Raw genomic sequence first — 65,350 nt, forward strand, 5'->3', positions numbered from 1 at the left:
GCGGGGCAGGGACTGTGTCCCACCCGATTTGCTTGTATCCACCCCAGTGCTTAGTACAGTGCCCGGCACATAGTAAGTGCTTAACAAATACGGTAATTATTTTATTTTTACAGTGCTCTGCACATTGTATGCCCTCAATAAATCACATTGATCGATGGAGTGACTGATTCATTCATTCAATTCATTCATTCAATAGTATTTATTGAGCGCTTACTATGTGCAGAGCACTGTACTAAGCGCTTGGGATGAACAAGTCGGCAACAGATAGAGACAGTCCCTGCCGTTTGATGGGCTTACAGTCTAATCGGGGGAGACGGACAGATGAGAACAATGGCAATAAACAGAGTCAAGGGGAAGAACATCTTGTAAAAACCGATGGCAACTAAATAGAATCAAGGCGATGTACAATTCATTAACAAAATAAATAGGGTAACGGAAATATATACAGTTGAGCGGACGAGTACAGTGCTGTGGGGATGGGAAGAGAGAGGTGGAGGAGCAGAGGGAAGAGGGGAAAATGAGGGTTTAGCTGCGGAGAGGTAAAGGGGGGGTGGCAGAGGGAGTAGAGGGAGAAGAGGAGCTCAGTCTGGGAACGCCTCTTGGAGGAGGTGAGTTTTAAGTAGGGTTTTGAAGAGGGAAAGAGAATCAGTTTGGCGGAGGTGAGGAGGGAGGGCGTTCCAGGACCGCGGGAGGACGTGACCGAGGGGTCGACGGCGGGATAGGCGAGACCGAGGGATGGTGAGGAGGTGGGCGGCGGAGGAGCGGAGCGTGCGGGGTGGGCGGTAGAAAGAGAGAAGGGAGGAGAGGTAGGAAGGGGCAAGGTGATGGAGAGCCTTGAAGCCTAGAGTGAGGAGTTTTTGTTTGGAGCGGAGGTCGATAGGCAACCACTGGAGTTGTTTAAGAAGGGGAGTGACATGCCCAGATCGTTTCTGCAGGAAGATGAGCCGGGCAGCGGAGTGAAGAATAGACCGGAGCGGGGTGAGAGAGGAGGAAGGGAGGTCAGAGAGAAGGCTGACACAGTAGTCTAGCCGGGATATAACGAGAGCCCGTAACAGTAAGGTAGCCGTTTGGGTGGAGAGGAAAGCGCGGATCTTGGCGATATTGTAGAGGTGAAACCGGCAGGTCTTGGTAACGGATAGGATGTGTGGGGTGAACGAGAGAGACGAGTCAAGGATGACACCGAGATTGCGGGCCCGAGAGACGGGAAGGATGGTCGTGCCATCGACGGTGATAGAGAAGTCTGGGAGAGGACTGGGTTTGGGAGGGAAGATGAGGAGCTCAGTCTCGCTCATGTTGAGTTTTAGGTGGCGGGCCGACATCCAGGTGGAGACGTCCCGGAGGCAGGAGGAGATGCGAGCCCGAAGGGAGGGGGAGAGGACAGGGGCGGAGATGTAGATCTGCATGTCATCTGCGTAGAGATGGTAGTCAAAGCCGTGAGAGCAGATGAGTTCACCGAGGGAGTGAGTGTAAATGGAGAACAGAAGAGGGCCAAGAACTGACCCTTGAGGAACTCCATCAGTTAAAGGATGGGAGGGGGAGGAGGCTCCAGCGAAGGAGACCGAGAATGACCGGCCAGAGAGGTAAGAGGAGAACCAGGAGAGGACAGAGTCCGTGAAGCCAAGGTGAGATAAGGTATGGAGGAGGAGGGGATGGTCGACAGTGTCAAAGGCAGTAGAGAGGTCAAGGAGGATCAGAATGGAGTAGGAGCCATTGGATTTGGCAAGAAGGAGGTCATGGGTGACCTTAGAGAGAGCCGTCTCGGTAGAGTGGAGGGGACGGAAGCCAGATTGGAGGGGGTCTAGGAGAGAATGGGAGTTAAGGAATTCTAAGCATCTGATCAAAGGGAAGAGTCTTAACCCCAGGAAGAAAAGGTAAAGAGGAACCTGGAGTGGCTCTATGAGACCAGTTCCTGATACCTGTAGGGATCGGCCTCCCCACCCTCCTGTGCTGGTTACAAGCAAAGAATGGCCTTCCTAGCTGTATATCTCGGCTTTCAAGCTTCGCCAGAGCCTCAGAACCTATTATTATTATTATTATTGTATTTGTTAAGCGCTTACTATATGCCAGGCACTATACTAAGCGCTGGGGGTGGGGTGGAGAAGCAGCGTGGCTCAGTGGAAAGAGCCTGGGCTTCGGAGTCAGAGGTCATGAGTTCAACTCCCGGCTCTGCCACTTGTCAGCTGTGTGACTGTGGGCAAGTCACTTCACTTCTCTGTGCCTCAGTTCCCTCATCTGTAAAATAGGGATTAAAAGTGTGTGAGCCCCACGTGGGACAACCTGATTACCCTGTATCTCCCCCAGCGCTTAGAACAGTGCTTGGCACCTAGTAAGCGCTTAACAAATACCAATATTAACATTATTATACAAGCAAATCAGGTTGGACACAGTCCCTGTCCCAGGTTGGGCTCACAGTCTCGATCCCCATTTTACAGATGAGGTACAGAGAAGTTAAGTGACATTGTCCAAGGTCACAAAGCAGGCAAGTGGCAGAGTCGGGATTAGAACCCATGACCTTCTGACTCCCAGGACCGTCTGCTCTAGCCACTACGCCATGCTGCATCCTAGGTGCTTACGTGCCGGAGAGGCACAGGCTTTTCTCGTAGGCCCCCAGGGCTTTAAGGGTTAGGACAACTGCTGTGCTCTGGGTGGATTGGGACTCCACAGGCCTCACCCATCGTTCCTGACTATTGTTCTCCTGTGATAGGCTGCTGGGAAGAAGGGTGAGGCATGAGCTGCTAATCACCCCCTGACCCCCCTTCCTCTCCCCCTCCCCTTCGGTAAGAATTTCTGTTTCAGGCCCATGAGGCTAGCTAGATGAGAAGAAGCGTGGCCTACTGGAAAGAGCACGGGCCTACAAGCCAGGAGATCCGGGTTATTATTCTTATTAATTATTATCATTATGCTACGTGTTAAGCATATGTGCCAGGCACCGTTCGACACCCCGGGGTGGATACAAGCAAATCGGGTTGGACCCAAGCCCTGTCCCCCATGGGGCTGACAGTCTTAATCCCTCTTTTACAGATGAGGAAACCTAGGGATAGAGAAGTGAAGCGACTTGGCCAAGGTCACACAGCAGACAAGTGGCAGGGGGAGGAGGGGATTGGAACCCATGGTCATCTGACTCCCAGGCCCGCAGAAGTCTCGAGTGTCACGAGGCAGACAATTCCCCATCTCCCTCTCCCTCCTCCCTCACCCCGCCCTCCTCCTCCTCCTCCCGAGCGGTTCCACCGTCACATGACCCCCGACCCTCCCGGCTCGTCCCTCGCTTCCTTTTTACGCGGTTCCGGGAAACCGCTCGATTGGTCAGGGAGGGACATTTTGAACGGCGGGGACGGGAGCTGCGGCGGCTCAGGTAAGATTGCGTTTTCTTTAGTCTTTCTCTCCGCCTCCCTACCCTCTGGGTATCTGCGTGTGTGTGTGTAGATATCTGTCTCGGGAGGACTCACTGCGTGAAGAGCCGCCGCCGGGTGAGTGGCCCCGGCCTCTCCTACGCCTTCCCGATCCTTTTCCTCCCCGCATCCATCCATCCTTCCTTCCTTCCTTCCTTCCTTCCTTCCTTCCTTCCTTCCTTCCTTCCTTCCTTCCTTCCTTCCTTCCTTCCTTCCTTCCTTCCTTCCGTCTTCCTACTCAAAGCAGGTTCTCCCGTTTTCTCAGGCCAGCGCGCCCGCCCCGCATCGGGGCTTAGACTGCGGCCTACCGGGAAAGAGAGGCCGACAGCGGTCGGTCTAGCGAAGGAAGCAGGCCCCAACCCGGGGTTACGGGTTTTAGCTGTGAGGAGGACAAATCGGGCCCCGGTCGAGGTGGGGAGCAGGCCGGTGGGCCGAGGGAGGGGGGTAGGAGGGTTTCCGAGGGGGTTCGGGAAGCGGAGGGTGGAACGGAACGGCGGCGAGGAAGGCCTTGGGGAAGGGGTTGTTCGGGATCGGAAGGGGCAGTCAGGGCCGCCAGGAGATCGGGAGAGGTGGCAGGGAAGAGGGAGGCCAAGTCTTGCCCTCCCGGCGGCACAGGCGAGACCATTCCCACCTCCCCGCCAGAAGATGGACTCGGGTCGATCCGACGCCCTCCCCCACCCCCAGCCTGCCCTCCCCCCTTCCTGGCCACCTTCTTCCTTGGGATGCGGCGCAAGGGAAGGGGTCCTTTCCAGCGCCTGCACCCTGGAGAGGCAATCATAATAATGGTGTTTGTTAAGCGCTCACTAGGTGCCAAGCCCTGTTCCAAGCGCTGGGGTAGATAGAAAGTAATCAGGTTGTCCCTCGTGAGGTTCACAGTCTCAGTCCCCCGTTTTGCAGATGAGGTAACTGAGGTCCAGAGAAGCGAAGTGACTTGCTCAAAGTCACACAGCCGACAGGTGGCGGAGCCAGGATTAGAACCCACAACCTCTGCCCTGTCCACCAAGCTACGTTCGAATGTGCCCGGTCCCATTGTTCTTCCCATGGTGCACTTGGGAGTAGGGGTGGGACAGGAATGGGTAATAATAATAATGGTATTTATTAGGTGCTTACTATGTGCTAAGCACCGGAGTAGATACAAGGTAATCAGCTGGACACAGCTCCTGTCCCTTGTGGGGTTCACAATCTTAATCCCCCTTTTACAAATGAGGAAACTGAGGCACGGAAAAGTGAAGCGACTTGCCCAAGGTCACACAGCAGACAAGTGGCCGAGCTGGGATTAGAACCCATGGTGAACTAACTGTTCAGTGATTCTTGCCTGTCCGTCCTGGCTCACCCTGCTTTTTGGGGGACTGGATAGTTCCACCCTATCTGTGGCCCGGTGGTCTTGGCCGGGAGAGAGATGCTCCCAAATATCTGCCGGGGTGTTCAGTATCAGTAGGCCAGTGTGAGTCGGGCCACCCCACCGTTAGAACTGCGGCCGCAGTGCTTGTCGCAGCACTGCCAGTGGTCCATTCAGCCCCACCATTCTGTCTCTGATGGTGGCACTTAAAGAAGCTCTGTGACATTGATTCAAATATTTGTTTTGGGATGGGCCCATCAAAAATCCCCAACTTTCCCACTGATAGTGACTGTGGTGTTTGTTAAGCACTTACTATGTGTCGGGCACTGTACTAAGCGCTGGAGTGGATACAAGCAAATCGGGGCAGACACGGTCCCTGTCCCACGTGGGGCTCCCAGTCTCCATCCCCATTTTACAGATGAGGTAATTGAGGCCTAGAGAAGTAAAATGACCCACCCAAGGTCACAAAACAGACAAGTGGCAGAGCTGGGATTAGAACCCGTGACCTTCTGACTCCCAGGCCTGTGCCGTAGCCATTATGCCAGTAACCCCTTATGGATCTCTTGGCCATGCATTTATCCAATCCCCTTATAAACTGGGTGATATTTTTGAGCTATACCACTTTCTTTGGGAATAATTTCCAATTGCTTCCCACCTGCTTCACTCTGAAAGGCAATTGACATCGTCATTCTTATGAATGCCAAGAATATTAAACGTGCAGGTCGGACACAGTCCTGTCCCACATGAGGTTCACAGTCTAAGTAGGAGGGAGTAGGATTTAATCCCCTTTTTAACCGATGAGGAAACTAAGGTACAGAGAAGTCAAGTGACTTGCCCAGGGTCACACAGTAGGTGGTGGCAGAGCCAAGGTTAGACCCCAGGTCTGGGACTCAGAGGACCTTTTTCTACTAGGCCATGCTGGGTGGGGCCTGGCCCGTTCAACGGCCCAAAATGGGCCTTGTCCACCCAGCCCCGTGAGATTCCCTACCTTGCACTTCCACACGCTCTCCCTTCGGTAACCCACAGCCCCTCTATCTCACAGTCTGAACTCCCCAGAATGGAGTGGCAGCCAGATGAGCAAGGACTTAAACAAGTTCTCCAGCTGCTTAAGGACTCCCAGTCTCCAAACACGGCCACCCAGCGTATTGTCCAGGATGTATCCTTTTGCTGAATTAGCTTCCCCTGTGGTGGGTCCATTTCTTTGGCTCTGACTGCAGGAATTGCCGGGTTTGGGATATGAAGACCGTCTCTACAGCACAGATGCTGTTTTTCACTTATGCATTGGGTCACAGGCTGTTACTGCTGCCGAGTTCCCTCCCATTCTCTGTGAAGTGTTTCTGCTTCTGCATGGGGTGTAATTCTGCTAGAAAAAGGGTTGTACAGAACTCTTGTAATGAGCAGGGAAACCATTCCCAGCTCACAGAATTGTTAGCAGATCTGGTTGGGAATGATCCTGATGCTGTTGCTGGGTGGTGGTAACAAAGTGGGGTATCCCCTACTCTCAGTTTCTCATGCGTGTGGTGGGGGCAGGGTGGGAGTGTGTGTTTGAGTCCAGCCAGAGGGCTTCGATGAGGTGGGGGAAAAGTGCTCCCTGCCTCTGAGAGCTGCAGGGAAGACAGGGACTTCCATGTGTGGGGCTGACCCCCTGGATGATTTCCTTTGACAGCATCTCCCTTTCCACTACACGGTGGGGCATGTGGCTTGTCCTTAACCCCCTTTTTGCAGAAACTGAAGCAACTAAACCAGTTTCCTGATTTCAATAACTACCTGATTTTCGTCCTGACACGGCTGAAAACCGAAGGTCTGTTTTAGCTCCTTGTCTCTTTGACTCCCCCCTCATCCTGGACCCTGAGGGGAAAAGGAGAGGGGATGGATCCCCGCCGGTAGTCAATAGGTATCCAGGTAACCTCCCGGAGGTCTGGCTTCCTGCCCTCCTGAGGGCTCGGTTTATTGCTCGCTGCTTCGGAGGGGTTATTTTAAGGAGACTGCGGCTCCTTCGCAAGTGATCTGGTCTCCCCTGAATTCCTGAGCAGTTGGGAAGTCAGATCACTGATTCTCAGAGTAAGGAACTGGGAGCCCAGGATGCCTCGTTTCTTGGTGTGCCGGTACCTGGTCCCGCGGCCAGTGGCGGAGCAGGACGTTCTGCCCTGCTCTGCTTTGCTTGCCCAACTGGCCCAGGGGAACAATGTTCAGGTGGCTCTAGAGTTTTGTTGTGCTCCTTCTTGTAGAAGAAACCTCAGAAGAAGCGGGTGGGGCCAGCACGCCTGTGGGTAGGGCATGCGGTGGTCTCTATGGCTTGCTTTTAATGGGGGGCGGCGAGGCTGGGTGACCAACTCTACCATTCCTCTGGGCAGGAAGCAAACCGGGGCAGAGGCTGGGGCTCAACTACCGCGGTGGGGGAGAGCCTCTCTTGCTCGTGTGGAGCCGACAGCATCTCGGAGGGGCTGTGAAGCAGTTTAGGCCCCCGTGACAGGCTCGGAGTCTTTGGATGGAGCCTCCGGACTCTTCAACCCATCCCTCCCTCACCTCTCCTCCCCACCTTCTAAGAATATAAAGGGGAGTGACTTCCTTTGCAGTAGATAACTCCGGAAGGGGGCCACTCGGAGGCGAGGAACTTGCCAGCTTGATCTGTCCAGTTCTGAGGAGTAGGTGAGACAGCCTACCCAGGTCACCTCCTAAGTTTAAAAGTCAAGTGCCTGATGAGGGGTTCTGTGTAGCTAGCGTGACGCCTGTTGTGGAGGTCCCCTCCCTCCCTTGCTCTCTAGTGGCCCGTTATCTTTTCCCAGATGAGCCAACCCGATCCCTCAGCGGCCTGATCCTGAAGAACAACGTGAAGGCTCATTACCAGAGCTTCCCTCCGCTCGTGGCTGATTTCATCAAGCAGGAGTGCCTCAACAACATTGGCGACTCCTCCTCTCTTATCCGAGCCACCATTGGTAAGCGGAGGCCAGGGCCGGTAGAGTGGCAAACGGACCTGGGAACAGCCTCGGGCCGGGTGTGGAGCAGTCCTGGACCACTCTGGGGCCCCCAGAACCCACCAATTTTGAGCCGGTTTGCGTGGCGCGGGGCTGTGGTATTGCAGCTGTGGTATATCATCTGTGTCTGGTGGCTTTGCACTGGCACAGTGGTGTCTGGGCTGCTGGGATTTCCTCAGGAATTCAAGCACTCCAAGCACACAGCTGCACTTGGGCTGGTGATAATAATAATAACTATGGTCCTCGTTAAACGCTTACTATGTGCCAGGCACTGTTCCAAGTGCTGGGGTAGTTACAGATTAATCGGGTGGACCCAGTCCTGTCCCACATGGAGCTCACACTCTTAATCCCCATTTTACAGATGAGGGAACTGAGGCACAGAGAAGTTAAGTGACTACCCCATGGTCACACAGCAGACACGTGGCAGAGCCGGGATTAGAACCTAGGCCCATGCTCTATCCACTAAGCCACTCTGGTGCAACAGAACTCCAGGAGTGGAGCCCTTGGGAAAGTCCAGAACTGGTCTAGACAGTGGAAAGGCAAGCTAGACTTGGCTTGGGCTTTGAGGGCACGCACACACATTCACCCTGCCCCCAACCCCCCCAGCAGCTGGGATGTTGCCCAACGCATGCAAAAGCCTCATAGAGCCTGTTGAGACTACAAGTCCCATTAACTCATTGGGCTAGACATTCCCCCTTCGACCTTCTCCACCCTTAAAGCCAAGTCCCAATATGAAGGAAAACAACCATTGAGCTGGGCTCAGGTTTCTCCCTTGTTGGACCGGGGCCGAGTGATTTAGACCCAAGATATCGGCGTGACGGGGCTTTGATGGGCTGGGCCTATGGGGGGACGTGGGGGGGCATCCATGGTTTCCAGGACTGTCGGCGAGCCTGGTCAGAATCAGTGGCTTGGGAAGGTTTGTGACAGCCACTCCTGTTGTCTTTCCCCACTTCCTCAGGTATCCTCATCACTACTATTGCTTCCAAGGGGGAGCTACAGATGTGGCCAGAACTGCTTCCCCAGCTCTGCAACTTACTTAACTCTGAGGACTACAACACCTGTGAGGTGGGTAGGTGGCAGGGGGTGGGTTGGGCTGGAGCCCTAGGGACCTTGGTCTTCCGGGGGCTGGCCTGCCCTCTTTAAGGCTTAGCAAGCTGCCCCAGGCTGCAGATTGCCCTCTTCCCCGGGGCCAGCATGCCCTCTGCGGGCTCCACGTCTCCATCTCCTCTCTGCACAGGGAGCCTTTGGGGCTTTGCAGAAAATCTGTGAGGACTCGTCAGAGCTCCTGGACAGCGACGCGCTCAACAGGCCTCTGAACATCATGATCCCCAAGTTCCTGCAATTCTTCAAGCATTGTAGCCCCAAGATTCGGTGTGTAGAGTGGTCTGTCCCTCCCGCTCCTCCTCCCCGTGCTCCAAGATGGTGGCTTCTTGACCAGAGACTCGCGAGTCCCTGCGCCTTTCGCCAAGCACTAACCAGTCTGGTCTCCTAACACTCTGCTGCCTCCTGGAGATGCAGGGAGGGGAGAGGGGATGATAGGGAGCACGAGCCAGGCTTTTCTGAGGCGGGTGGCAGGGGAGGAGAGGAATGAAGCCGAGGGGGTCTTCGGAAGGCTCCTTGGAAGCCGTGAAGTACAAGAGGGAGATGGAGGGCAGAGGGGCTTCTTGCCATAGAGGCAGTGGATGGAGCCTAAAGGAAGTAACAGCCCCGGGTCCAGGAGGAGATGAGACAAAGGGGCCAGGCTCTCGCCTTCTCTGCCCCTCACACCTTGGTGTCTCCCCCTTATTGCTCTTGGCTGCCCTCCCTTAAGTGGCAGCTCTCGGCAGGTGAGGGGGACAGGGAATGACCCGGGCGGGTCCCTCCGTCCCACCCCTAGGTCCCATGCCATTGCTTGTGTGAACCAGTTCATCATGGACCGGGCTCAGGCTCTAATGGACAACATTGACACCTTCATTGAGGTGGGTAAAGGGGGCCTGGCCCAGCTGCGGGGGTGGGGGAATGGAGGGAAGACCAGGCCACGCCCTGGACTCGGGTCCCTCCTGGGTGGCCTTGGCTTGGGGTCCTCCAGGGCCACTGCTCCTGGAAGCGAGGAAGGATCACCTCCCAGGGGACCTCCCCAGGTGCTACCCCTGGCTAAGTGGCTCTGGGCCCGTCCCTGCTTCACCTTTGTGAGCTCTGGGCCTCACCTTTCTCTTCTCCTCTCCCCCATCGCTCCCCCGCCCCCCGTTCCCAAGTGCAGCATCTTTTTGCCTTGGCGGTGGATGAGGACCCCGAAGTGCGGAAGAATGTGTGCCGGGCACTGGTCATGCTGCTGGAGGTGCGGATTGACCGACTGATTCCACACATGCACAGTATCATCCAGGTGAGCTTGTGTTACACCAAAATCCCCCCTCCCATCCCATCCCCCCAGGTGCCAGTGTGCGTGGGGGGGTGAGGGGCAGCGCTTCGAGCAGTCCAGCAGGGCAACAAGGCTGGATTTTCGTTCCTCCCTGCCGGTCTCTCCACCTCTGAGTGTCTGCTGAACTCCCTGCTCTGTTCCCTTAGTACATGCTGCAGAGAACTCAAGACAATGATGAGAACGTGGCCCTGGAGGCCTGTGAGTTTTGGTTAACACTGGCAGAGCAACCCATATGCAAGGAGGTCCTGTCGTCACACCTGGTGCAGTGAGTCCTGGGCTCCCAGGGACCCGGTTCCCCTTCCAAGCTGGAATGGCTTGCGGCGCTTCCCTCTCCTCCCCGGGCACCTCAGATAGCTGCCGCCACCACCTTCTCCTCAGTTGCTCTGGGGTCTGTCACTCTGTCACACACGATTGGCCAGTTAGCAGCGAGACCCAGTCAGCTGCTGCGGCCTCAGTGGGCCCTTTCTTGGGGTCACGGGGTGTGCCCGCAGCCATTCTCCCCTTCCCCGCCCATCCTCCTGACACGAGCCTGACTTGGGGCTCAGGCTCCCTCTCTTTTCCCGCCCCCCTCCTCCCACAGGTTGATTCCCATCTTGGTAAAAAGGATGAAATATTCGGAAGTCGACATCATCTTGCTCAAGGTACAGCTCGACACGGCCGGGGTGGGGGGTGCCGGGTCTCGGGACCCCATCGGTGTCACAGGGCTTTCGGTCTGCCTGCCTGGAGTGAGGGTCCCGAGTTTCCACGCGCAGGGGGACGTGGAGGAGGATGAAGCCGTACCCGACAGCGAGCAGGACATCAAGCCGCGGTTCCACAAGTCCCGCACGGTGACGCTGCAGCACGAGGAGGAACGTCCCGAGGATCCCGAGGATGTCGAGGAAGATGACGACGACGACGACACCCTCTCGGACTGGAACCTGAGTGCGTGGGGGTGGGAGACGCTGCCGGAGAGGGCAAAGGGGAAGGGTCTGTCTCTCTGTCGGGTGACGATTTCTCTCGGCCTTTTGGTTCTTTCTCCCTATGCACAGGAAAGTGCTCAGCTGCCGCACTGGACGTCCTGGCCAATGTGTTTCGGGAAGAGCTGCTGCCCCATCTGCTGCTTTTGCTCAAGAGGTTACTCTTCCATCCCGAATGGGTCATCAAGGAGTCTGGGATTCTAGTGCTCGGGGCAATTGCAGAGGGTGAGTGCTGAAGGGGCTTGGGCAGCCAAGGGAGGTCCCCAGGGCCGCCTCTAGATTAAGCTCCTTGTGGGCAGGGAATGTGTCTGTTTACTGTTGTACTGTACTCTCCCAAACGCTTAGTACAGTGCTCTGAACACAGTAAGTGCTCAATAAATACGATTGAATGAATGAATGTGGCTGGATGTTCTCGATTATTATTACTGTAGTATTTGTTACACGCTTACAATGTGTTGAGCACTGTTCTAAGCACTGGGGTAGATACAGTGTAATCAGGTTGTCCCACGCAGGGATCACAGTCTTAATCCCCATTTTACAGATGAGGGAACTGAGGCAATGAGAAGTGATGTGACTTGCCTAAGGTCACACAGCAGACAAGTGGCGGAGCCAGGATTAGAACCCACGTCCTGTGACTCCCAAGCCTGGGCTTTTGCCACTCGACCATGCTCCCTCTAGAGTATGAGCTCGGGGAATGTGTCTCTTATATTGTTATATTCTTTCCCAAACACTTAGTAGAGTGCTCTGCACACAGAAATTGAATGAATAAATGAATGTGGCTGGATGCTCTAGATGCTCCCTAGACAGTAAGCTCGTTGTGGGCAGGGAATGGGTCTGTTATATTGTTCTCTCCCAAGCGCTTAGTACAATGCTCTGCACACAGTAAACCCTCTGTAAATACGATCGACTGACTGATCCCTTCCTGTCTCTTCCCCAATGTCCTGCCAGGGTGCATGCAGGGCATGGTCCCTTACTTGCCGGAACTCATCCCCCACCTGATCCAGTGCCTGTCAGACAAGAAGGCCTTGGTACGCTCCATCGCCTGCTGGACCCTGAGCCGCTATGCGCACTGGGTGGTGAGTCAGCCTCCCGACATGCACCTCAAACCCTTGATGACAGAACTGCTGAAGCGCATCCTGGATGGCAACAAGCGGGTGCAAGAGGCAGCCTGCAGGTAATGCTCTGGGGGGGGCGGGGAGAGGGCAGGGACTCAGGCGAATGCAGTTAGGTCTTTGTGGAGGGGCCCTGCTTGGTTCCGGCTGTGATGAATAAGTGGAAGCGAGATTTTGGGCCGGTCTCTTCAGGAGTCGTCCGGTTCTGGTCCCGAGCGCGCTCAGTTGACTGGCCCCTAGTAGTCACGGCCGCTGTCTAGCTCAGCTGAAGTGCCATAGGACAGAGGCGTCAGTCTCTCGATCAGTGGTATTTATTGTGCGCAGATTCCCTTACTAAGCACTCTGGAGAGGACGGTAGAGTTAGTAGACCCGATCCCCGCCCTCGAGGAGTGGGGATCGAGTGAATCGTAAGCTCCTCTTCCTTTCCTTGGCTTTCCCCTGCTTCCTTCTGATCTGTGTGGCATTCTGGGCAGGCTTGCGATTTGATCATTCATTCATTCATCCATTCAGTCATATTTATTGAGTGCTTACTGTGTGCAGAGCACTGTACTAAGTGCTTGGAATGTATAATTCACCAACAGATAGAGACAATCCCTGCCCACCAGTGGACTCACAGTCTAAAAGGGGGAGACAGACAGCAAAACAAAACAAGTAAACAGGCATCGATACCTCAAAATAGATAAATGGAATCATAGATGTATACACATCATTAATAAAATAGAGTAATAACTAATACACACAGATATACACAAGTGATCAGTGGTATCGACTGAGCGCTTACTGTGTGCAGAGCGCTGTACTGGGTGCTCAGGAGAGTACAGTACAACAGAGTTGGTAGGCATGTTCCCTGATCTCGAGGAGCTTACGGTCTAGAGGGGGGAGACCGACGGTTAAAAGAAATTACCGGTCTTTACATGAGTGCTGAAGGACCGAGGGTGGGGTGAACATCAGGTGCTGGAAAGGGACAGATCCAAGTGTACGGGTGATGCAGAAGGGAGAGGGAGCAGGGCAGATGAGGGCTTAGTTGGGGAAGGTCTCTTGGAGGAGACTCTGCCTTACCTCTTCCCCTCCTTTTCCACTCCCTCCTGTAGTGCGTTTGCCACGTTGGAGGAGGAGGCCTGCACAGAGCTGGTCCCCTACCTGAGCTTCATCCTGGACACCCTCGTGTTTGCCTTCGGCAAGTACCAGCATAAGAATTTGCTGATCCTGTACGATGCCATCGGCACGCTGGCTGATTCCGTTGGGCACCATCTCAATCAGTTGGTAAGGAGGCTGGCGCCAGCCACCTCATTGGGAATGGGGGGGTGAGCCCTGGGTGGCCAGAACCCACTGCTGACCTGCTCCCCCGTTGTTGCCCCTCCCTGATTATCCTGCCACCCCAGGAATATATCCAGAAGCTGATGCCCCCCCTGATCCAGAAGTGGAATGAGCTCAAGGATGAGGACAAAGATCTCTTTCCGCTGCTGGAGGTCAGTCGGGGAAGGAAGGGGAGGTTCTGTCTTGTCTCCCTTAGGGCTTCTTACCCACTGTCCTCACGGTCCTGGGCTGGCGTCTGTGGGCTCTTTTGGCCAATCCCTCTGCCTTTGGGCACCGTAGGTGGGCGAGTCCTAGGGTCTGGGGAGGGAAATCGGGGGTGAGCCCCCATTCCCTTGGGGGTAGGAACCTCTGGGCTGTGGGCTTCAGCTAGCCGCCTTTACCCTGCCGGCAGGGTATCCCATGGTCCTTTCTCCCTCCCGCCTCTCCAGTGTCTGTCGTCTGTGGCCACGGCCCTCCAGAGTGGCTTCCTACCCTACTGCGAGCCTGTCTATCAGCGCTGCGTCACCCTGGTCCAGAAAACTCTGGCCCAGGCCATGGTAGGTGCCTGAAGAGTCTCTCCGAGGATTGGTGTCCGGGCTGGGTCTCCGGGGCCAGGCCTCCGGAAATCATTCCTGGGTTTTCCCGTCCCAGATGTACAGCCAGCACCCAGACCAGTATGAGGCTCCCGATAAGGACTTCATGATCGTGGCGTTGGATTTGTTGAGTGGGTTGGCCGAGGGGCTGGGCTGTCATGTGGAGCAGCTGGTTGCCCGCAGCAACATCATGACCTTGCTCTTCCAGTGCATGCAGGTTCGTGCAGTCTCTCTCTCTTCCCTCTGCTCAAACCCTCCACCCTCCCCTTTACGGCCTCAGACCTACCATCTCCCATCCTCCACAGGACACCATGCCAGAGGTTCGGCAGAGCTCCTTTGCCCTCCTGGGAGACCTCACCAAAGCCTGCTTTATGCACGTTAAGCCTTGTATCGGTAGGTGCTCGTGACCCATCCCATCCATCCCCTCCCTGCCCCTGGTGGGGGGTATCCTGGGACCTTGACAGTACTTTTACCATGGGCTCCGCAGGCTTGGCAACCGTGGCTTCACAGGTGATTGGCTACACCCTCCTGCTCCCCCTCCTTCAATGACAAACAACGGTCACTTGAAGGCTCTGAGGGTAGAGGGTCAAATGTTTTGCAGGAGGCTTCTTTGGGGAGGACAGTGGCCTCTTAGGGATTTTTCCAAATACCACCTCTTCCACCCCCCGCCTTGTTCTTCTGGGGAGTTGATTGCTAGCAGAGCTGCTTCTCTGGGCCTTTTTGTCCTTTTCCCCCCGTGTTCCTCCTCCCCCCAGGCCCGAACATCTCCTCTTCTCACTCCTCCCTCCCTCTGCTTCCTCAGCTGAATTCATGCCAATTCTGGGCACCAACCTAAACCCAGAATTCATCTCTGTGTGCAACAATGCCACCTGGGCCATTGGGGAGATCTGCATGCAGATGGGTAAGCAAGCGTTTGGGACTTCGGGGTCTCCCGGGCAGCCCAGGGTGGTCTGGCTGAGGCGAGGTGGGGCCGGGCGTGATGCTGTTAACGGGCTTCTCATCCCCTGCAGGAGCAGAGATGCAGCCTTATGTGCAGATGGTTCTCAACAACTTGGTGGAGATCATCAACCGACCCAATACCCCCAAGACACTCCTAGAGAATACAGGTGGGCAGCTCTGGCTGCCCCCTTCCCCCCGCCCCAATCAGGCTGGTAACCCAGGCCTGGTCCCTGGGTAACACGGCCTTAGGGGGCGTGGAGGCTGTTAGTTGCCCGAGGGCCTCTCGGTGAGAACCCACTCCGGCCCAGGCCCTGGGGATGGACGGACCAGCTCCCGAAACAGGTACCGGAGTCTGTGAGCCCCCACTGGGGCCTGGGGCCGTGTGCAGCCCAGCTGGGATCTGCTCCCCTTTGTGAGGACTCTCCTGGAGCTGGGGGGCAAGAGGCTCTGTGCTCCAGTCCGAAGCCCCCTCCCCACCCCCCTCCCCCTCGTCCGGTCCCGGGGGCCGCTCGGGCTTTCGGGTGGCCCGACGGGTCTATCTGCCCTTGCAGCCATCACCATCGGACGCCTGGGCTGCGTGTGCCCGCAGGAAGTCGCCCCCATGCTCCAGCAGTTCATCCGGCCCTGGTGGGTGTGTTTCGGTTCTCGACTTCCCCTCTCTGAGGCCCGGTTCTCTTCAAACGTCCTCCCCCACTACCACCCATTGAGCCGCCAGGTCTCTGTGTTCCCTGCAGGTGTACGTCCCTCAGGAACATCCGGGACAATGAGGAGAAGGATTCTGCCTTCCGGGGCATCTGCATGATGATTGGGGTGAACCCTGGGGGTGTTGTGCAGGTAATGGAAGGAGCAGAAGGGCTGCCTGTCGAGTATTCATTCCCTTTGTCCAATGGGGGGGGTGGGGGGAGCCTCCATTGAGGAAAGTAGTAAGTAATATGGGCGGCCCAATTCTAACTCGAGTGGGTTTGGGCCTGGGGGTTAGGCCCTGTGCCAATTGGACAGCGGCTCACGAGCCCGTTGGGGGCCGTCGGGGGGATTCTGTGTTTCAGGACTTTATTTTCTTCTGTGACGCGGTAGCTTCCTGGGTGAATCCTAAGGATGACCTGCGTGACATGTTTTATAAGGTAATTCCCCGTGGCTTGGAATCGACTGGAAAATTTTCAGGGCGGGGGTGGAGGGGGGGTGGATGTCTTGAGAGGCCAGAGTGTCCTGGGGGTTGCGGGGAGAAAACAGCCACTAATCTTGTTCTGGGAGGGGCTAGTGAAGCACCGGCTCATGGCCGATCACCTCTGAAACCCCGGCTTTCTCGTCTACCCTCTCAGATACTCCATGGCTTCAAAGACCAAGTGGGACAAGAGAACTGGCAGCAGTTCTCGGAGCAGTTCCCACCTCTGCTGAAGGACAGATTAGCTGCATTCTATGGGGTCTAGTTAAAGCGGAGAGACCGTACTAGGTGAGTATGGGGTTAATGTGTCTGCTCTGCCTGCTGGCAGCCGGTTGGCTACACTTAGTGCCCCACCCCTAAAGCCAGACACCGAAAGCTGTGGTTTGGGGAGGCCCTGTTCCACCTGCTGGGTTTGGTGGTTCTCCTTCTGTTCCCAGCCCCTCCCTCCTTACCCAGTACACCTCCTGGGGGAAGGGTGGGGGCGGGGCTTATTGAGACCGTGGGTTAGCTTTGCCCCCTAGTTCTCATCAGTGCCCCTGGGCACTTTCAATTAGATTGGCCTCCATTGTTCTACCTTGGAGATAGGTGAGGAGAGGGTGGAGGATAATCTGAGACCCCAGGGGGCATATAGAGCAGGCCTGATAGTTATCCTCTCTCTTCCTTTCTTCTTGTTCTTTGTTTCTCTCTCTTCCCCTCTCCTCTCCTCTCCCCACTGCTCTCTCCCAGGTTCCTGTCTGCCTTGGGAGGGGAAACTTAGAGCTCATCTGCGTCCAGGTGTTGTAGTGCCCTGTTAATGGGGGGTTAGGGAGGACGAAGTGGGACTCAAAAACAAATGCCTTCCCGGCTTTACTGACATTTCTGTGGACTGGGGGAACCTCCATGATCATTTTCTAAACGGGGAGCTTCTAGGCCCTTCCCCTCCCCCCTCCAAAAAAAGAGGGAAAAAAAACCTAAAAGGGAACTTGGTTTTTGGGTTATCCTGGCAGCCAGAGCGATGCTGGCCACATGGGGGAGGAGGAGGTGCTGCAACCTTATTATTTTGGAGGAGGAAGGGAAGCAATCGGGCAGTGGTAGGCAAGAAGTCTTTCCCTGGGACACCACAAGAGCAAACACTGACATACACACAGGGTAGGTGTAAAGAAAATTATAAACCTAAAAGCATGGGGAAGGGGGGCGGGGGGAGGAATGGGCCAGTGTTCTAAAGCTCCAGCTGGGAAAGCAAGGGAGGGCAACCTCCTCCCCCTGCTTTCTCCCCTCCTCCCCCCCGTCCCCCCCACCTCACCATTTTCTGACTGCATGGTGACAATTAGAGTAGCAAATCCTGTGAGTAGCCCATAATGACTTCGATGTAACGTTTCATCTAGCGTTCAAAAGCTTCTGCAGTAGATACTGTGCATTTGTTGGGAAAATGCAGAGGGGCAGGGCTAGTGGGGTCGCCAACATGGTAGGAGCCCTAGAAAACCTCGAACTTCCTGGATCCACTTCAGGGAGCCAGTCACCAAAGGAGAATCTAATTTCTCGGTCCCGGGTCCTGCCAAGCCTGGCCAGTGCTGTAGAGAACCGTGCTTTGGAGAAGCCGCAGCTCCTGGTGAGATTTCTCTCAGCTGGTTGTACGGCCGTATCTGGCAACGCGGTTACTGCGTTTCCTCAACCGTCTCTTCCTGTCACAACGGGAGGGAAGGGGTGAGCCGAAATAGCTGACCCAAAGGGGTGGGGAGGGCAGCGGTTGATGGGCTCCGAGCAGCGTGCCGTGCCGGCCCTCCATCCAGACCAAGTCCGCCTCAACGCTGAGTCTGTTCTAGCATCTTTACTTAACTGTGAGAGCTAAATGTTTTGCTTCTTAGCTGAGTTGATGCTGTCAGTGGATAAGCAGTAAGATAACTGAGCATAATATGACAAAATTTAGCCTCCCTCCCCAAGCCCTTTTATAGGCAACTATCTAGGGTTTGGGGTTGTTTCTTTTAAGTCTGTCTTCTGTTTCCCCACCCTTGGTGGGTGGGAATCCCCCCCCTTTTTTTTCTCTTTTTGATGTTTGAGTTCTGGTTTAAATGCTGAGGGTCCGAAGTTGCATGTTAACATGAAGACAGAAGGTGGTACAGAGTGGCTGAGTTGATAGAAGCACCCATCTTTTTTTTTTTTTCCCCCCCCTCCATGCCCTGGAATGGAGAGGGCAGCAGGAACCAGATGGTTTTAGATGGGTTTTGTCCTTCCATCAAGCCCATCTCGGGGACATTTGGTTTAGGATTTTCCTCTTCCCATGAACTTCCCATGAGTTCTGAGACCCAGCTGAAAGACTTGCCAGTGACTCCCTGAACTCCCTTCAAAGAGCTGAGGGGAAAATTCCAAGAGAAGTGGGACCAGCATCTCTTTCTAGCCAGGAGGGGAGAGGGCACCCGTTACTTTCTGGTTTGAGAATCAAAGAACGAGGAGCTGGGGCTTGTCCAAGAGTCAAAGGACAAGGAGATGCTTTGGCACCAGCTGCTGCTAGGAGGCCAATTTGGGCAGTGGGGAGCCTTTCCCTGGCCATTGGGAAGTAAATTGGGTTGCCCACGGAGTGGCGGGAGTGTCTCAGAATTTGGGGGACCCAATGGAATTCATTAGCATGGTCATCATCAACTTCAATTTTACTGAACTCCCTTCCCAGCCTCTCATTTGGCTCCTTTCATCCAGCAGCTTCTAGCATCGTCTTTCCTTTGGCTCTCAGAGCTATGCGTCGGGATCCGATAACCTAGGGCTCTGGGATCCAGAGATCTCTCGTCCACCTCGACTCCCTTTAGCATCCCGCGTAACACCCACAACCCAACCATCACGTGCATTCCAAACTCTGCCTTTTTGTTTTATTTTTAATTTTTTTTTACCTGGATAAGAACTTGAGTAGGTCTCTGGAAGCTGTTGAAAATGGCTTTTTTTATTTTTTATTTTTTTATTTTATTTTATTTTAAATTGCAGTTGCTTTGGGGAAATGTTTCCGCTGTTCCAGGCAGAGGGAGGGTGAGAGGTGGTGGCTAAGTCTTCCTCCTCCCTGCCTAAGACCAGGGTTCCAAGTTCAGCTCCACAGCTCCCATGATGGACCTGGGGAGCTGGGCTTGGGATTTTTAAATTGTATTTGACTTTTAAAATTTTTATTTAATTTTGTTCTTGCACAATAAAGTTTCAGCCTCTGCTTGTTTGGGTTGGATTTTCCTTTCCTTGGGTAACAGTGCCGACTGGTTTTTAGCCTTCCTGTCTTTTGAATCCTCGATTTGTACATTTGTAAATGTGCCGTAATGTTTCCTATGGTAAAACTGCCGTGGATTTGTGTTACAGCGGCTGCTTGCACCTTCGCTCCAAATGAGACTGTTCTCATTTTATGTATTTTTTTTTTTAAACTAAAGACCAATTTCTTGTGACACCAGTTTGTATGTGTGTCTGGTTTTGTGGTTTGATTCCTCTCCCTGCCCTCTCCTTCCCAGACTCCAGGTCTGACCTGGAGCATTGTCTCCTTTTGAAAGGCTTCCTTCCATCTGGAAGCGTCCGCTGGGTAAAATGCGGGACTGCGAAATGGGACCCATCCCCTGGGGAGGCTGGTCCGACTCTGGAGGGCTGTCCGTCCCCTCCCCTCCCTTCTCTGGCCTGCAGCCTTTCTTTAGGGGTGGGGTGGATGGAGGGGGTGGGGACAGTTGCAGTCGATGGCTCCACTCTCCTCACCCTTTCTCTGCAGAGAGGGATGGCCGAGTGAGCATTTAGAACCCCAGCCTGGGGGGTGGGGGGATGAGGATGCTTTAGAGAAGCAGCATGGCTCAGTGGAAAGAGCATGGGCTTTGGAGTCAGAGGTCATGAGTTCAAATCCCAGCTCTGCCACTTGTCAGCTGTGTGACTGTGGGCAAGTCACTTAACTTCTCTGTGCCTCAGTTACCTCATCTGTAAAATGGGGATTAAGACTGTGAGCCCCACGTGGGACATCCTGATTCCCCTGTGTCTACCCCAGCGCTTAGAACAGTGCTCGGCACATAGTAAGCGCTTAATAAATACCAACATTATTATTATTATGTTCCCAGGGTTGCCATGTCCAAAAGTTCTGCCTGCGTCCACCCGTCTCTACTTTTAAACCAGTCAGGTGTTTCTCCACAATCTTTCAAATTATGGTTAACAAATACCACCATATTACTATCATTATTACTTCCCGATTTGGCCCTTTCTCGTCCAGCAGCCTGCTCTCTGGGCCAGGTCTTCAACATAGGCTAGGTGACTATCTGCCTTCCGGTTTTTTTGGCCTCCATTTATTCATTCAATTGTATTTGAGGGCTTAACTGTGCAGAGTACTGTACTACGCGCCTGGTAGAGTACAATACAACAATAAACGGACACATTCCCTGCCCACAACGAACTTACGGTCTAGAGGGAAAGGAGAGATTAAAATAAAAAATTACAGACATGTACATAAATGTTGTGGGGCTGGGAGGGGGGGAGAACAGGGTGTAAGGGAGACGAAGGGAGTGGGAGAAGAGGAAAGGAGGGGGGGCTTAGGAGATGTCCAACCAGATCATCTTGCATCTACCCCAGTGCGTAGAACAGGGCCGGGCACATGGTGCTTAAGTTCATTATTAATTAACTCAATAATAATTATTAGATATGCCTTCAATAAGGCTTTGATGAGTGGGAGAGTAACTGTCGGATTTGAGGAGAGGAGGGCGTTCCAGGCCAGAGGCAGGACATGGACGAGGGGGCGGCAGCAAGATAGATGAGATGTAGGCACAGTGAGACAAGTGGTAGCATTAGAGGAACCAAGTGTGCGGGCTGGGTTGCAGGAGAGTAGTGAGGTGAGGTAGGAGGGGGCAAGGTGATTAAGTGCTTTAAAGCCAATGGTGAGGAGTTTTTGTTTGATGCAGAGGTGGATGGACAACCACTGGAGTTTCTTGAGGAGTGGGGAAACATGGTCTGAACGTTTTTGAAGGAAAATGATTCGGGCAGCAGCATGAAGTATGTTCTGAAGTGGGGAGAGGCAGGAGGTTGGAAGGTCAGAAAGGAGGGGTCAGAAAGGAGGCTGATGCAGTGATCTAGGTGGGATAGGATGCGTGATTATATTAACGTGGTAGCGATTTGGATTGAGAGGAAAGGGTGGATTTTAGCAATGTTGTGAAGGTGAACTTACTGTGGGCAGAGCAGTGTACTAGGCATCTGGGAGAAGCAGCATGGTGTAGTGGATAGACCACGGGGCCTGGGAGTCAGGTCATGGGTTCGAATCCTGCCTTCTCCACTTGTCTGCTGTGGGAACTTGGGCAAATCCCTTCACTTCTCTGGGCCTCGGTTCCCTCATCTGTAAATTGGGGATTGAGTCTGTGAGCCCCACGTAGGACAGGGACTGTGTCCAACCCAATTTACTTATATCCACCCCATCGCTCAGTAGAGTGCCTGGCACATAGTAAGCGTTTAACAAGTACCACGATTATCAATCATCATTATTATTACAATGCAAAAGAGTAGGTAGAGATGTGCCCTGGCCACCAGGGCCTTACAGACCGGAGGGGGAGGCCGACATTAAAACAAATTAAAGGCGGATCTGTACGGAAGTGCCGTGGGGCTGGAGGAGGGGTGGGGTGAATAAGGAGAAATAAAAAATAATCAAAAGAATCTGAGTGCCTGTGTGCAAGGCACGACCCTAAAGTGCTCTCCTTCAAAGCCCACCAAAGACATTCCACCTCCAGGAAGCATTCCCTGATTAAGTGCCCGTTTCCAAGGTTGTCACTCCAACAGCTGCCCTTGGCACTCCTCAGTAAGATTATTATGAGCATTTATTATGATTATTATGGGTATTTAAGTGCTCGCTCTGTTTCAAGCAGTGTTGCGAGTGCTGGGGTAGATAGGAGTTAATCAGGTTTGGGCACAGTCCCAGTCCAGGGAGTTGATTCATTCATTCATCCGATCGCATCTATTGAGCGCTTACTGTGTGCACAGCACTGTACTAAGCGCTTGGAAAGTACAACACGACGGGCTTCCAGTCCGTAAGACCGTCCCCCATACGGCTCACGGTCTAATAATAATAATAAAGCCGGTGGTCGTTAAGCGCTTGCTATGAGCCAGGCGCTGCAGTCAGCGCTGGGGAGCCCAGGTATCGAATCCCCAGTCTGCGGAGGCGGGAACTGCGGCCCAGGGAAGTGACTTACCCAAGGTCACACAGCAGGGTCGGGCGGGATCCCAACCAGGGCGGGGGAGGAAGGGGTGGGGCGACCCTCCCTCCTCCGTCACCAGCCGAGCGCCGGAAACCTGCTCGGTTCTCTGCAGTTTGGCCCCGGGATGTGCCGTGGGGGCGGCGGCGGCCCAAGCGGACAGAGCCTGGGGGGCGGGGGGCCCCGGCCTCTGGGCTCCCGCTAGCATGGAGGGGGCCCCGGGCCCGGACCACGACTCGGACCCCGAGAGCCCCCCGGATCCCGACGCCCAGGCCCAGGAGTACATCGCCCGGGTGCTGGGCGGCCCCTCGCCCGGCCCGCGGCCCGCGAAGCCCCGGGACGTCCTCCCCGGCGGGGCCCGGCCCCCGGCCGTCGACCTGCGGCCGGACCTCAAGAAATCCCCGGTGGGCGAGGCCGCCGCGGCCGGCTCGGGCCTCCTGGGCCTCCCCCTGGAGCTGATCCTGGAGATTTTCGCCTACCTGGACGCCCGGCTGGTGCTGGGCGTGCTGGCCCGGGTGTGCCGGACTCTGCGGGACATCGTGCGGGATCAGATCACCTGGCGGATCCGGGTGCAGAAGCGCGTGGGCGGCGCCTACCCCGTGGTGGAAGGTAGGCCGGGGCCGGGGGGGTGGGGGTTGGGGGTTGGGGGGTGCTCCCTTCGTTGGGTCGCTTGGAGAGCACGCTGCGGCAATCGGGCCGGCCGTCGGAATTCTTGCAGAGCCGCAGAGGCGGGAGACGCCTTCCCCGCCTGCAACGGGCCTACGGTCTAGAAGGGGAGACAGACGGTAACAGAAAGAAGTCAATCGCAGATGGTCATTCCTCGGGCGGGATGTGCTCGACACTTAGCGGGGCACCGTACTGATCGCCGGAGGGAAGACACCTACACGGAGTGGGGAGCCGCGTTCCTCCCCGCTCCCAAGAAGCCGAGGGTCCCGACGGAGAGACGGACGTTAATATAGAGCAAGTCCAGATATCCATTCTCTCGATGGTATTTACCGAGTGCTTACTATGTGCAGAGCACTGCACTAAGCAGTCGGGAGAGTACACCGACAACGGAGTTGGGAACCGCGTTTCCCTCCCGCAAGAAGCCGAGCGTCTGGACGGGGAGAGGGACGTTAATATAAAGTACAGATATCCTTTCTTTCGATGGTATTTACCGAGTGCCTACTATGTGCAGAGCACTGCACTAAGCAGTCGGGAGAGTACACCGACAACAGAGTTGGGAGATGCGTTCCCCACCCGCAAGAAGCCGAGGGTCCGGACGGAGAGACGGACGTTAATATAGATCAAGTCCAGATATCCATTCTCTCGATGGTATTTACCGAGTGCTTACTATGTGCAGAGCACTGCACTAAGCAGTCGGGAGAGTACACCGACAACGGAGTTGGGAGCCGTGTTCCTCGCCCGCAAGAAGCCGGGGGTCTGGACAGAGAGACTGACGTTAATATAAATCAAGTACAGATATCCATTCTTTCGATAGTATTTACTGAGTGCTTACTATGTGCGGAGCACTGTACTAAGCAGTCGGGAGAGTACACCGACAACGGAGTTGGGAGACACGGACTCCCATCTACCGAGTTGCCACTCGATGGCTCCCAACCAGCTGTCTCGTCTTGTCTTATGTCGCCAAGTCGTCCCCGACCCACAAGGGACACCACAGACACATCTCTCCCCAGAACACCCCGCTCTCCATCTGCAATCGTCCTGGTAGCGTGTCGGGTATCATTCGGACATTTGCGGGTATCATTCGGACCCAGTAGCGCTTAACTGACCAGATATGAGGGGAACGCAGCCGGCAGGAGGGAGAATGGGTCCCTAAGCACCTACCACCAAGGGTCACTTGTCCTGTGACTTTTAGGTGCATCATAACAATGATGTTGGCATTTATTGCGGGATTTATCGAGTGTGCAGAGCACTGGACTAAGCGATTGGGAGAGTACACTACAACAGGCTTGGAAGACACCTTCCCTGCCCACAAGGAGTTCACCGTCTAGAGGGAGAGATTGACATTTAAATTACGGATCTGGATGTAAGTGCCGTTGGGGGCTGAGGGTTGGGTGGATGGCAGGTGCTTAGAGGGGTCAGATCCAAGCGCAAGCGTGATGCAGAAGGGGGAAGAAGTAGGGGAAATGAGGGCTGAGTCGGGGAAGGCATCTTTGGAGGAGATGTCATTTTAGTGAGACTTCAAAGGTGGGGAGAGTGGTGGTCTGTCAGATTCGAAGGGGGAGGCAGTTCCAGGCCTGAGGGAAGCCGTGAGCAAGGCGGCGGCGGTGACGTTGACCAGTAAAGGCTTATTCTATGCCGATGGCTAAGAGAAGACAATCACCCGCGCCTCCCAGGATTAATATATTTGGTCACCTCTTGCCTAGGTGCTGTTCAAGACCAAGGGAGACCCCGGTCCCTGGCAAGTGGCTGCTTGTGGTCCAGGTGGGATCTAGTCGGCGGGGGGCGGACAGGACGACAGTCAATCAGTGGTATTTATTGAGCCCTTACTGTGTGCAGAGCGCTGCTCTGAGTGCTTGGGAGAGTACATACAACAGAGTGGGTAGACACGTTCCCTGCAGCCAAGGAGTTTTCGGACCAGAGGGGGAGACAGGAAAGAAAAGAGAGCCGGAGTGATTAGGAGGGTTTTTCTGAGGAGCACCCCCTGAGATAGTGAGGTGGGTTCCCCAGGGGAAGTAGGTGTTGCTTTCCCTGAAAGAGGGAGAGAAGGGAGAGGAGTGGCAAAGAAGGAAACGGGAAAGTAGGCCTCAGGGAAGGCATCCGAGAAGGGGTGGAGACGAAACAAATCTGCCCTTCCTGTTTCCCCTTCAGTGCTCTCTGTCCCCACCCCGGCACCTATCTCACACCACCTCTAGAATCCGCCCTTTCCTCTCCATCCAAACTGCTACCACTCTGAGCTAAGCACTCACCCTATCCCACCTCGACTACTGCATCAGCCTCCTCGCTGACTTCCCTGCCTCCCATCTCTCCCCACTCCAGTCCATCTTTCACACTGCCGCCCCGGTCATTTTTCTAAAAACGAGTTCAGTTCATGTTTCCCCACTCCTCGAGTACCTCCAGTGGTTGCCCATCCATCAAGCAGAAGCTCCTTACCGTCAGCTTTAAGGCACTCGACCAGCTCTCTTCCCTCCTTCCTGACCTCGCTGATCTCCTACTACAACCCAGCCTGTTCACTCCACCCCTCTAATGCCAACCCAGTCTCTGTATCTCGATCTTGTCTGTTTCGTCACTGACCCCTTACGCATGTCCTCCCTCTGGCCTGAAACTCCCTCTACCTTCATATCTGACAGACCACCCCTCTCCCCACCTTCGAAGTCTCCAGATCACATCTTCTTGCAGAGACTTTCCCTGACTAAGCCCTCCTTTCCCCTACCCACCATCCCCCCTGCGTTGCTTAGGAACTTGGCCGCCAACCCTGTAAACGCTTGATTTTCGCCCCACCCTCAGCCCCGCAGCATTTAAATACGTATCCATACGCTCTGCCATTTTCCTCATCTGCAATTTACCTTAGTTTCCCTCTCCCCTCGTAGACTGGAAAGCTCCCTGAAGGCATCGATCTTGTCTATCAGCTCTGTTGTTCTCTGCCAGGAGCTTAGGATGGTGCCCTGCACGCAGTAAGCGCTCACTGAATACCACTGATCGATCGATCATCTGAAGGGGAGGCTGGGGCTCCGGGTCTCACCCCCCATCCCCCTTACTCCTTGGCAGAGGAGGACTTTGCCTGGCCCACCGCGTGCATCCAACTGGAGGAGCACTTGGCCCACTGGGCAGATGACGGGCAGCGTGCTGAACACTTCTGCCTGGCTGAGGGGCACTTCGCGTCCGTTGACTCCATCCTCCTCTTGCAGGTGAGAAGAAGGCCCTTATCTCTCAGTACAAAGACCAAGTGGGGTGGAGAATGGGGGTTCCCACTGCTGGAATGAATCAACTCTCCACCCCCATCTTCCTGCCCCCAGGGTGGGGCCTGAATAATAATAATAATTATTATGATATTTGTTAAGCGCTTACCATGTGCCAGGCTGGGGTGGTTACAAGCAAATCCGATTAGACACAGTCCCCATCCCACGTGGGGGCTCACATTCTCAATCCCCGTTTTACAGGTGAGGGAACTGAGGCCCAGAGAAGTGAAGTGATCAGCCCAGAGTCCCACAGCAGATAAGTGGCAGAGCGGGGATTAGAACCCATGACTCGCTGACCCCCAGGCCCGTGCTCTAGCCTCTACGCCATGCTGCCTCTCGTGAAACTGAAACATTTTCTGCTTCCGTCCAGGGTGGGGAGCTCTGCCTGTCAGGTTCCCGCGACCGCAATGTCAACCTGTGGGACCTGAGGCAGCTGGGCGGGGAGCCAGACCAGGTGTTGGTCAAAGCCTTGGGCACCCAGCGCAATGGGACGCACAAGGTCAGTTGGTTGGGGAGGGGGCGGGGTGGGAGCGGGGGTTGAGGGCAGAGAAGGGTGGGGGCTTGACCCAGGAGAACGGGGTTGAGACTTACTGTCCTTCTCCCTGGGCCCGCTGAGGATGATTCCCCCCCCTGGGGTTTGATCCTGTTCACCCCCGTCCCCCTAACCCATCCTCTTGACTTGTCTGGCTGTAGGCCATCCCCAGCCCCTTCCTGTTCCCCTCCTGTCCCATAGGGCTGGGTCTGGTCACTCGACTCCCAAGATAACCGGGTGTGTTCTGGCTCCTGGGACAGCACAGTGAAGTTGTGGGACATGGAGGCCGATGGGCAGCAGTTTGGGGAGATCAGGTACCGGCCGCTTGTGGGGACGGTGGCGGGTCTGGGGCAGTGAGGTTCGCGGCGGGGCGCATTGGGGGGCGGGTGGTGTCTGGTCACTTTCCCGGCTTGGCTTTCTGCCCCTCCCACCTCAGCCACGTTCCTCTTTTCCCAGGGGAAAGGCCGCAGTGCTCTGTGTCTCCTACCGGCCCGACGTTCTGGTCACCGGCACCTATGACAAGAAAGTGACCATGTATGACCCCCGAGGTGTGTCTTCTGCTGCTGGGGAGTGGGACCAATGCGGCCGGGCTCATCGATCGATCTGTGGTGCTTACTGTGGGTAGAGCACTGGACTAAGCGTTTGGCGGGGAAGGAGGATAGTCCGACAGAGTTGGTAGACGCTCTTGGTGGGGCAGAAGCAAAATAATGATCCATAGCGCCAACGGTCTATGGTGGGGAGACAGCATTAAAATAAATTACCAGTCGGGGAAATGGTAGCTTGTAAAGAGATGTACACAAGAGCTTGGACTGAGTGGGAAAGAGCTGGGGGCTCGCTCCAAGCATGTGATGGCATTCCTGTCCCTTGACGTATGAGCCTTGGTCTAGCAACAGTTGATCAGAGGGTTCTGAGAAGTGTCAAGTGCCCTCTCTCTCTCTCTCTTCTGCCCACCAGTCAGGTTTCCACTGAGGCAGTGAGTGCAACAAGCGTGTAGGTGGGCAGGGGTTAGGACACAGAAGAATCTTTTGCAGGAAAGCGACCGCAGCATCGTGCCAATGCTGTGCCAAATCGTGGTTAATAGGTAATAGTGGTATGGAATTTGTTTAGCACTGACTACGTGCCAACCACTCTACTAAGCTTTGGGATAGATGCATGGGATTCACGGTCTAAGGGGGGAGAGAGAACAGGTATTTTCATCCCCATTTTGCAGATGAGGAAACTGAAGCAAGAGAAGTGACTTGTCCAAGGTCACACGGACAGTGAGTGGCAAAGCTGGGATTGGCACCCAGGTCTTCTTACTCCCGGGACTCCCAGACCCGTGCTCTTTCCACTAGGCGATGCTGCTTCTCCACTTGATGCTCTAGAGAGGGCATGAAACCGTGGCTGTAACTGGGTAGCAGGAATTGAGGGCAGGAGGAAAGGAGAGGGTCAAGGAATTAGGAACATAGGGGTGAAGGCTCAGATTGAAGGGGATGGAAATGAGAGTTCAGGGTGTTGGAGAGGCGGGTGCCAGGCTTCAGGTGGGGCGGTAGCCAAGTAAAGATCCTAGAGCATCTCCATGTCAACCTCCTCGTAGTCTCACAGCAGGAATCATGCCCCCCGCAAACCCAGAAGCCCCCTGCACTTTACTTCTGGCTGTCCCTCCCAACTTCCCAACTGGGAGGTGTGGGTGGGATTTTAGGGGTGGGGGTTACAGGAGTCTCCCCCACTAGGGGAGCTGGACACTGCCCAGTGGATTGCTGCTGCGGCGTTCTCTGGAGCTTGGGAAAATGTAGAACCCAGCCGAGCTTTGCTCCGCCTCGGCCGACGAGCCGCCCCTCTTGCCTCCCCGTCTAGAGAGGTGGTGGAGGGGAACAGGGCCTGGACTGACCATTTGGGTTAGTGCCAAAGTCCGGGGTGGGTCGTGCCTTGCCCCGATCACCTCGTGGGACCTCCTTCCACATGCCACTTCTGCTCCTCAAACTCGTCCCCCGCTGCCTCAGCTTAAACCAGCCTGACCCACCCAAGGGTCTCCATTCCCCATCGGAGATGGCCTTGATGAAGCTGCAGGGTCTACAAGGCTGATGGTCTGGTGCCTCTCCCCTCTCCTCCCTTCCGCCTCCCCCGGCAGCCGGCCAAGCCCTGGTGAAGAGCCGAAAGCTCCACTCGAGTGCAGTGCTGGCCTTGCTGGCCGACGACCGGCACATCATCTCGGGAAGCGAGGACCGAACCTTGGTGGTGTTTGACCGCCGTACCAACAGCGTCTTGCAGCGGCTGCAGGTGGGCAGGACTAGGCCCTGCGACTCGCCCCCAGGGGACAAAGAAGGTCCGGGCCAGGGTGGATCCCCCCACCTTCCCCCGCTGGCTGACCGGCCAGCCGGCTGGGTTACGAGCATGGCAGCTGGACCACGAGGTCCCCTACGTGGGCCCCCACGTGGGCCAGGGTGTGTAGAAGCAGGAAGATGGGCTCCGGCCGAAGGAGACGGATCCACGACTCACCAACTTGCTCCCTGCCTCGTCTCCCTCTCCTCCTGTAGCTAGAGTCCTACCTACTGTGTATGTCCTACCAAGGACCACAGCTGTGGGCTGGAGACAACCAGGGACTGCTCTATGTGTTTGAGAACTGCGCCGGCCACTTCCAGCACATCAGGGTGAGTTGGCCGCGACCCCACCTCCCGCCCCCCGCCGTCCCCCTGTAGAGGGCAAGGCCAGAGCCGGGGCCCTCGTGCTCAGACCAGGAGTTGGGGCCGAAGGACACAACTCCCACCGCTAGCCCCTCCCTGTTCCTTGCAGCCTCGGGGAGGGCAGTGATGTGGAGCCGCTGCCGGGGGAGGGAAGAATGAGGGCAAACACCGACCGTGGCAAGCGGGGGCCGGAGGGAGAGTCTGAGGCCCCCTTCTCCTTGTCACCTCCCCCCTTTTTCTCCTTCCCCAGTCCTTTGATGTGGGCCACAGGTCGCAGATCACCGGGATCCAGCACACTCTCGGGGCCCTGTACACCACATCCACCGACAAGACGATCCGGGTAAGAAGGGCGGTCGCCTCGAGGAGGGGTTTGAGGACAGCCCAGGCCCTTGGTTCCACATCCCGGCTGCTTTCCGTCCTCTCCGCCCTGGGTCCCTTAGGGCTCGAGCTCTGGAATTTTCCTTTGCAGATCCAGGTCCCCACCGACCCTCCACGGACCATCTGTACCCGAACTCACCACAATGTGCTGAACGGGGTAAGGCCTTGACCTCTCCTGCCCCCCTCTAGGCCACGGCTCTGCCGTGGCTCTGAGCTGAGGGCCTCGCCTCTGCTTCTCCCTGCAGATCTGTGCCGAAGGAAATATGGTGGTGGCCGCTTCGGGGGGTCTGTCCCTGGAGGTCTGGAGGCTGAAGCCCTGAAGACTTACAGGGCACGCCTTCCCGCCCCCGCTGAGCTGTCCCAGTGGGCAGTAGGAGAGAGAAGAGTCCCCCCCAGGCTCATCTCGGGTGCTCCTGCCCTGTGTCTGGGCCCTGCCTCTCAGTGGTTGTGTTTGGGAGAGGCTCCCCTCTCCCTCTCCTTCTCCCCCTTCTCCCCTCCCCCAGATTTATCCAGCTCCGTGGCACCGCAGAAGGCTCAGGCCTCCCTGTTCCCCTCAGACCCCGGGGAGCTGAGAACGTCTCCCCTGGAGGCCGGGGCCAAATCCCCAGAGATGGTGCCGCGCCCTGGCCACGAAGAGCAGAGACCCCAGGGACCAGCTTCTGGCACACGGTCAGAACGCCAAGTGGCAGGAGAGAGGTGCCGAGAGCAGGGGCAGCGGGACTGGTGCTGAGTGGCAGGGTGAAGGGGCCGGTTGACCACCCTCTCCTGCCTTTCTCCCCATTCTCCCCAACCCGCCTGCCCCCCCCCCCCCCCAACTGTGTTATTTATTTCTTGCCCTTGCTGGGCAGCCACGGGTAAAGCTCTTCAAATAAAGTGGATGGAAGCAGTCATGCCCCTTGGCTGTGGGCATGTGTGTGTAGTGTGGGCATTGGCCAGGAAGGGCAGGGGAAAGGGGAAGGCCCAAAGTGGGAGCCGCCCCAGCCCTGAGGGCTGGCTCTCAGGTGGGTGTCTGGGAGGCTAAACTCTGGGTTTTGCTGTGGCGGGGACAGGGAGAAACAGCATGGCGCAGTGGATAGAGCACAGGCCTGGGAGTTAGAAGGACTTGGGTTCTAATCCTGGCTCTGCCACATCTCTGCTGTGTGACCTTGGGGAAGTCACTTCACTTTTCTGGGCCTCGGTTACCTCGTCTGTAAAATGGGGATTGAGTGTGAGCCCCAAGTGGGGCAGGGACCGTGTCCAACCTGATTAACTTGTATTCCATCCCAGCGCTTAGTACGGCGCTGGGCACATAGTAAGCGCTTAACAAGTACCATAATTATTACAGGGGGAATGGGGTGTTGACGACAAACCTGGGCTTTCAGGCTCCACCACTCTCCACCACTCCTGCCCTTCCCGGCTTGGGCCTCAGCTCCATCCTCCCTTACTTACCTTGCCCCACATGCCTCCCTCCGCTTAGTGGCCCCAGATTTCTTCCAGGCCCGAGGGCAGAAAGAGGCACCACACAGAGGGACCCAGAGGGACCCAGAGGGCTCCCTGAAGCTGACTTTAATGCAGACCTAACAGGTTTTGGGTGGGGGTGGGGAGGAGGGAACTGAGCCCCGATCTATCATACGGTGTTAGCGGGTTGGGGAGAGGCTGCCATGGGCAAGGAGGAAGGGCAAGGAGGTCCTGTCCTTCACAGAATGGTGCAGGGCTTCTTCTCCTTGAAGGGGTTGATGGCTGCAGGGATGCCCATGAGGAAGGGGTCGCTCTTCGCATGCTCCAGGCAGAACTGCAGCAGCTCGCCAGCTGCCTTGGATACCTTGAGTAGAGCAGTGGTCCCAGTTAGTGTGGTGGGGTGGGAGATTGAGGGCAGTTGGAAGCCCAGCCCCTTCTCCCTCCTTCAAGCCAAGAGGCTCCCACTCCATTCCCCCTCCCTGCAACCCCCTCCCTTCTGTCATGTCATGCTAAGAGAGTGGCAGTTGTGGGACCCTAGTCCTGTTACCGCGAGAGGGGGAAGACCATCTCTCCCCCACCCCACCCCTCTGCTTGAAGCTAGGGCCCCCACCTAGGAGAAGGGGGACGGCTCCAGGTAAAAAAATAATAACGATGGCATTTGTTAAGCGCTTACTATGTGCCAAGCACTGTTCTAAGCGCTGGGATAGGTACGAGGCAATCAGGTTGTCCCATGTGGGGCTCACAGTCTTAATCCCCATTTTCTAGATGATGTAACTGAGGCACAGAGAAGTTAAGCGACTTGCCCAAGGTCACACAGCAGACAAGTGGCAGAGGTGGGATTAGAACCCTCGTCCAGGTGCCGCTCCTGACTCCCCTCCCTCCACCGCTTGGGCCAAGTGAGAAATGTCCCCTCACCTTGACCCGGTCTATACCCGCTTCCATCCGCAGCTGCTCCACCGCCCTGCGTGCCTGCCCAATGTCACTGCCGCTTGACATCTTGCTCGACATCTGTGATGTGCAGGAAGGAGGTTGGAAGGCCAGCAAAGGCAAAGTCTCCTTTTCTCCCCCTGGCCCAGGGCTGGGCCAACCCTTCATTCAGTCGTATTTATTAAGCGCTCACCGTGTGCAAAGTATGAAGCGCTTGGGAGAGTATAATATAATAATAAACAGATCCTTCCGAGTTCCCCTTTGATAATGGAAATGATGAGGGCAACTTTCCTTGAGCTGGACACCCTCTCAGGCTGCGTTCAGGTATGTGAAAGGAGAAGTCTTCCTTCTCCCCTCCTCACCCCAGAGAACGGAAGGACCTGCCTCCTACCCCACCTCCTCCCACCAGCTAGGTTTGAGGGTGGCATTCGGTCAAGCAATCAATGGGATTTATGTGCCGAGGCCCATTCTAAGCGCTTGGGAGAGTACAATACAAAAGAAATTAGACCCATTCGGTGACAGGGGAGCTCAGAGAAGATGGCTCCCCTTCCCGTCTCTGCAGTCTGTGGAGGACAGCTCTGGGACGACCCCACCCTACTTCACAAGCTCCCTGGGAGATGGAGGACCAGTTCCCCTCCTTACCTTGGCCATAAAAGTCCCCCGGTCTCACTCTAGCACTCAGGCAGCTCCAGTGCTCTCCTCGTCTCGCCTAGTCCGGCAACCAAGCAGCTCTGGGCCTGCCTGGGCGCTTTCAGTCCCTTCCTTCAGATCTTTTGGCCCCTGGGCAGACGTAAGACCCAATCCTTCTCCTACTCCCTCTACCAGCCCTGTGAAGGCTTTGAAGCCAGACCACCTAGTGAGTCAAATGTCACTGTAGGGAAAGAGCAGCAGCTGCTCACCCCAACATCCCCACCCCCCCCAGGTTTTCCCAACTGCTGAAGACCAAAGAAGGGGGCTAGCTCTTCCTCCAACCTCCTCTGATTAGGGTGGGGGGAGGAGGGAGGAGTATATGCTTCCTCCCCCTCTTGAGTGTGCAGAGTGCCAGGTGGATGAGGGTTGGGGCAGCTCCCCCAAAGAGCTCACTGGAAGATATTAGAAGCACAGAGAGCACAACTCAGTTGGAGGTTGGCATATACGGGGCCTCTTCCTAGGACTGGCAGGGAGAGGATGATTCAGGGCAATTCCTGAAGGCTTGCCACTCTGCTAGCCTGGACCCCGTTCTCCAGTGACTCGATGCCAACGAGCTTAATCCAAGGGACTTTTCACCTCAGTCGTCACGTTTTATAATAATATGATTAATAACAATTGTGGTATTTGTTCAGCACTTATGTGCCAAGCCCTGTGCTAGGTACAGGAAAATCGGGTCAGACCCAGTCCCTGGCTCCCCGCTCTTGCTGCACCCCGCTGGCAGCGACGTCGGCATGCTTAGTACAGTGCTCTGCACACAAGAAGCAGTGTGGCCTAATGGTTAAAGCACGGGCCTGGGAGTTAGAAGGACCTGGGTTCCAAGCCCAACTCTGCCACTTGTCTGCTGTGACCTTGGGCAAGTCACTTCACTTCTCTGGGCCTCAGTTACCTCATCTGTAAAATGGGGAATAAGACTGGGAGCCCTATGTGGGACATGGGCTGTGTCCAACCTGATTACCTTATATCTACCCCAGCGCTTAGAACAGTGCCCGGCAAATAGTAAATGCCTAAAAAATACTATTACGACTACCTGGGGCTCACAGTCTAAGGGAGAGGGAGGATGGGTTTTTTATCAAAACTTTTATAAATGAGGAATAGAAATAATAATAATTGGGGTATTTGTTAAGTGCTTACTTTGTGACAGACGCTCTACTAAGGCTTGAGGTAGGTACAAGGTAATTGGGTTGGACATAGTCCCGGTCCCACACAGGGCTCACAGTCTTAATCCCCATTTTACAGATGAGGTAACTGAGGCCCCAGAGAAGTGAACTGCCTTACCCAAGGTCACATAGCAGACAAGTGGCAGAGCTGGGATGAGAACTCAAGTTCTTCTCACTCCTAGGGCCACACTGCTTCTCACACTGCCAGAGGAAACAGGCTCCGAGAAGTTAAGGGACTTGGTCACACAGTAGGCAAGTGATGGAGCTGGGATTAGAACCCAGGTTCCCTGACACTTAGGGCTATGCTTTTTCTACTAGGCCTCACTGTTTCTATTATAGACTTCTAGTATTACATTATTATGTATCTGTTTTACCCTGATTACATCCTCATCTCTCTGCCACACACTTCCACCAACCGGGTTGCTCTCCTTTGACACCTCCATGGCCCGGTCCTGTTCTCCCTTCCCCGACCTGCATCCCCAGGATGTAGGGCCTTATTTATTATTATTATTAGTTTTCTCCAGTATTTATTAAGTACTTAATATGCATCAAGCATTCATTCATTCAATTGTATCTACTAAGTGCTTCCCGTTCAGTTGTATTTCTCAAGCGCTTACTGTGCGCAGAGCACTGTACTAAGTGCTTGGAATTCATTCAATCGCATTGATCGAGCACTTACTGTGCGCAGAGCGCTGTACTAAGTGCTTGGAATTCATTCAATCGTATTGATCGAGCGCTTACTGTGCGCAGAGCGCTGTACTCAGCGCTTGGAATGTACAATTCGGCAACAGATAGAGACAACCCCTGCCCAACAGCAGGCTCACAGTCTAAAAGGGGAGGCAGCAAAACAAGTAGGCATCGATACCATCAAAATAGATAAATAGAATCACAGATCTAGACACCTCATTCATAAAAGACAGTAATACATAATCTGTACAGATGTACAGCAGTGATGTCGGGTGGGGAGGGTGGGCAGAAGGAGAGGGAGGGCTCAGTCTGGGAAGGCCTCCTGGAGGAGGTGAGAGCAGAGCAGGGGTGGCACCCCCGTCCTCTGACTCCCAGGATGGGGCTCTCGTAATCAGGCCACCTGTGCCCTTCCGGGTTAAGTAAATGCCAAGGATAAAGGCCTGGGGCCGGTCACTCCCTCCCCGCCTCCCGCCCCCGAGCGGGCGTCAAACGATGACGTGTGGTGCGCCTTCCGGCCCGAAGGAGAGTGGGGTGGACTGGGGTGGGGACGGGCCCTCCCTCGTCGCCCCTAGAGATCCTCTAAGCGCCGTGGGGCGGAAAGGAGCTGCGGAGGGAAACAAAGGAGATCGCGACGGAGGACCAACGTGGCCCCAAGTGGCAAGAGCCGGGGAGCCCGGGGCACGGCAGACGTGGCCTCTCTCCCCCCTCGGCTGGGGAACCCCTTGTGGGCCAGGGGACGACCTAATCAGTCTGCCTTTCCCTCAGCGCTTAGCACATAGTGAGCGCTCTCCCCGCCCTGCCCCCCCCCCCCCCAGGGCTATTATTACGACGCTATCGGCAGGACTGCGGGGCCGGGGCCAAGATGGCGGCGGGAGGCCTTGCCAGCCGGCGGCTGACGTCATGGGCGTACTTCCGCCTCCTCCCTCTCCCTCCTCTCCCTCCTCTCCCTCCCCGCTCCTCCCTCCTCCCCCCTCTCCCTCCCTCCCTCCCCCGCCCCCCCGCCGCCGTCCTCCCGTCGGTGGCCGTGGGAGGATGCCGCCGGCGGCGCGGCGGTGAGCGCCCCGACCCCCCGCCGCCGCGCAAGGAGCCGACTCCCGGGCCAGCGACGGTTCCCCATCGGCCGGAGGGCCGGGGCACTCCGGCGGGGAGCGCGCCTCGTCCCGGCCGCCCCGCGCCGGGGCCCCGTCCCGTCGGCTCCCATCCCGGGGCCGTTCGGCCGCGGCGCGGGGGGGGGATGGAGGAGGCCGCGGGCGGCCTGCCCCTGGGGGCCTTGGCGGCCGTCCTGAAGCACAGCTTAGTCGTGCCCGAGGAGAGCGCCCAGGTACGAGGCTACGACTTCAACCACGGGCTGGACTACCGCGCCCTGCTCAAGTCCTACAGCACCACGGGCTTCCAGGCGACCAACTTCGGCCAGGCGGTGCAGCAGGTCAACGCCATGGTAAGCGGAGCCGGGGGCGCGGAAGAAGGGCCGGGGGGAAGGGATCTCCTCGGAGATCCGCAGCCTGGGGCCGGAGCATGTGCTTCGCCCTGGCCCGTCCCACTCGGTCGGTCGCTCGCACGATCGAATCGGCGGCATCTATCGAGAGGCTACCAGGGCGCTTAGGGAGCGTTGGGAGACACGAGCCCTGCCCTCCGGAAAGGTAGATTCCCGATCGGGGGAGCGGCAGGGCCTGCGGGGCCGGGCGAGGGGTGAAGAGTCTAGGGGGACAGAGCCGGGTGCCCCGGCCACCGCAGCAAGGGAGAGCGAACGGGCCGGAGACGTGAGAGGTTGATTCGGGCTCCTCCTGCTTACACTCTCATGAACGTTCGCGGACGGACGTCTACTCTGTTTATTTTGAGCCTGGCAGAAATATTTTTGTTCGAGTGCGAGCCTCACGTGGAGCCGGGAACGTAGTACGGTGCTCAGCGCTTAGAACACTGCTTGGCAGAGAGCAAGCGCTTAACAGATACCATTCATCATCGTGTCACTTTGTGATGCTGGACTTTCCAAGTGTCTACTACAGTGCGTGCTTCTTCTATGGACCCATCCGCTCCGTTTGCCCACTTGGATCTTGGCAGAAATATTTTTGTGTGGTAGAGCGAGAACTCCACGTGGGCCGGGGAGGGGTCACCTTGTGATTCCGTGCTTCCTGAATCCCTAGATTGAGAAGAAACTGGAGCCCATGGAGGAAGGGGAGGAGAACCATGCCGACCTGAACCCCTCCCGGCGTCCTCGCAGCGGTTGCACCATCTTCCTTGGCTATACCTCCAACCTCATTAGTTCCGGCATCCGGGAGACCATCCGCTACCTGGTGCAGCACAATATGGTAGGTGGGCCGGTACGCGGGGGGGGGGGGGAGCATGGACCGTACCGTCGAGAGTGGGGGTCCGGAGCTTGGCGGAAGGGCCCCACTTCCCCCACCCGAGGCGGCAGCCCCCGCCTCCATCAGCGGCTTTGAAACTTGGGCCGGCGGGAGGGCCGGGGGTCGTGACTAGCAGCTTGCCTTGGCCCTGCCAGGTGGATGTCCTGGTCACCACGGCAGGAGGCGTGGAAGAGGATCTGATCAAGTGTCTGGCCCCCACTTACGTTGGAGAATTCAGCATGAAAGGGAAGGAGCTCCGGCAAAATGGCATTAACAGGTTAGAGGGGTTTGGGGACCCCGAGGGCAAAGGGTCTGCGGGGGCGGGGTGTTGGGGTGGGTCGCCGGGAGCCTCAGGGAGGCTGATCCTGTCCTCCTCTGCCTAGGATTGGAAACCTCCTCGTGCCCAATGACAACTACTGTAAATTTGAAGATTGGCTAATGCCCATCCTTGATCAGATGGTTCTGGAGCAGAACACTGAGGTGAGCTTTATCTGGGGGTTTAGTGGTCGAGGAGGAGCGAGAACCTGGGGAGAGAGACTGGGGGGAAGGGGAGATACCCTGGTGCCGCAAACCGAGGAGGGATGGGGACGGAGTGGTGAGGAGCCACATCAGATCGGATTGGTGTGTTTCAGGGTGTGAAGTGGACCCCATCCAAAATGATCGCTCGGCTCGGCAAAGAGATCAACCATCCCGAGTCGGTGTATTACTGGGCGCAGAAGGTTAGAGCTGGACCCCGGCTGCCATGGGGCCCCTTGGGGCTCCCCGGCCCCGACGCTAGAACTGGGTTGGGGGCGGGGGGAGAAGTGCACCTTGTTGACCCTGGCTTCCAAACCCTGGATTGAGGCAGCGGGAGGGGAACCAACACTCTCCTCATCCCTCCCCAATGTCCCCCCAGAACAACATCCCGGTTCTCAGCCCGGCCCTGACCGATGGCTCCCTAGGGGACATGATCTTCTTCCACTCCTACAAGAACCCAGGCCTAGTGCTGGACATCGTGGAGGGTGAGTTGGGGGTCTGGGTTCCTCATGAGACCCTTTGCCTCCCACGGGCTGCACTCAACTGAACTGGCAAGTACTGGGGCCAGAGGGGGGGGGGGCTGTGGCATGGTGGTGAGTCCCAGGCGACCCTGCCCCCAGCCGCCTTTCCCCAGAAGTCGCCACATCTTCCCCTTCCTGTTCCGATGCCAGGTTGCCCGAGGGGCAGGTGAGGAAGGGCGTGGCTGGATGATGCCAAGATGCTTTCCTGTTTCTTGGGAAACGATCAGGAGTCACTTGTACGTAAGGGTTGGAGCATCCTCCCTCCCCTTGACCCCACCTCTCCCTCTCAGATCTGCGGCTCATCAACTCCCAGGCTGTCTTTGCCAAGCGCACGGGCATGATCATCTTGGGTGGGGGCCTGGTGAAACACCACATCGCCAATGCCAACCTCATGGTGAGTGGGATGGGGGGGAGAGGAGTTGGAGGGAGGGTGGGTTCGAGGTCCTCCTGGAACTGCTCACTGCTCAGCGGGCTATCGCACCCTTCCTCCCTGGAAAAGACCGTGAGCAGGAGCAGGCGGGGATCGCGTCTACCGCCTCTGTTGTATTGTGCTCTCCCAAGCACTTAGTACAGCGCTCTGCATGTAGTAAGTACTCAATAAATACTACTGACTGACTGATTGCTGCTCTTCCTCCCCGCCTCGCCCCAACCAGAGAAACGGGGCCGACTACGCCGTCTTCATCAACACGGCCCAGGAGTTCGATGGCTCCGACTCCGGGGCCCGGCCCGACGAAGCCATATCCTGGGGAAAGATCCGTATGGACGCACACCCAGTCAAGGTGGGTTGCGGCCTAGCCCTGCCTGGCTCGGTTGCGGGGCCGGGGCCCCGACCGCCCCCGTGGTGGGTCATGGCCCCATTCCTTTCTCCTGCCTCTCCCAGATCTATGCCGACGCCTCCCTTGTCTTCCCCCTGCTCGTGGCTGAAACCTTCGCCCAGAAGATCAATGTGTTCACCACCGAGAAGAACAACGACTGACTCGACAGGCCTCTCCTCTCCCAGCTTGTCAGTCCCCCCCGGCCCTTGGCCCAAAAGATCAACTAAGTCCACCACTCTTCCCTCGTTCCACGGACTCGGACCTGTCCTATGCCTGCAAACTGCCTCCCTGCTCGCTCCAGCCTCGCCACCCCCACCTCCTCCCGAATCACGGCTTCCGTACCTCCCGTCCCCAGCGCCCGTGCCTCGGAAGTCATCAGTAAAGGACCCAGGCCAGCCCCGGAACGTTCCTTTTAATGAAAGTCAAGCGCATGACGTGACTCCGAGCCCGGTAGGCGCCTCAGCCTGGGATTTCTTCGGCCGTGTACGAATCCGCCCGCCAGCACTGGACGCTGCCCTCGGTGGCAGTGAGCAGACAGGGCTCGGAGGGGTGGAAGGCCAAGGACTGGACCACGCTGCCTCCCACCGGCAGGGTCAAGGCCAAGGAGCCCTAGGAAGAGAAGAAAGGGAATCCAGAGCGAGTGGCAGTGAGATCGACCGGTGGCCGGCCCTTGGGGACGGTCAGCCTCGCCTCCGCGCGCCTCCACCTTTCCGCCGGCTCCCGACCAGAGGGGGAAGGGAGCGGAGGCCTCTCACCTCCACCAGATCCCAGAAGTACACCTTGCCATTCTCGGAGCCGCTGCCCACGTGAGTGTCCCGCTCGCTCAGGCAACAGTCGAGCTTGCAGGCTTGGTTCTTGTGGCCGCTGTACCTGGACAGGGAGGAGGTCTACGGGTTCAGATACCTCGCCTCCCCTCCCGTCGAGCCCCTCCCCCCTCCCCGCCCAGCCCCTCAGAAGCTTCGGCAAGGTGAAAGAAGCATGGACGGTGATGGTCCTTACTCGCCCAGCATCTCGCCGGTGTCTTTGTCCAGGAGGCGCAGGGTCGAGTCCAGACTGGAGGCCAGGATGCACTGGCCATCCTTGCTGAAACACACACTGGTGACGGGGCCTGGAATGAGAAGCCCGAGGTGAGGCCGGATCCGCCCCAGCTCCGGCACCAGAGGCACCAAGGCCGGCAGGTGCTGGGGCTCTGGGGGCCCCGGGCCCCCACCGGACGTTTCTGCCCCCACTTCCCCCCACGGGTGCTTACTTCCCACGTAATCGGCATGCAGTTCACCCATGCGCAGGTCGTAGCGTCTCACGTGGCCATCGACGGAGCTGCAGAGATCAAAGCTGAGGCTGGAGTGCAGGTGGGGCAGTTCCTCACTCTTTCACGCCACCCCATCTCCCTCCCCCCACCCCCCTCGCTCGAGGTCACTGGGAGGATTTCATTCTCTGCCCTGAGGGCCCATCGATCAAGCAGTGGAGTTGACTGAGGATTATGGATGGTTTGCACAGGTAACCGCCACCCTCTGCCCCCACCCAGGATTCTCTTGGCCTCCTCCTCCCTTCAGATTGCTGGAGGGGGGTGGTGGTGGGAGATGAGCGTGAGCCAAGGGGCTGGGTCCCCTGCCGTCTCACCCAGCCAGGATCTCGTGGTCCGACACCTTCACGCTGGACACCCCGTCTTTGGCCTCATCCATGATCTGAACGGGGTCCGGACGGCGGGACCGGCAGTCCCAACACCGGATGCTCGTGTCGATGGAACCTGGAGAGAATCCGGTCCGTCTACCTTAGCAGCACCCGGCCTCCTGCTAGCGAGGAGGGGTCCGCACCCCTGTCCCTGAAGCCATAAACCGGGGCTGTGGTCCCCGGCCCCCCACTCCCCGCCTGCCCTCCTCTCCCGTGGAGCGGGCTTCAGCTGCCTATTTGGAGGAACGAATTCCTCCCGCCTCCCCCCACTCCTTCCCTATCAGGGCTGATACGCCTCTGGCCAGAGGCGGTAGCATAGGAGAGTCCTGAGCCTTACCGGACAAAATGACCGTAGCCTCCTCATTAAACTGCACACAGTTGACCACCTGGGAGCCCAGAGCAAGAGATGAGCGGGTCTTCCTCTTCCTGCTTGCCCCTCTCTCGCACCCGCACCCCCTCCCCAATCTTCAAGGGCCCCCACGCTGCTACTTACTCCTGCGTGGCCTCGGAACTTGCGGACCACTTGGCCCGTGGACACGTCCCACAGCACCACAGTTTTGTCACTGCTGCAGGAACACAGGTGGCTGTTGTCAAAGGATCTGTGAGTGGGAAAGGAGAAGCCCGGATCGGCCTTAGAATGGTTGGGGTGAAAAGCGGGGGGGGGGGAGGTACAGTGCAATGAACTGACTTCCTCCTTACCCGTGTGCATCCAGCACCTCATAGCCATGTCCATTGTATGTTTTGAGAAGCGTCCCCTTCTGCGGGTTCCATAGCTTGAGAGACTTGTCAGTGCCACAGGTCAGACAGTAGTTTCCGTCCGCTGCGGAGAGAGAAGGGTGAGCAAGGAAGGGAAGGCGACGGAAGGTGGCCGCCTCACACAGCGGTTCCCCCCCGCCCTCTCCTGCTCCAGAGTTGGACCTAGCCAAGCTGGTCCCACAAGTGCAGCGGGGCCCCTGGGTTCTAATCCTGCTCGGCCGCACGCTTGCTGTGTCATCTGGGGCAGGTCACTCGACTGCTCTGGACCTGTTTCTTCATCTGTAAAGTGGAGAATTCAATAGCGGTTCTCCCTCCCCCTTAGGTTGTGAGTCCCGTGTGGGCCAGGGACCCCGTGTGACCCGATTCGCCATGTATCCACCCCAGCGTTCAACACAGACCTTAGCGCATAGTACGCATGTAATAAACACCTTATCATCGTCACTACTGGTGTTCTTTCTTTGGCCTCTCAAGTTCAGCGCGGCCTCGGGAAGTTTTTGCCCTCCAGGGGTGGGAGGGAGTGGGGAGCGATCCTGCCACGTGATGGGGGGGAGCCGGGGCGGGTCTCACCATTGAAGCGCACGGCCCGCACGGCGCCTTGCTTGCACTCCAGGGTCCGCAGCAGCTTCCGCGGTAGCTCGGGCTTCTGGGGCTTGGGCTGGGGAAAGGCCATGGCGGGGCCGCCCTCGTTCCTCCGCTTCTGCTCTGTCGGGGTTTCCGGCCCGGGACCCTAACGGGGCCGGTGGGTGGGGATGGGGCAAAGGGCAGGCCCTCGAAGGGCTGCCCCTTCCCCGTGCCACGGCGGGCGGACAACACACGGCCGGCTCCGAGTAGGGATGCCACCCCCCCCCCCCCACCACCACGCCTTTCGCTAGCGGGACCGCCCGATCGGTGCTATGTACTGAGCGCTCAGTGGGTGCGGACACTCATTAGGGCCCCCACCGCCACGCAGACGCTCCGAAGTTCCGGCTAAGCCGAGTCATCGAGGGGAGGGGCGGGGGAAGTCCTCATTCCTGGGAAATCTTTCCCCCTCCCGTCCCCTCCCTGGGGCTTTTCGCCACCGTTTTTCATGAGAAGGAAGCGACAGGCTAAAGAAAAACGGAGGGGCGGGTGACCCTCTCGACCTCCCCCTCCTCTTCCCCATTAGCGGAAGTGGTTGGGCGGAAGGGGAGGCCGGCGAGGCCGGGGCGGGGCGGCGATGGGCGGCCTGTCTCCTCCTCCTCCCCCCCCTCGGCTCCCGACATGTCCGCCAACAGTATGTCCGACCCCCGGCGGCCCAACAAAGTGCTCAGGTGAGGTGTGGGTGCGGGGGGAGATTGCCCCGATCCGACCGATCGTCGCCCCCGGAGGGCTGCTGGGCTCACCCAGCCTGGCCTCTTCTCCCCCTCCCCGTGTCCTGGATCGGGCCCCCGAGGTCTCTCCGGGAAGGGGCGGGAGACGCGATTATCTTCGGCCGCTGTCGGGCAGCCGCCCCGCGGGGGTACCCGTTGACAGAGAAGCAGCGTGGCTCAGTGGCAAGAGCCCGGGCTTGGGAGTCAGAAAGTGGTAGGTCCGAATCTCGGCTCTGCCACTTGGCATCTGGGTGACCGTGGGCAAGTCACTTCACTGGGCGTCGGTGACCTCATCTGGAAAACGGGGATGAAGACTGGGAGCCTCACGTGGGACAACCTCATTACCCGGTACCTACTATCTATCTACTATGTGCTCTGCACATAGTAGGCGCCTAACAAATACCGACATTATTTTTATCTTCCCCTCCTGCAGGTATAAGCCGCCCTCCACCGACAACAACCCCACCCTGGAGGACCCCACCCCTGATTACATGAACCTTCTGGGAATGATCTTCAGCATGTGTGGCCTAATGCTCAAGGTGACGGGCGGGCCGGGCGGGTGGGGGGGGGGGGAGAGCCCAGGGGGGAGAGCCCAGCGCTGCTCGGTATCGGCCATGTCACTTATTAAGCGCTTAGGCGCTGGGGATAATGCAAGATCCAACCCCCGGCTCACAGGGTTCTCACAATCTAAGTGGGAGAAGATAAAATACAAAAGATAAAAAGAGTCTAATCCCGGCCCCGCCACCCTTCTGCCGCTTGACCTTGGGAGAGTCACTCCTCTGTGCCTCAGCTACCTCCTCTGTAAAATGGGGATTGAGCCCTTGAGGCCCACGGGGGACGGGAACTGCGTCCATCCCGGTTGGCTCGTATGGACTCCAGCGCTCCCTGCAGTGCCTGGCACAGAGTAAACGCTTAATAAATATCATTAAAAAAGCGAAGTGGAAAACCCAGAGAAGTTACAGATTAAGCACAGCAAGATAACTCTTTCAGCGGACACGCCCGTCATTGTTTAAAAAAGTAAATAGCTGGCTCTCGGCCAGAGCAGCCAGCTCCTCCCTCCTTACTCCAGATAATAGTTACAGTTGCAAAGGCTTAGTACAGTGCCGGCACATGACAGGCACCTAACAGATGCCGCTATTGTGATTTTCCTTTTTTTACGGTGGTATTAAAGTGCTGGCTTGTGCCCGGCACTATACCCAGCGCTTAGAACAGTGCTTGGCACATAGTAAGCACTTGACGAATGCCATCATTGTTATTACCAAGCACCAGGGCGGATACAAGATCATCAGGTTGGACAAAGTCCCTGTCCCACGTGGGGCTCTCCGTCGAAGGTTTCCTGTTAACCAGTCCCACCATCATCTCATTCAGTCGTATTTACTGAGCGCTTACTATGTGCAAAGCACTGTACTAAGTGCTTAACTCATCTCGAGGGTACTAGGGTTAGCAGCATCCCCACACCGCCCGACCCCGTTTGAAAAAACGAAGAGTCTCTGAGGCTCAGGATGGAGGGGCACATTGTTCTCCCAGCAAATTCATTGGTAGAATTGGGAGTGAAACTCAGTGTTCCTGCTCTCAGTCCCTGAGTCGCGCCGTAGGTATCGTGACGATAGATCGATCGACGGAGGGGGTTTGTGGCAGACTGGTCAGGGGGCTCTTCCAGACAGCCCCGAGATCCAGGATAAAGTGTTTTCCCTCTGGACAGCAGCCCAGGCTTAGGGTCCGTTTGCCTGAGGGTTCTCTGTCTATGTCCCCAGCTGAAATGGTGCGCCTGGATCGCCGTCTACTGCTCTTTCATTAGCTTCGCCAACTCCCGCAGTTCGGAAGACACTAAGCAGATGATGAGCAGTTTTATGTAAGTTTTCTCCTTGCTGCCTCCATCGCTGTGGCTGATGGAGGCGCAGGCTCCCCCCTGTCTGCAGAGTTCCTTGGCTAGATTCTGTGGGACCCTAGAGGGGTGGGGCTCAGAGGTGGATTCGATATGAACCCCGAATGGGGGTACAGGGGGCCCTCGAGAGCCCCAGCTTCTTAACAGAACTTGCTGAGTTGTCCCAGACCCAAGAGTGTTGGGTTGCATAACCCTTTAGATGCTGGCCCAGCCCAGAGAGAAGGAGCAGTTGCTGACCACTTCCCTTTCTCCCATTACCTTCTTCAACCAGGCTGTCCATTTCCGCTGTTGTGATGTCCTACCTCCAGAACCCACAGCCCATGTCACCCCCCTGGTGAAGCTCCACTGTCTTCAGGACACCCTCCTCTGTCACCTCTCCCGGAGAAACTGCCAGGAACATCCCAGCCTAACTGTGGAGGGCTGGCGGTGGGGGCCGAGTTTGTGGTGACAGAATCGGGGGTAGGGGGTGGGCTTGGAGGAGACAGGGGAGGAAAGGGTGGGGAAGAGAAAGAGAAGATCAGGGGGAAGGGGGGGGAGAGGGAGGGGCGGGAAGGGAGAGGAAAAGGTGCAGAGGAACCATGGGTTCACCTGCCTGCCTTGCCCTGGGGTGTGTGTTGGGGGGGGGGGGCGGGGAGGGCAGGGTGAGATTGGCACCCCGGGGGCTGCTGTGGCATTGAATACCACTCTCTTCAAGGCAACCCAGCTCCATGGCCACGGCCCTAGCCTCGGGGGGGGGGGGGGTGGGGAGGGGGGATGGGGGCAGAGACACCCGCATAGCTCCATGAAACGCGCTGGCTGCAATGGCCCCGGAGGGCTGACCCCTGGCTGCCTGGCAGTGGTTGGGGGGAAGCCACCTAGGCCAGGCCAGGCCTTGATGAGGACCTGAGAACTATTGAGGATGTCTTCTTCCTCCTGCTGGCAGAGGACAGAGCGGGACCACCAGCTTGGCCCCACCTCGGGATCTCTTTCTGGCTTGGTGGGGTGGGTTAAGCTAATGGCATCATCCCCTTGGTGCTAACCCCATGGGGCTGATCTCCCCCCTCCCCGCCCCATCACTCCCATGGAGTTGGCCCCTAGGGACCAAAATCAGTCTTCTGAGATCAATCTTCTTTTGGGGTCTAGCTTCCCCCCACCTCCCCACCACACCCATCTTAAACTCCACAAGCCCAGGGGTTCTGTTAGCCCAGAAGCTTCAAGTCAGCTTACTCCTGCAAAATACGGGCTCCTCTCTTTTTTTTCTTCCCCCCGTCAAGTCATGTGAAGATGTGGCTGCTGCTCACTTGGGGCTCCAGTTAATCTAGGTACCCCCAAGGCTGCCCACTCTTCATTTTGAGTTTGGTGACGGGGGTTGAAGGGATGAAGAGAGGGAAAAGTAGAGGGGTGGGGAGGGAAAGGCCCTTCGCCAATGCGTCTCTTCTCGTCCCCTGCCACTTCTGGATCCTTATCGGGCACCTGGGCGCAGGGCAAAGGGGGTGGAGACTGGCGATCCCCCTGTGGAGTCATACGGGGGCAGCCAGCTACCAAGCAACATCTTTGCTGCTGGTAGTGGTGACTGTGGTGGGGTGGGAGTCACATCCTGATGGGAAATAGCGAGGAGTCCAACTGCCATCTTGGCTCTACCTCCATCCCCTCTCTGGCTCCAAGGAACAGGGTGGGCTAGCTGTGGCTACTACCCTTCCTGCCCAAAAAGCTAAATTGTGTCACACACACTCACCCCCCACCCCCGTGCCAAGTCACGATCCCCATGAAGTCGATACCTGTGGATGCATCTGCAAGGCAAGTGGGGTTGGCATTTTTTTTTTACAAGGGTGTGTTGGATGAGGAGAAATTGGTGAGGTCCCGACCAACAACACTAGGAGCTATGCCCAATTCCCTTCTTACCCTGACCTCTCTAGGTCCCTAACTTGGGCCACCTTTTCCTGGACCTCTGTATCCTTCTCTTCTGCATTCTCACTCTTGTCACCATATCCCAGATCTGGGCTTCATCCTCACTGGGCTTGTGTTAGTTCCCCCAAGCTCCTCAGTGGGCTGGACAATGAACGTGGATCTTTTTCTCCTGGGAATCTTCAGATTATTTCCATAAATCAACCCCCCCACCCCGCACGCGTGCACACACACACACACTCTCGTGGATTCTCCTTTTGTTGAAGCAAAAGAACAATAAATTTATTTTTTTTTTGCCCCTGGTTCCTCTTTCTACCGCTCCTTCTTGGAGGTCTCGATCTCTGCAAGCTGGAGATGAGGGAAAAAGCAGCAGGAGCTGCTGGGAAGAGGAGAAGACTGAGGAGGGAGCCTGCATTGTGGAGGGAGACCATTTTGATGAATGTGGGAGGAGTGTTGGGATAATAATAGTGGTATTTTGTGCCAAGCACAGTGCTAAACTCTGGGGTAGATGTAAGACAGGTTGGACTCAGCCTGTCCGCTGTGGAAGACGGTCTGAGGAGGGAGATCATATTTAAAATCCCCATTTGACCCATGACAGGTGTGAAACAACTTGCCCAAGGTAACTGTGATTTTCCCTTTGGGGTAGTAATTCAGAACGTGGCCACCTTCGTACCCTAGGGGACTGGGTGGTTGATGGTTGGAGAGGAAGCCACCCCCCACTGAGGGAACGCATTTATTGAGCAACCATCAGGGGCACCCAGTAACACTGAGTGCTGTGCGCAGGGCACTCCAAAGTGCTTGGGAGAGTAAAAATACAATAACGATGGTATCTGTTACACCCTTACTAGGTGTCAAGCACCGTTCTAAGAGCTGAGGTAGATACGAGTCCAACACGGGTCTCCATAGAAGGAAGAACAGGTATTGCATCCCCCATTAAGAGAAGCAGCGTGGCTCGGTGGAAAGAGCACGGGCTGGGGAGTCAGAGGTCATGGATTCAAATGCCCCTTCAGCCGCTTGCCGGCTGTATGACTTTGGGCAAATCACTTAACTTCTCTGGGCCTCAGTTACCTCATCTGTAAAATGGGGGTGAAGACTGTGAGCCCCACGCGGGACGGCCTGATCCCCTTGTATCCTCCCTAGCGCTTAGAACAGTGCTTGGCACATAGTAAGCGCTTAGCAAATGTCATCGTTGTTATTATTCTACAGTCGATGAGGCCCGGAGAAGCGAATTGACTTGGCCGAGATCTCCCGGCAGGCAAATGGCAGAGCGGGGATTCGAACCCAGGTCGTCTGACTCCCAGTCTCCCGCTCTTGTCACGCTGCTCCGACTAGGAGGGGAGACACACACACACCCCAGGAGTTTAAAAGTCTAGCGCCCTGCCCTGTGCCAAGCGCTCTGACTCTCTCAGCCGACCTCCCCCGGTTACTTGCTCCCGCTTCCTGGAATCGGCCGGGGCTGCTCCGAGAGGTGTCTCCTCATTGGTCCGCAGGGCGCTGAGGCCCTCGCTCGTCCCTGATTGGTCCGTTCGGCACCAAGGGGCGGGGCCTCGGGAGGGTCAGGCGGTAGGTCCTGGAGCGGACGAGTCGGGGCCGTGATGGCTGCTGGCCGGCCGGGCCCGCGGGGGCGAGTGTCGCCGCTGCTGCCGCTGCTGCTGACGCTGCTGACGGCGAGGGACGCTCGCGGGTGCGGCTACGAGGTGAGCGGAGGAAGGGCCCAGTTAGCGCGGGGGTCGGGAAAGGGGAAAGAGTCGCCGGGCAGGCAAGCGATGTACTGAGCGCTCGGGGGAGTCCAGGACAGCGCTGTCGAGAGACGCGTTCCCGACCCCCCCACCAGGTTGAAGAGGGAGCCGGGGGTTGGGGGTGGCGGTCGGGACGGCTGGAGCTTTGGGAGATGGGACCAAAGCGGAGGGGAGAAGGTTTAGACGCCCCAGCCTCCGACGCCCGATGAAGAGCAGTGATTGATTGCTCGCCCCGTGGAGGAAGGCTCCCTCTGCTTTCTGAGGGGATAGTAAAAACAAACCCTGGGCACCCACTCATTTGAGAACCCGGACCCCTTAGTTCTATCCGTGGCTCGGTGGCAAGAGCCCGGGCCTGGGAGTCAGAGGTCGTGGGTTCCGATCCCGGCTGGGTCGCTTGTCAGCTGGGTGACCTTGGGCAAGTCACTTCACTTCTCTGGGCCTCAGCTCCCTCATCTGGAAAATGGGGATGAAGATTGTGAGCCCCACGGGGGACGACCTGATCCCCTTGTATCCCCCCCAGCGCTTAGAATGGTGCTTGGCACATAGTAAGCGCTTAACAGATGCCATTATTTCTTTTATTTTATCTTCACCGGCTTGGCCGGCAGAGGAGTGGGCAGCCCTGGGTATAGTCACTTGTCCTATCCCGACTGGATCACTGCATCAGCCTCCTTTCCCACCTCCCAACCTCCTGTCTCTCCCCACTTCAGCCCGTACTTCACTCCGCTGCCCAAATTATTTTTCTACAGAAACGTTCGGGGCATGTCACCCCCCGCCCCCCTCAGAAATCTCCGGTGGTTGCCTATCAACCTCGGTATCGAAGAAAAACTCCTCACTGTTGGCTTCAAAGCTCGCCCTCACCGTACCCCTTCCTACCTCACCTCCCTTCTCTCCTTCTACATCCCAGCCCGCTCACTCCGCTCCTCTGGTGTCGCTTAACCTTCTCTCTGTGCCTCGTTCTCGCCTGTCCCACCATCCAGCCTGGAACGCCTTCTCTCCTCAAATCCACCAGTCACACTCCCCCCACCCCCACACACACTTCAAAGCCCTACTGAAGGCGCACCTCCTCCAAGAGGCCTTCCCAGACCAAGCCTCCCCTTTCCTCAGCTCTCCCCTCCGCATCGCACGACTCACTCCCTTTGCCCTACCCACTTCTCCCTGCCCCAAAGCACTTGTGAATATGTGTACGCATCCGTAATTCTGCTTATATTGATGCCTGATTACTTGTTTTGATGTGTATATATCTATAATTCTATTTGCTTAGTGCTCAGTAAGTACTTTTGAATGAATGAATGAATAAATGGGTAGGCCCTGGGGCTCAGCAGAGGACAGGATGAGAGCAGGTAGCCCGGGGCATTCAGGAAAACATGGATCAACCCTCCTATTGGGCAGAGATGGGCACAGGCAGGACTCTGGGGACTGGCCTCACCATATAGCGTGGCTCAGTGGAAAGAGCCCGGGCTTGGGAGTCAGAGGTCATGGGTTCGAATCCCAGCTCTGCCACTTGTCAGCTGGGTGACTGTGGGCAAGTCATTTCACTTCTCTGTGCCTCAGTTACCTCATCTGTAAAATGGGGATTAACTGTAAGCCTCACGTAGAACAACCTGATTACCCTCTATCTACCCCAGCGCTTAGAACGGTGCTCTGCACATAGTGAGCGCTTAACAAATACCAACATTATTATTATTATATATCTGGGGGGCCTCAGTTGCCTCTTTCCTTGGGTCTGGCCTCTCCCTCTTGGGGGAAGAAGGCCTGCACGGGCCAGAAGGTCAGGCCAGGTGGAGGTGGTAGAGGGCGGTGAACCTTTCTCTGCCCAGGAGATAAGCTGTAGAGCTAGAAGACAATGAAGAGAGAAAACCCCGAGGTTTTGCTGGGCGGTGGGGTAGGGGGAGGAAGCAGATGGTCTGGGTGATTCCCAACCTCTGTAACTCTCTGAGTGGATTTAGTTGCCATTGTTTTTACGAGATGTTCTTCCCCTTGACTCTATTTATTGCCATTGTTCTTGTCTGTCCGTCTCCCCTGATTAGACTGTAAGCCCGTCAAATGGCAGGGACTGTCTCTATCTGTTGCCGACTTGTTCATTCCAAGCGCTTAGTACAGTGCTCTGCACATAGTAAGCTCTCAATAAATACTATTGATTGAATTCCTTCCTCTTTCCTCCACCCCTGCCCTCCAGGGTTTGGGGCACCAGGGCTGTAAGCTTGTGGGTTTGGCTCTGTCTCTGTGGCACTTTCATTTCGTGCGTGCAACCAGGGACCTCTGCTCTCTCTTCCCAGTCCTGCCCAGCCACTCAGCCCTCCATGCTCAATGTCCACCTCCTCCCTCACACTCACGATGACGTCGGCTGGCTCAAGACTGTGGACCAGTATTTCTATGGAGGTAAGAGGCTGAGCAGTCTCCTTGACCACCCCCCACTCCCCTCCCCACCCCCGTCCCCTCAGGCCCAAAGAGGGAGCCACCCCAGCTTTTAAAGAGGAAACCAGGGACATTGGATCCCTCAGTCTGGCGGTCCTGAGTTCTGTCATTATTGTTCCTTTTGGCTGTGGGGGTCAGAGAGTAGAGGGCGAAATCCACCGCTGGTGAAAACCAGGGCCTCGGGCTGCAGGGAGGCAGGGTTCAAGTCAGGCTTGGGGGAGTGGGGAAAGAGGTGAGGGGCCCGGGAAGGATTCGGGGGAGGGACGGATCAGAGGAACATTTCTGGGAATCAAAAATGGTAACCTTGCACAACACTGCGACCTTACCTGGCATGCTGGAGCTGCTGGGCATTATTGTCTGCGCATCTACCACGAGAAGCAGCCTGGCGTAGTGGATAGAACAAAGGCCTGGGAGTCAGAAGGACCCGGGTTCTAATCCCGGCTCTGCCACATGTCTGCTGTGGAATCTTGGCCAAGACACTTCACTTCTCAGCGCCTCAGTTAACTCATCTGTAAAAAAATGGGGATTACGAGTGTGAGTCCAAGGTGGGACAGGGCCTGTGTCTAACCTGATTAACTGGTATCTACCCCAGCACTTAGAACAGTGCTTGTCACACAGTAAGCCCTTAAGTACCAAATCATTATTATTATTATTTACCAGGCCACCGATACCTGCACATAAGTCCCACCGGCATGTCGGGGGCGCCCAGGTCGGGAAAAATATAACCTTTTAGCCGGAGCCCAAGTCAGTCATCCAATGGCTAGCTCTAGCCTAGCTTAAGGGCCCGTTAGCGTGTAAGCTCCTTGTGGGCAGGGAATGTGTCTCTTGGCTTGCTTTGGACCTCCCAAACACTTAGTACAGGGTGCTCAATAAATCCTATTACTGCTACCTCTGCTATATCGAGCTAAGACTGGCCCACCCAGGAATCAACCAGGGGAGGGGAAGAGTGCTTAGCTGGAGTTTTGTGAAGCTGCGGGAGACTAGGGGGCTGGCTTGTCCCCTCCTCTCCCCTGTTACGGGCCAGGGAATATTTAAGCGGTCCTAAGTGGATGGCCCCTGCTCGGCACTGCCCGGTGGGGAGAGTCTGGGCATGGTCCCGAGCAGCTGGGCTCTTGGTACCTATAGTGCGGAATGACATCCAGCACGCGGGGGTGCAGTACATCTTGGATTCGGTGGTGCCCGCTCTTCTGGCTGATCCCACGCGGCGCTTCGTGTATGTGGAGGTCGCCTTCTTCGCCCAGTGGTGGCACCAGCAGACGCCCCAGATGCAGAAGGCGGTGCGGGAACTAGTCGACCAGGGTGAGTGGCGGGAAGGGCCGGGGGTTAGCGCGGCAGGCCGCCTGGGCATGGACCGGCCACTCTGGAGCCCTGGGCCGTGGTGCTCAATCCCAACGGGGAGGAGGGCGGCGGGGGATGGACATGCTGGCTAGGTGGGAGGGTAGGTGTCCATCTGAATGAAGGTGACTGAGCATCTGGGTTCGTGTTGGCGGGGGGGCTCCCTCCTTCCTTGTCCATTCCCCCCGGGGCTCCCCTGACTGCCTGCAGGGAGGCTAGAGTTTGCCAACGGCGGCTGGTGCATGAACGACGAGGCGGCGAGCCACTACAATGCCATCATCGACCAGCTAAGCCTGGGACTGCGCTTCCTGCAGGGCACGTTTGGGAGTTGCGGCCGGCCTCGGGCTGCCTGGCACATTGACCCCTTCGGCCATTCCCGGGAGCAGGCTTCACTCTTCGCCCAGGTTTGGCCTGCCTGGCCCTCATCAGCCCCCGGCCTCGTTCTCTGCTTTCCATCTCCCTGACCTCTCACACTCACACACCCATGTGGGAGAGAGCTAAACCCAAAGCATACCCCAATCCCGGAAAGGGCAGCTCAGCCCCAGCTCCGTCGTGGGGTCCGACGAGAACAAAACAAAATAGTGGTGGTATTTGTTAAGAAGTGCTTACTATGGGCCGAGCACCGTACTGAGCGCCGGGGTAAATACAAGACTGTCAGGTTGGATACAATCTCTGCCCTAACAAGGGACTCGGTCTAAGCGGGAGGGAGAACAGGTCCTTCATCTCCATTTTACAGATAAGGCAACTGAGGCCCGGAGCAGTTAAGTGAATTGACCCAAGGCCACACAGCAGGGAGGTGGTGGAGCTGGGATTAAAACCCAGGTCCTTCGGACTCCCACGCCTGGGCTCTTAGCATCAAAACTGGAACGGGAAATTGGTTTTATTGGTGCACTGCTCTGGACCATTCTCCCTTCCATATATATATACGTACACACACACGCACACACGCATTCTCTCTCTCCCTCTCTCTCCCTCCCTCTCTCTCTCCCTCTCTCTCCCTCTTCCTCTCCCTCTCTCTCTCTCTCTCTCTCTCTCTCTCGCTCCCCCTCTCTCTCCCCGAGCCCAGTGACCTGGCTCTGAAAGCCCATCCCCTCCCCTTATAGATGGGTTTTGATGGCTACTTCTTCGGTCGCCTGGACTATCAGGACAAGAAGAATCGGGAAAGCAAGCGGGAGATGGAACAGATCTGGAGAGCGAGTACCAGCCTGGAACCTCCCACTGCCGACCTCTTCACCAGTGAGTTACCCAAACAGCGGGTGGAGGTGGGAGCAGAGGTAGAGCCGGGGGGAGGGCCAAGCGAGGCCTAACCAGTTGACACCCCCAGGCATCCTCCCCAATGGTTACAATCCCCCACTGGGCTTGTGCTGGGATGTGCTCTGCTCCGACAACCCCGTGGTGGATGATCCTGGGAGCCCAGAATACAACGCCAAACAGCTGGTCAGCTACTTCCTCGAGACAGCTGCCACCCAGGTCAGAGTGTCGGGGAGCCGTGGGGGCAAGGCTGGACACCTGTAGGGAGTCAAGAGTGGGATGGGCTTCTGGGCTCTCCAGCCATCTAGGAGTTGAACTCTGGGAGTAGGGGCTTTTACAGTAGGGATGCGTGTGTGTGCACGCACGGGCACACGTGGGGTGGGAGGGGGAGGTGGGGATGGGTAGCTCTCTCCTTCTGTCCTTTACCTCCCTCCTCTTCTCACCCTGCCCGCCCCCCCCCAGGCCAAGCACTACCGCACTAACCACATCGTCATGACCATGGGTTCCGATTTCCACTATGAGAATGCCAACCTGTGGTTCAAGAATATGGATAAGCTCATCCGCCTTGTAAATGCCCAGGTCAGAGGGTTAATGGTGATGATGATAATGATGATGGTATTTGTTGAGCGCTTCCTGTGTGCCCAGCACTTACTATGTGCCGAGCACCATTCTAAGCACTGGGGTAGATACAAGGTAATCAGGTTGTCCCACTTGGGGCTCACAGTCTTAATCCCCATTTTACAAATGAGGTAACTGAGGCTCAGAGAAGTTAAGTGACTTGCCCAAAGTCACACAGCTGATATGTGGCAGAGGTGGGATTAGAACCCAAGACCTATGACTCCCAAGCCCGTGCTTTCCACTAAGCCGTGCTGTTCCCAGTATAATAATGTAACATAATAATAATTGTGGTGTTGGTTAAGTGTCTCTTATGTGTCAAGAATCGTACTAAGTGCTGGGGTAGGTACAGGTTTAATCTGGTAGAACACAGACCTTGTCCCACATGGGGCTCACAGTTTAAAGGGGAGGGAGAACAGGTTTTTCATCCCCATTTGACAGAGGAGAAAGCCGAAGCCCAGAGGAGTTGAGTGATTCGCCCAGCGGAGGCCTGAGGGGGTGCCGAGGGTACCTGGGGTGAGGCCCCCTGCCATGGTTTTCAGTTGGGCCCCAGTTCCCTTTTTCTCTTGCCCTCCCCCTCCAGTATCATCCGCCCCAACCCCCTCTCCATACTCCGCTCTCTCCGTCTCCAGCAACAAAATGGTAGCCGGGTACACGTCCTCTACTCCACTCCAAGTTGCTACCTAGGGGCGCTCAACAAAGCCAACTTGACCTGGTAACGAGGGGGGGCGGGAGGGCAGGGGACCCAGGGCCAGGGTGAGCGGGTGGGAGCCGGGCTTGAGGTCCAGAAGGCAAGGGTCGGGGAGGGAGGAGGGTGGTGACTTGGGAGGAAGGACGGGGTGTCTCTGGGTTGGAGTTGGTGGGGAGCAAGTGGTAAGTGAGACGAGCCCTACTACATCCCCCAGGTCCTTGAAGCAGGATGACTTCTTCCCATATGCGGACGGCCCCCACCAGTTCTGGACGGGATACTTCACCAGCCGCCCCGCCCTCAAACGCTACGAGCGGCTCAGCAACAACTTCTTGCAGGTGGGGACAGGGGACGGGGGCGGCGGGGAGGGCCGGGTGATGGTGAGAGTCGAAGCTTCAATCGATGGTATTTACCGAGCGCTTTCTATGTGTAAAGCTCTGTACTGAGCTCCTGGGAGAATACAGTACAACCGAGTCAGTAGACCCGATCCCTGCCCACAAGGAGCCGACAGTCTAGGGGAACCCCCTGCATTCCACACCCTCCCGCCAAATATCTCCTTCCTCCTCTCGGGGCTGCAGTTCAGGCCTCCTGCCTGCTTTGCCTCTCAGTTCCCCCGCCTCCACGTTCCTGAGGCTACAAGACCCCTCCTCGCCCCCAGTTCCCAGCCCTCAATTTTCCTTACCCCACTTCTCTTTCCCACAAACCCCTGTGGACCTCACCTCTCCACCCGCTAAGGGTATTAGGTCCCTCCCACCCCCGCCCCCTACACCCCCTTTGGGGTCAAAAGGGTTAGTGGGCAAGCTCACCGGTCCCGGGGCCCCGCTCGACTATCTCCTCCCTGCCGATTCCGGCCAGGTTCAGCCGGGGATTTGCACTCACCGCCCCCTCCCCCATCTTCCCCAGGTGTGTAACCAGCTGGAGGTGCTGGCAGGGCCAGCGGCCATGGCGGGACCCTATGGGTCGGGAGACAGCAGCCTGCTCAGTGAGTGATATGGTCCTGGGTGTGGGGGGAGGGTAGCTGGGAGGGGAGGGGAAATCCCGTCTCCTCCCGTCCCCCTCTCTGGCCCGCCGCGTTTACCGTCCCCCTTTCCCACCCCTCTCTCTCTGGCCCACCACATTTACCGTCCCCCTTTCCCTCCCCTCTCTCTCTCTCTGCCCTCACCCTCTAGGAGAGGCTATGGCCGTGGCCCAGCACCACGACGCCGTCAGCGGCACCTCCAAGCAGCATGTGGCCGACGACTACGCTTGGCAACTGGCGAGAGGCTGGAAGTCATGCCAGGTGTGCCCACCTCTTCAAGGGGCCGGCGGGAGGCGGGGGAGCGGGAGGGCCCCCCCCAGTGACCGATACGTGTCTCAGGTGGTGGTGAGCAACGCGCTGGCTGGCCTGGGGCGCACCAAGATGGATTTCACCTTCTGCCACGGACTCAACATCAGCGTCTGTCCCCTGAGCGAGGGGGCTGCCAGCGTGAGCCACTGGGCGTGGGGGAACCAGGACTTGGGTGCCGGGGGTCCTGGGAGAGGTCCCGCAAGGGTTTGGCCGGGCAGGTCTGAGTCCCTGCCTCGTCCCGCTGTTCCCACAGTTCCGCACCATCCTCTACAATCCTTTGGGCCGGCGGGTGAGCTGGCCTGTTCGACTGCCCGTGAACGGCACCGCCTACACGGTGCGGGACCCTGGTGGACAGCCCGTCCCCAGCCAGGTGCGTGGAGGCAGGAAGCGGGCCCCTCACCCCCACTTTGCTGGATCCTCTTGGAGTCTGCTCTGCGCTCCTGGGCTCCACCTCAACCCCACCAGGTGGAGGAAGAGGAGGAGGGCTTTCTTCTCTGGGTCTAACGATGACTCCCTTCCTCCCAGCCCCACTGAACCTGCTTCCTTCTCCTTCCCACCAGGTGGTGCCTGTGTCTAATTTTACCCGGGCAGTGAGGGGAGACCAGGGAGCCGCCCCCCGGGAGCTCCTCTTCATGGCCTCTGCTCCTGCCCTTGGCTTCAGCGTTTACACCGTCACCTCTGTCACCAGCCGGGTCCCCTCTTCTCGGGCCTCTGAGCCCCTCCTTGTGAAACAGCCCCAGCAGATTCAGAATGAGGTGAGGAGGGGAAAGGGGAAGGTGGAGGGGAGGGGGACAGAGGAGGAGGAGGAACAGCAGCATCCCATGAAGTAGGCACAGTCGCTCCGGCTTTCAGTCTGTCTGCTCCGAGGCAGCGTGGCCTGGTGGGAAGATCCCGGGCCTGGGAGTCAGAGGGACCTGGGTTCGGTTCCCGCTCCGCCTCTTCCCTGCTGCGTGACCTTGGGCCAGTCCCTTAACTTCTCCGTGCCTCAAACTAGCTCATCACCCCCTCATAAAAAGACTCTGAGCCCCATGGGAGACAGGGACCGTGTCTGTCCCAGTTAACTTGTATCTATCCCAGCGCTTAGGACGGTGCTGGGCACAGGTAAGCGCTTACCGAGTAACACAGTGATGACTGTTATTGCTGTCTGCTCCCACCTCCAGCATCTCCGGGTCCTCTTTGATCCTGCTACTGGGCTGTTGAGTGAGATCCAGAACCTGGACTCGGGCATCTCCCTGCCAGTCAGGCAGGCCTTCTACTGGTGAGCGCAGGGGTGAGGCAAGGGGTGGGATTTGCCCATCTCCTCTCCAGGACCTGGAGTTGCCTGGCCCAGACATGGCTCTGGCTTTGGACTGTGAGGGGACAGGGTGGGGTGGGTGGGGGGCAAGTTGACACTCCTACCTCAGGTACAACGCTAGCGTTGGCAATGACCAGAATGCCCAGGCCTCAGGCGCCTACATCTTCAGACCCAACCGCTCTGAGCCGTTCCCTGTGAGTCCCAGGGGCCGTGTGCAGACCCAGCTCCTGCAGGTATGGGCGGAGGGTAGGAATGGGGAGTGGGTGGGGAGGGTGGCAGGCAGGCTGGCAAGGTGGCTTTGGGCTGCTGTGAAATCTGGGGTGCTGAGTGCCTGACTTCTGGGGTGTGGCCCAGGCTCAGCTCCCCCCCCCCGCCCCCTTCCTCCTCCCAGACACCGCTGGTTCAGGAAGTTTATCAGAACTTCTCAGCCTGGTGCTCCCAGGTGGTCCGGCTGCGACCTGGGCAGCGGCACGTGGAGCTGGAGTGGACACTAGGACCCCTGCCCATCGAGTGAGTAGCGGGCTTAGGGGAGAGGGTGGGGGGCTGGATCGGGGCTGGTCTGGGGCAGGGTCTCACCTGATCTCCCCACAGGGATGGCTGGGGTAAGGAGGTCATCAGCCGCTTCGACACACTCCTGGAGAGCAATTTGCTCTTCTATACGGACAGCAATGGCCGGGAGATCCTGGAGCGGAGGTGTGTGTTTGGGGGTGGGGAGGTGCCTGGGGGGGTGGTCCTGTGGGGGTCATAGGTGCTGCCCAGCAGCCACCCCCACGTTTCTGTCCCTCTCCTTTTGCTGACCTCCACCACCTGGACTCCTGCCTCAGATGCCCCCCCGGGGGTCCCTAAAGGGCAAGGCTGGGCCCCAGCCCAAGGGCTCCTCTGATACCTATGACTTCCTCCCACCCCAGGTATGACCACCGGTCCAGCTGGAACCTAAACCAGACGGAGCCCGTGGCCGGAAACTATTATCCCGTCAACAGTCGTATCTATATCAAGGTACCGGCCCCGGGCCTCCTTCCTCTTCATCTCCCACTCTCCCCCCACCAAGCTCACCACCACCTTTCCCCCCATCCCGAGCACCAGGATGTCCATTCCCCTCTCCTTCCCAGTCCTGCCTTTTCTCTCAGTTATTGGTGAGGTTAAAGAGGGTGGGAAAGGGAAGAGAGATGACCCGACCCTTTGAGCTCTCCCCAGGTTCTGACCCAATCGCTACCCTCCATTTCCCTGACCCGCAGGACAAGCAAGCGCAGCTGACCGTGCTGACCGATCGCTCCCAAGGGGGCAGCAGTCTCCGGGAGGGATCTCTGGAGCTCATGGTGAACACCTCTGGGCTGAGGGTTGTGGGGAGGGGCCGTGCTCCCCCCCTCCACCAGCTGCTGGCCATCCTCTAGTGCCGGGCCTGGGGAGAAGGAAGAAGAGTCCAAGAGGGGCCGGGATTCCAGAGAGGGCAAGAGGGGAGGGAGGGAGCAAGCGAGGCAAGCATGTGACCTGACCTTCCAGGATGGGTCCCAAGGTGCCTGTCCTCCCCTCCCCCGATCCGGCCCTGAGCCCTCTGACCTCCCTCTCTGCTCGCAGGTGCATCGGCGGCTGCTGTATGATGATGGCAGAGGGGTCGGGGAGCCACTCCTGGAACCCGGCACAAACAAGGAGGGGTTGGTGGTGCGGGGGAGGCACCTGGTGCTTGTGACCCCCCCACAGTCCGCTGCCTCGGCCCACCGGCTCCTGGCCCAGCAGGAATTCATGGCACCCCAGCTCCTCCTGGCCCTCCGTGGGGGCACCCCCTACCATCCAGCCACACTTGGCTTGACACAGGTGAGGGAGTTGTGGTGGGGCCAGGTACAGACGGGAGAGAGAGCCGAGCCCCCCACCCCTCCTTGCTGAGCCTCCTCGATTCTTCCCTAGTTCTCGGCCCTGAAGCGAGAGTTACCACCCCAGATTCACCTGTTGACCTTGGCCCAGTGGGGCCCAGACACCGTTCTGCTGCGCCTGGAGCACCAGTTTGAAGCGGGGGAGTGTGCCAACATGTCCTTGCCCATCACCCTTAACCTACAGGTACTATCCTGAGTCGGGGTGGGGCCGGGGGACAGGGAGCCAGGGGGAGGGTGCAACTCCCTAAAGCCCCACATCACATTGCCGGCCTGGACACGCTGGCAGAGTCGATCACTCTGTCCTCTCCCTCCTTTCCCCCAGGACCTGTTCACCTTCAACATCACCGCCCTCAAGGAGACCACCCTGGGGGCCGATCAGGCCAAAGCCAAGATGAGCCGCCTGCAGTGGAGAGAGCGTGCGAGTGAGGCTTGGGGAGCTGTGGGGGGTGGATCTGGGGGATACCTGAGAGGAGGGCTCCCTTGAGTCAGCTGGGCATGGACCCTGTGCAGGAACGTGCAGAGTTTAGTGGTGGGGCATGCACAGCAGATTGGGAGTCGGGGGGAGCGGGGTCGGGGGAGAGTTGCGGGGGTGGGGTAGGTCCCTCGGGAGTGAGAGTGTGCTATATTTTGTTGAGTGCCACATCCTGAGAGAGAATACTCCCTGTTTCTTCCTTCTCCTTACGTCAGGCTCCTCTGCCCGTGGCCCCCTGTCCGGGCCGCCTCCACTGGACCCCTTGACCGTCACCCTGCAGCCCATGGAGATCCGGACTTTCTTGGCCACCGTCCAGCAGCTGCCGTCCCGACCGGGCAGGCCAGGGTAGCGTAGCCTTGGGCCACCTCCTGCTGAGCCCTGTGTTGAGCACTACAGACCAACGCTACCACTAAGATGATCTGAGCCCTGCCCTGACCCCATCCCTCTCTCAGACTCTCATTGCCACCTTCTCCTCACCCCTTGGTAACTGGGCTGAGAGCGGGAAATATGACACCCTAAGAGGGCAGACCGGGCAATGTGGGCACTGAGCAGGGCCAGGGAGAAGACCCCCTCAGACAGCGCCCTACCCTCTGTTATCCCATCTGTAGCTGCTCACCTTCACACCACCACTCATACTGTCCCTGGAAGAACATTCCTCTCCACTCCTCCCCCGCCACCGCTACTAATGAGCCAATAAAGTATTTCCATTCTGAGGCTGGCTGCTGGGCTTGATCTCCCTGGGGGAAGCAGAGGCCCAGTAAAGCAGAGGAGGGGAGAAGACCAGGAACCTTAATCCAGGGCAAATCTGTATCGCTTCACTCCTTCTACAGCCCAGCCAGCACACTTCGCTCCTCTAGTGCTAACCTTCTCACTGTGCCTCGATCTCACCTGTCTCAACGCCGCCCCCAACCCATGCTCTGCCTCTGGCCTGGCATTCTCTCCTTCCTCAGATCTGACAGACAATTACCCGTTCCCCCTTCAAAGCCTTATTGAAGGCACATCTCCTCCAAGAGGCCTTCCCAGGTTAAGCCCCACCTTTCCTCATCTCCCACTCCCTTCTGTATCGCCCTGACTTGCTCCCTTTGCTCTTCCCCCAACTCCCAGCCCCACAGCACTTATGTACATATCTTTAATTGTATTGATTTATATTGATGTCCATCTCCCCCCCTCTAGACTTTAAGCTCGTTGTGGATGGGAAATGTGTCTGTTTATTGTTGTATTGTACTCTCCCAAGCGCTTAGTACAATGCTCTGGACACAGTAAATGCTCAATAAATATGATCAAATGAATGAATCCCATTCTCCCCTCCCAACACCCCCTCTTTCTCTCCCTCTGTTTCTCTCTCTCTCTGTTTCTCTCTCTCTCTCTCTCTCTCACTCACACACACACACTCTGTTTCTCTCTCTCCACCACCAGCTGTATCTACAGGGAAGCCGCTGTTTTCACAGATTCACAGATTCAAAACCAACCATGAATTGGGTTAGGCACCACCTTCTCATCCCTTCCCAGCCCCAGACACTCACTGTTCCCCTGGAGCTAAGGCCTGGTCGGCAGCTTTTTTTTGTTACACGCTATGTATCAAGCACTGTATTAAGCATTGGGGTAGATACAGGATAATCAGGTTGGACATAAGGGACTCATCACAATCTATGTAGGAGGGAGAACAGATATTAAATCCCCATTTTATAGATGAGGAAACTGAGGTGGCAACAAGTGTCACCCAGCAGGCAGGTGGTGGAGCTGGGATTAGAACTCAGGTCCTCCAGCTCCCAGGCCCAGGCTTTTTCCACAAAGCCAGAGTGCTTCCCTGACTATGAGCCTGCAAGGAAGGCAGATATAAGGAGGCCCTGGGTGGGCTGGACAAGCTTGTGTGTTTGTCCTTTCAATTGTATTGATGGAGCATCTTCTGGGGAGAGTATGATAAAATACACATCCCTGCTCTGGGGGAATCTAATGCAGGAGTAAGGGGGCCAGTTGCAGCACAACAAAAATCGGACCCTGAGAATGACCATTTCCCGATGTGTGATATCTCAACTGCTGCCTTCGTGTGCATATTGGCTCAGTTCAGCCCACACCTACAACATTTCTCTTGTGGGTGGATGGGGCTCTGAACCCCTCCACTACCTCCAGAGCCTTTGCATTCCCCTCCTGGGTTTGTGGGAAGTCCAGCACACCATCCGAGTTATAGCCCAGGAAGACCCGGTGCCCAAAACAAAATTCCCCCAAAAGGGGCATAAAGGCCCCTGGTACTGTTTTGGAACTGGACTGGGGTCCTAGGGCCAGGTTAGCTGAAAACAGGGTGGTCTGGTTTAATACCAGACCTTGAGCTGCCCTTTGGTGGTATACATAAATTGTATATGTATAGCAGGAGTAGGAGGGAAAATCTAGATAGACTTGACAATAGTGAAAGAATGGAAAAATCAAATGAATAAACAAGTGGAGTATGTAAATCTACAGAAACTCAATTCTCCTATAATTTAGTAATTACATTCTTGACGAGCCCTCATTAAGGAAAACTCAGTGTGCATATGGCCACTGATGGCACTCAAAGGATACAGACAGTCCTATGCCATCACTCCCCATGCACATTTTTCTTCAATTGGTTTTTCCTTGTAAATAATCTCTATTATGTGCTATTACCTCACAAAATGTCCCTCAAAAAGAGTAACAACAGCAGTGCAAAAACCAAAATCAATCAATGGGATTTATGGAGCACTTACTGTGTGCAGAGCACTGTACTAAGTGCTTGGGAGAACACAATATAGCAATGATGATCATTCAAATATCAAAAATAAAAACTGGTGTGTATTCACCTTGTGGTAATTACTTTGTTTTGTATTATCTGATGAACCCAGATATTCCATTCCTCTGGGTTGGTGCTGATATTGGGGGGATGGCAGGGAAGAGATAAGGTCATATAGTGTTACAGCTAGATGGGGAACCCAGGTGTTCAGGCTGCTAACCTCATCAATCAGTTGCATTTATTGAACACCTACTATGTGCAGAGCGCCATACTAAGCACTTGGGATAATACAATAGAATTAGTAGACATGGGGAAGGAGCATGGCCTAGTGCCAAGAGCAGGGGCTTGGGATTCAGAGGATGTGGGTTCTAATCCTGGCTCCACCACTTGTCTGCTGTGTGACCTTGGGCAAGTCACTTCACTTCTCTGTGCCTCAGTTCTCTCATCTGTAAAATGGGGATTAAGACTGTGAGCCCTATGTGAGACAGGGACCGTGTCCAACCTGACTACCTTGTATCTACCTCAGTGCTTGAAAGAGCGCTTGGTACATAATAAATGTTTAGTAAATACCATAATAATAATAATTATTAGACATGATCCCTGCCTTTCAGGAGCTTGCAACCAAGCCAGAGAGAGCTACTTAATTTATAGATAAGAGGAAGTAATGGAGTATACAAATAATGTGCACAAGTCTAAGGGAGTGGTGAGTACTTAAGTGCTTTAAAAGCTCAAGTGGTGAGGAAGGGCTGAAGTGGCAATTTGGGGATAGGAAGTGGGGAGATGAGAGATTGATTGGAGATGGCCTCCTGGAGGAGATGGGATTTCAGAAGGGATTTGAAGAGAGTGAGAGCAGTGACCTGTCAAATATGAAAGGGGAGGGAGTTCCAGGCAGGTGGAAGGGTGCGAGCAAGAAGTCCAAGTTACTAGGGGGGAGAGAGGTGAGAATGAGGCTCAATGAATAGGTGAGCTTAAGAGGAATGAAGGGTGAGCTGGGCTGTATTGGGAGAAAAGAGTGGATAAGCTTAACAAATAAATACCATTAAAAAAAACAAAACAGAAAAATGATCGGGGCAGCAGAGTGAAGTATGGACTGACAAGGGGAGAGATTGGAGGCAGGGAAATCAGCTAGGAGGCTGAGTTGATATTACAGATGCCTAGACCAGAGTGGTGGCCATTTGGATGCAGAGGAAGGGGTGGATCCTGGAAATCTTGTGGTGGAACAACCAGGAGGATTTGGTGACAGGCTGATGGTAGAAAATTGACAGAGAAGGAGGAGTCGAGGCAATGCCAAGGTTGAGGGCTTCTGAGACAGGGAGGATGGTGGTGGTGTCGACTAGGATGGGAAAGCTAAGTAGAGGAGAGAGGATCTGGGCGGAAAGATGAGTTCAGTTGGGGACATTTTGAGTTTGAAGTGCTGGTGGGATATTCATGTAGAGAGACAATCCCTGCCCTCATCGAGTTTACAATGTAGGCAGGGGAGACAGACATCAATACAAGTAAACAGGCATCATAGCAGACAGACAACTGCTCTCCGCCACTTCACAGCATTATTGAAGGTCCATCTCCTCCAAGAAGCCTTCCCTGACTAAACCCTACTCTTCTCTCACTCCCTTCTGTGTCACCCTGACGGGCTCCCTTCATTCATCCTCCCTCCCAACCCCAAGGCATATATGTATATATCTGTAATTTATTTATTTATGTTAATGTCTGTCTCCCCCTCTAGACTGTGAGCTTGTTGTGAGCAGCAAATGTGTCTGTTGTTACATTGTAATAATAATAATAATTAATAATTATGGTGTTTGTTAAGCACTTACTATGTACCAAACACTGTTCTAAGCGCTAGGGTAAATACAAAGTAATCAGGTTGTCCCAAATGGGGCTCACAGTCTTGATCCCCATTTTACAGATGAGGTAATTGAGGCACAGAGAAGTTCAGAGACTTGCCCAAAGTCACCCAGCTGACAAGTGGCAGAGCCAGGATGAGAACCCACGACCTCTGACTCCCAAGCCCGTGCTCTTTCCACTAAGCCACGCTGCTTCTCTACTCCCCCGAGCAATTACTACAGCACTTTGCACAAAGTAAGTGCTCAATAAATAAGATTGAATAAATGAATAAATACATTGAGACGGGACAGGGATCCAGAACAGAGCCTCCAGGGACACGCACAGTTAGAGAGGGGGACACAGAGGAGGAGTCTGCAAAAGAGATGGAGAAGGTTCAGCCAGAGAGGTCAGAAAAGAACCAGGGAAGAACTCGATCAGAAAAACCAAGATTAGATAGTGTTTCCAGGAGGAGGGAGTGGTTACAGAGTGGGAAAGCAACTAAGAGGCCTAGGAGGATTAGGACAGAGTAGAGAGTCTGTTTGATTTGGCAAGGAGGAGGTCATTGTGACCTTGGAAAGAGCAGTCAGTGGAATGAAGAGGATGGAAACCGGATTTGAGAGGGTCAAGAAGGGAGCTGGAGGAGAAGTGGAGACATTCAACCCATTTGAGGAGTTTGGGTAGGAATAGTAGGAGGAAGATGGAGCAGTAACTGAATGGTGCTGAGCTATCCGGGGAAGTTTTTTTTGAGGAAAGGAGAGATGTGGGTGTGTTTGAGGATGGAGGGGAAGGAGCTGTCAGAGAGTGAGCAGTTGAAGATAGAGGTCATGGAGGGAAGAAGAGTGGACACAAGGGTTTTTAGAAGGTGAGAATGGATGGGGATGGATGGATGAGGGTGGAAGTGGTGGATTTTGAAAGCAGCCAAGAGATCTCCCCCTTGCAAAAAGGGAGTGTTCTGCAGATGCTATTGGAGGTGACCAGGGGAAAGGGCTATTTAAATCATTCATTCATTCAGTTGTATTTATTGAGCACTTACTGTGTGCAAAGCACTGTACTAAGCGCTTGGGAGAGTGCAATACAACAACAGACACATTACCTGTCCATAATGAGCTCACCGTCTAGAGGAAGAGACAGACATCAATCTACATATATAAATAAATAAATTATAGATACATACATATGTGCTATGGGGATGGGATGAATGAAGGGAGCAAGTCAGGGTGATGAAGAAGGGAGTGGGAGAAGAGGAGAAGATGGCTTAATCAGGGAAGGCTTCTTGGAGGAGATGTGCCTTCAATAAGGCTTTGACGTTGGGGAGAGAAATTATCTGTCTCACATGAGGAGGAAGGGCATTCTAGGCCAGAGGTAGGTTGTGGGTGAGAGGTC

The 65,350-nt window shown here is 56.3% G+C and overlaps 7 protein-coding genes across 12 annotated transcripts; 5 read left to right on the top strand and 2 right to left on the bottom strand.

The window, feature by feature from the left end:
* The first annotated feature begins 3,229 nt into the window (after positions 1 to 3,229).
* Positions 3,230 to 19,553, top strand: TNPO2 (transportin 2). 2 transcript variants are annotated; one of them, XM_029052665.2, is made up of 25 exons: positions 3,230 to 3,352; positions 5,771 to 5,884; positions 6,454 to 6,529; positions 7,515 to 7,664; positions 8,662 to 8,768; positions 8,941 to 9,074; positions 9,580 to 9,661; positions 9,943 to 10,065; positions 10,248 to 10,366; positions 10,682 to 10,742; positions 10,854 to 11,022; positions 11,130 to 11,282; positions 12,006 to 12,231; positions 13,261 to 13,432; positions 13,552 to 13,638; positions 13,915 to 14,022; positions 14,117 to 14,275; positions 14,364 to 14,451; positions 14,861 to 14,959; positions 15,069 to 15,164; positions 15,549 to 15,624; positions 15,732 to 15,831; positions 16,044 to 16,118; positions 16,317 to 16,447; positions 16,886 to 19,553. In XM_029052665.2, the coding sequence occupies exons 2-24, from the start codon at positions 5,786 to 5,788 to the stop codon at positions 16,422 to 16,424; spliced, it is 2,667 nt and encodes an 888-aa protein (XP_028908498.1). In that variant the 5' UTR covers positions 3,230 to 3,352; positions 5,771 to 5,785; the 3' UTR covers positions 16,425 to 16,447; positions 16,886 to 19,553. The 2 variants fall into 2 exon arrangements, with proteins under 2 accessions (XP_028908498.1, XP_028908499.1); XM_029052666.1 differs by lacking the exon at positions 3,230 to 3,352 and adding an exon at positions 3,389 to 3,467.
* A 2,840-nt stretch (positions 19,554 to 22,393) lies between these two features.
* FBXW9 (F-box and WD repeat domain containing 9) lies at positions 22,394 to 32,322 on the top strand. 4 transcript variants are annotated; one of them, XM_029053390.2, is made up of 10 exons: positions 22,394 to 22,914; positions 26,017 to 26,156; positions 26,578 to 26,706; positions 26,941 to 27,053; positions 27,196 to 27,287; positions 28,850 to 28,998; positions 29,260 to 29,369; positions 29,653 to 29,742; positions 29,872 to 29,937; positions 32,166 to 32,254. In XM_029053390.2, exons 1-9 carry the CDS (start codon positions 22,512 to 22,514, stop codon positions 29,930 to 29,932), a joined length of 1,287 nt encoding a protein of 428 aa, XP_028909223.1. In that variant the 5' UTR covers positions 22,394 to 22,511; the 3' UTR covers positions 29,933 to 29,937; positions 32,166 to 32,254. The 4 variants fall into 4 exon arrangements, with proteins under 4 accessions (XP_028909223.1, XP_028909222.1, XP_028909221.1 ...); XM_029053389.2 differs by lacking the exon at positions 32,166 to 32,254 and adding an exon at positions 30,026 to 30,116 and having other exon boundaries at positions 22,395 to 22,914; XM_029053388.2 differs by having other exon boundaries at positions 22,396 to 22,914; positions 29,256 to 29,369; positions 32,166 to 32,322.
* GNG14 (G protein subunit gamma 14) lies at positions 31,289 to 34,514 on the bottom strand. The gene is made up of 4 exons (XM_001509103.4): positions 34,366 to 34,514; positions 32,787 to 32,980; positions 32,133 to 32,225; positions 31,289 to 31,581 (listed from the first exon to the last, which is right to left on the bottom strand). Exons 2-4 carry the CDS (start codon positions 32,793 to 32,795, stop codon positions 31,456 to 31,458), a joined length of 228 nt encoding a protein of 75 aa, XP_001509153.2. The 5' UTR covers positions 32,796 to 32,980; positions 34,366 to 34,514; the 3' UTR covers positions 31,289 to 31,455.
* A 1,159-nt stretch (positions 34,515 to 35,673) lies between these two features.
* Positions 35,674 to 39,270, top strand: DHPS (deoxyhypusine synthase). Its single transcript, XM_007669335.3, has 9 exons — positions 35,674 to 36,116; positions 36,820 to 36,984; positions 37,176 to 37,297; positions 37,404 to 37,500; positions 37,653 to 37,739; positions 37,916 to 38,021; positions 38,348 to 38,451; positions 38,711 to 38,836; positions 38,938 to 39,270. The coding sequence occupies exons 1-9, from the start codon at positions 35,913 to 35,915 to the stop codon at positions 39,031 to 39,033; spliced, it is 1,107 nt and encodes a 368-aa protein (XP_007667525.1). The 5' UTR covers positions 35,674 to 35,912; the 3' UTR covers positions 39,034 to 39,270.
* WDR83 (WD repeat domain 83) lies at positions 39,269 to 42,419 on the bottom strand. Of its 2 annotated transcripts, XM_007669337.3 has the most exons (9): positions 41,867 to 42,419; positions 41,243 to 41,363; positions 41,037 to 41,142; positions 40,881 to 40,929; positions 40,493 to 40,619; positions 40,122 to 40,189; positions 39,872 to 39,980; positions 39,628 to 39,742; positions 39,269 to 39,481 (listed from the first exon to the last, which is right to left on the bottom strand). In XM_007669337.3, exons 1-9 carry the CDS (start codon positions 41,967 to 41,969, stop codon positions 39,332 to 39,334), a joined length of 948 nt encoding a protein of 315 aa, XP_007667527.1. In that variant the 5' UTR covers positions 41,970 to 42,419; the 3' UTR covers positions 39,269 to 39,331. The 2 variants fall into 2 exon arrangements, with proteins under 2 accessions (XP_007667527.1, XP_028908338.1); XM_029052505.2 differs by having other exon boundaries at positions 39,872 to 40,189.
* A 57-nt stretch (positions 42,420 to 42,476) lies between these two features.
* Positions 42,477 to 44,856, top strand: WDR83OS (WD repeat domain 83 opposite strand). Its single transcript, XM_001509257.5, has 4 exons — positions 42,477 to 42,588; positions 43,061 to 43,166; positions 44,382 to 44,479; positions 44,784 to 44,856. The coding sequence occupies exons 1-4, from the start codon at positions 42,539 to 42,541 to the stop codon at positions 44,848 to 44,850; spliced, it is 321 nt and encodes a 106-aa protein (XP_001509307.1). The 5' UTR covers positions 42,477 to 42,538; the 3' UTR covers positions 44,851 to 44,856.
* A 3,120-nt stretch (positions 44,857 to 47,976) lies between these two features.
* On the top strand, positions 47,977 to 60,113 carry MAN2B1 (mannosidase alpha class 2B member 1). The gene is made up of 24 exons (XM_029053048.1): positions 47,977 to 48,093; positions 50,412 to 50,514; positions 51,676 to 51,849; positions 52,096 to 52,289; positions 52,989 to 53,121; positions 53,210 to 53,355; positions 53,599 to 53,715; positions 54,384 to 54,466; positions 54,657 to 54,777; positions 55,343 to 55,421; positions 55,609 to 55,718; positions 55,797 to 55,904; positions 56,020 to 56,136; positions 56,327 to 56,521; positions 56,927 to 57,024; positions 57,170 to 57,293; positions 57,452 to 57,570; positions 57,652 to 57,753; positions 57,969 to 58,056; positions 58,296 to 58,376; positions 58,636 to 58,872; positions 58,963 to 59,112; positions 59,251 to 59,350; positions 59,616 to 60,113. The coding sequence occupies exons 1-24, from the start codon at positions 47,992 to 47,994 to the stop codon at positions 59,747 to 59,749; spliced, it is 3,015 nt and encodes a 1,004-aa protein (XP_028908881.1). The 5' UTR covers positions 47,977 to 47,991; the 3' UTR covers positions 59,750 to 60,113.
* Positions 60,114 to 65,350: the final 5,237 nt, after the last annotated feature.

The sequence above is a fragment of the Ornithorhynchus anatinus genome, chromosome X2, assembly GCF_004115215.2.
Source record: "Ornithorhynchus anatinus isolate Pmale09 chromosome X2, mOrnAna1.pri.v4, whole genome shotgun sequence".
Taxonomy (NCBI): Eukaryota; Metazoa; Chordata; class Mammalia; order Monotremata; family Ornithorhynchidae; genus Ornithorhynchus; species Ornithorhynchus anatinus.

Coding starts and splice junctions, on each gene's coding strand:
- TNPO2 (XM_029052665.2), top strand. CDS start 5,786: ATGGAGTGGCAGCCAGATGAGCAAGGACTTAAACAAGTTCTCCAGCTG. Junction 10,066..10,247: donor ACATGCACAGTATCATCCAG/GTGAGCTTGTGT, acceptor CTGTTCCCTTAG/TACATGCTGCAGAGAACTCA. Junction 15,165..15,548: donor GACACTCCTAGAGAATACAG/GTGGGCAGCTCT, acceptor CTGCCCTTGCAG/CCATCACCATCGGACGCCTG.
- FBXW9 (XM_029053387.2), top strand. CDS start 22,512: ATGGAGGGGGCCCCGGGCCCGGACCACGACTCGGACCCCGAGAGCCCC. Junction 26,157..26,577: donor ACTCCATCCTCCTCTTGCAG/GTGAGAAGAAGG, acceptor GCTTCCGTCCAG/GGTGGGGAGCTCTGCCTGTC. Junction 26,707..26,940: donor AGCGCAATGGGACGCACAAG/GTCAGTTGGTTG, acceptor CCTGTCCCATAG/GGCTGGGTCTGGTCACTCGA.
- GNG14 (XM_001509103.4), bottom strand. Junction 31,582..32,132: donor CGGGTATAGACCGGGTCAAG/GTGAGGGGACAT, acceptor GCTCTACTCAAG/GTATCCAAGGCAGCTGGCGA.
- DHPS (XM_007669335.3), top strand. CDS start 35,913: ATGGAGGAGGCCGCGGGCGGCCTGCCCCTGGGGGCCTTGGCGGCCGTC. Junction 36,117..36,819: donor TGCAGCAGGTCAACGCCATG/GTAAGCGGAGCC, acceptor CTGAATCCCTAG/ATTGAGAAGAAACTGGAGCC. Junction 37,298..37,403: donor CGGCAAAATGGCATTAACAG/GTTAGAGGGGTT, acceptor TCCTCTGCCTAG/GATTGGAAACCTCCTCGTGC.
- WDR83 (XM_029052505.2), bottom strand. CDS start 41,969: ATGGCCTTTCCCCAGCCCAAGCCCCAGAAGCCCGAGCTACCGCGGAAG. Junction 40,930..41,036: donor AGTTCCGAGGCCACGCAGGA/GTAAGTAGCAGC, acceptor CTGGGCTCCCAG/GTGGTCAACTGTGTGCAGTT. Junction 40,620..40,880: donor GGCTACGGTCATTTTGTCCG/GTAAGGCTCAGG, acceptor GATTCTCTCCAG/GTTCCATCGACACGAGCATC.
- WDR83OS (XM_001509257.5), top strand. CDS start 42,539: ATGTCCGCCAACAGTATGTCCGACCCCCGGCGGCCCAACAAAGTGCTC. Junction 42,589..43,060: donor CGGCCCAACAAAGTGCTCAG/GTGAGGTGTGGG, acceptor CCCCTCCTGCAG/GTATAAGCCGCCCTCCACCG. Junction 44,480..44,783: donor CAGATGATGAGCAGTTTTAT/GTAAGTTTTCTC, acceptor TTCTTCAACCAG/GCTGTCCATTTCCGCTGTTG.
- MAN2B1 (XM_029053048.1), top strand. CDS start 47,992: ATGGCTGCTGGCCGGCCGGGCCCGCGGGGGCGAGTGTCGCCGCTGCTG. Junction 53,356..53,598: donor TCGAGACAGCTGCCACCCAG/GTCAGAGTGTCG, acceptor GCCCCCCCCCAG/GCCAAGCACTACCGCACTAA. Junction 58,057..58,295: donor ACAGTCGTATCTATATCAAG/GTACCGGCCCCG, acceptor CCTGACCCGCAG/GACAAGCAAGCGCAGCTGAC.